This window comes from Octopus sinensis, linkage group LG15 (assembly GCF_006345805.1).
Source record: "Octopus sinensis linkage group LG15, ASM634580v1, whole genome shotgun sequence".
Taxonomy (NCBI): domain Eukaryota; kingdom Metazoa; phylum Mollusca; class Cephalopoda; order Octopoda; family Octopodidae; genus Octopus; species Octopus sinensis.
Genome location: NC_043011.1, coordinates 1,120,261 through 1,192,349, shown reverse-complemented (window position 1 = coordinate 1,192,349; position 72,089 = coordinate 1,120,261). Strand labels below are relative to the sequence as shown.

The window sequence follows — 72,089 nt, the reverse complement described above, 5'->3', positions numbered from 1 at the left end:
AAAATTTCATCATCTTACAAGTTACAAAGATCCCTCCATGGGGACTTAACACCCATAATTTTGTCATTTTATCTAAGCAAAAACGAATACAGTTGTGCTCTTGAAAGTTGTAGGGTTACTCGAGCATAAAAGATGAGCATTATTTGTAATTCAATGGTACAACAGTGTAACAGTTTACTTTGACATACATTTACATTGTGATTTCTGCAATGTGGTGCATAAATTGCCAAGTAAATGAGAGGCATCTTTGACTCCACTGATTCAGTTGCAAAGTGTTGAGTAAATTTATTTGATTGCAGACCTGCTTTCAGTCTTTTCATTATCAGTGGGTCACACATAGTCCCCAGATGGTAACATTGATTTCAAAGCCTTCCCAGATGAGTGACTGGTTATTCAAAGACATTTATAGATTGTAAATTTATTCTGTCCACTTATGTATCAGTATAGTGGTCATTTGTAAACTCCAGAGGTGACACTTTCATTTCTCCTTAGCCCTCATGTCACACAGTTGTTAATACTTATTTCAGTTAGGTCACACCCTTCCAATTGCTATAGATTCCTAATGCATCTTACAGCTGTGCCTGTCACCTGGATGGTGAGGAATCCTACATTGGGAGTGGTAACGACTAGGGTAGGCTAGCTGACTGCTTATTGTGATCATTCGTCTTTTGGTTTCCATAGCTTTGCTCTCTTTTACAAATCCAGGGAACATATATTTCCTATTACATAGAAATTCAAACAATAGATATAAGACCCAAGTTAAAAAGATTCTCAACAATTCAACTTCTCTGGTTGACATTAAGATGCCCACCCCCAACAGAGGCCTTAACTCTCACATTTTAGAGCTCCATGACCTCCATTTTTCAGGAGCAAAATCTTTTTAACAGGTTCAATAAGACTGTAATTTTGGAATATGCGCATAAAAATCAGTAGTATGGGATACATGTGACACAATTACAATTTTTTGGGGGTGTGTAAGGAGGGAAATAACCATCATCTGCAATTTTGATGAAATTCGAAACAGATATTCCAGTTCATTACAGAGAATATAACAGAAAAGTCTAATTCCTCAGTTGCATGTAACACGGACAACACCAGGTATCTCTGCTAGTAAGTTAATATTTTTACTTGGACATCGTAGAATATCAGTCCTATATTTATATGAATAATTAGTAGCCATCTAAAGTAGGGTGGCTTCGATGTATTTCATAGTAATATATGCAAGACTCAAATTTTGAGTTTATGAGCATATTTTGTTGTAGTAGAGAAAGGAACTAAAAGCTCGTTGGACTGTTAAACTATATGGATGTGTGTATATATGTATACACATATGCAAATATATATCATAAAAACATATGCATACACATATGCACATATGTATACACATATGCAAAGACACACACACACACACACCAACACATATGCATAGACACATACATACAATTGACTATAGTGACTAATTACTTTTATAAATTATTTGGTGATTCTCTAATTTTCGTCTAACATCACAGCTTACACACAGGCTTCAAATTCTCCTTTCAGGTGATATCCAACAACAACGTTTACAAACAAAATAAGCATATGGTTTATAACAAGTTTTCTAGATTTGTTTCAGCAATAGTTTCACAATGTTTACAATGTTACATATCCAAAAATACTTTCTGACCCTTGAGTGTTTTGAACTAAGATCACTGTTGCAAACATTTAAACCTGGTCTCTGGTTTGGGAGTAATTTCCTTCCTTTCTACTACTAGACATGGAGGTACTGAAAAAGACTTATGGATGCCCCCATCCTCCTCTGACTGAGAGAGAGATGTTTCTCTCACACAACTTTTGTGATAGATCACATTCTGTAAGGTCTAAGTTTACATAAACTATCAATGCTTCAACTTGGCTGCTATCAGTCTAAATTTAAATGTTGATGTTTCAATTTTTACTTCAGTACTAAATTAAATGGGAAGCTTTTGCAGTAACAGGGTTTCAATTTGTTTTATAGTTTCCTCCAAAATAACTTCATGTCACCTTTGCCACTACTATTTGTTATTTAATCCTAGATTGAAAAGTGTTGCAACAATAACTATCCCATCTTTTTATCAAGCATAGTGTACCTTGGGATAAGTTGGACTACATTATCCAATGTGTTCTTTTATAAGTTAATAACATATGAGGGAGATCTGGCTCGATTTTTAGCATAATGACTTTATATATGTTCTCTTATTGACTCATTATTATGAAATAATATAAGCAATAGCTACCCTATTTCCTTCTAAGAAAAGCAAAAAATTAAAGCTTTATGAATATACAGCACAAAATTGTTATAATATACAAATAGTTTCTTGTGGAGAAAGTTTAATTTTTCTATCCATAAGAATTTTAATTTTAAAACCTAGATTTTGCCTTTAAACAAAAATAATCTTTAATCTCATATTTTCTTTCATAATATAAAAAGTCAAAAAGACTTTTCCACTTACAACACATGGAATGTTTAACTGAGCTAGGCATACCGAATGCAGTAAAAATGCAATGTATTATATTTTCTCTCTCACTACACCAATCTAATCTCTTTTGTCATCTAAAATTAATGCAAAACATAATACTCGTTTCAGTTTCACTTTTCTCTGAATGCTATTAATTTGAAGAAACAAGATTTACATAATCAAAAGCATGATCATCGAAAGAAGATTGTGTCGGATTTTTATGGCAACTAAACCAATATTTATAGAGGAAGAGGAGTCAACAGAATTGACTTCAATTTATTAATCCTTACTTTATCAATGCTTGAGAAATGAATGGCAGCGTTGCTCTTAGTAAGCTATGACCTCACAGTGTATTGTAAAAAATTTCATTACCATAAGACATTTAATCCAAACTCAAGAGTTTCTGTTAATTTATGAAAGTTAAAATTTTCTATAACCTTTAACAGGTTGCTGGATTTCCAGTTAAGACTTTATTTTTATTGTGTTTGGAATTTTTTATTTTGATAATCACATTTTTGACTAATGCAAAATTTTTTTCTTTCTGTTCTTTTCAAAATTATAAAATTCTCAGAAAACTCAGATTAAAATACATTTTATGTTTTGTATCAAGATGATAAAAGAGGTTAGATTTCAATTGACAGAAGGAAAATGTTACACACATTGCACTTTCTGAGTTCTTTTAATATGAATGAAAGCATCCATATGAGTCGTTCACCTTGCTACAAATAGCAGTCAAATCTCCACATAGTTAGAATAACAGGATCTTTTCGTTTGAACGGCAGTTTTTTCTATCAGTGTCATATGAAATTGTCACCCATAATTATTACCCTAGTATCGATCTATTGCATTTCAATCTGTTTTAGGGTTAGGGTTAGGGGTGAGGGGAAGGGTATCTTTTTTTCTTTACAAATGTAAATAAACCCAATCTGTTTCTTAAACGAGGGACATATTCATACAGCACAGAATGTTTTTTTTACCTCAATGGACATTGAGGTTGAAATTGCAGAAATTGAAGAAAAAAACAACAAATATTTTACAAACTATAGAATTTTCTTAATATAGTCAAGAGAAAAAGATATTTTATAAACACATTCTACCAGTATAGGAAGTTTCAAATTTTTTAGTTACCTAGAAATTATGTTAAAAACTGCCTTTCAAACCGAAAAGATCCGAATGACATAAGAATTTCGAAAGTACACCAGTTTGGGTTGGCCTGGGATTAATCAATTACAACTGCTGGAGTAAGTAATCAATGCTTTAGGTGGACAAATGGATGTGTTAGAAAGAAGATCAGTCTATCACCTTTCTTTTCTCTCTGGGCAACTAAAAATGACTTAGAATTGCTGGAAGAGGAAAGAAAACTCAATAACCAATTCAGTTTCAAGGCTCAGTCTTTTTGAAGCAGACCCAGCTTCCAGTGAGATTATCATTACCTTAGATGTTTAATTGGTTATTTGATAACCTTAAGACAAATAAAAGACTATTCTTCATCTTACTGCATATTTGTGATGTCAAATATACATATATATAATTTTTGGAAGCACTCCGTCGGTTACGACGACGAGGGTTCCGGTTGATCCGAATCAATGGAACAGCCTGCTCGTGAAATTAACGTGTAAGTGGCTGAGCACTCCACAGACACGTGTACCCTTAACGTAGTTCTCGGGGATATTCAGCGTGACACAGAGAGTGACAAGGCCGGCCCTTTGAAATACAGGTACAACAGAAACAGGAAGTAAGAGTGGGAGAAAGAGTGGTGAAAGAGTACAGCAGGGATCACCACCAACCCCTGCCAGAGCCTCGTGGAGCTTTAGGTGTTTTCGCTCAATAAACACTCACAACGCCTGGTCTGGGAATCGAAACCGCGATCCTATGACCGCGAGTCCACTGCCCTAACCACTGGGCCATTGTGCCTCCGACATATATATAATAATATGGTCTTCAAGTACTAGCTTAGGTAATGTTACATTGTATATAGGCATTCAGTTTGGACTAGGATCTCTGTAGAAAGCACTTGTTATGTTTCTTTGAAAACATGCCATCAGCCTTTAGTCTCTGCTTTGTATGCAACTCTTACCTATGACTCAAAGAATGTATAGAAGTTATATGTTCTCTAAACACACTTTAGCAAACTACGTTAACAAGTAGAGTACCAGTACAAATCTTTAGTAAATATGGGTGTGCCTGCTGTTAAATGAGAAGTCTGATTCTTGCAGACTGATTGGATGAGATCACCAGTGGATTGAATGTTCAAAAAGCTGTTCTCAGCAAGCCTTATTATCTAAGAGCATAACAACTCCTGGTCATTCACTGCATGCAGACATGCTCTCAATCGCTTTCACCTAATGTCACCTCTGGATCGAGGTAAGTCTTTTGAATTTGGAGGATCTCAAGTTGTCTGTTGCAAATAATAAAGCAAAAATATTACTGCAGACAGTAAATTAATTTACCAAAGAAATCAATATGAAATTCAGCTAAGAAAAACAAGCCAAATTACATTAAAGAGAGGAAATTTAAGAATACTAATATCATAATAGATAAAGGAGCTGCATAAGAGAATTACACCAAACACAGACATGCAAATACTTAAGAATCAATGAATTATACAGTGTTGAACATACATACACAAATGAAAAGAAAGATAAGGAAGGAATGTATTTGAATTCAATTAATATTTAAATCAGAAGTGTTAAATGCAAACAAAGTAATAGGCATCAATAGCTGTCCTAACAGCTATTGATAGGAATAGCTGTCCTAACCATAGGTTACAGTTAGAACATTCTCAAATGGATGTTAAATAAACTAGCTAGACTAGACAAGAACACAAAGTAAATTCCAAGTGCATTTAGAACACACCACTCAAAATCTGCCAGAGATTATATATAAACATGAGTAATAGAAAATAGTATACAGTAAAAAACATTTAGCTCTGTGCTTTTGATTTTGTATTTTATTCATTTATTTATTTATTTATTTTAGCCATTGCAGTGTTTTGCCATCTAGCATAATTATGTGGTTTATCCCTTTTAAGCATGAAATTGTAATGTGCTTCAGAAACCAATTTTTCTGTTGACTGTTCTAGGCTATCAAGAACAGCACCCCCTTATGCAATAGTAGTCCTTTTAGCTAATACTCCAAAGAAAATTTCATTAAGAAATGCTGGAGAAAAATATGTTTCGAAAGGAGAATCAAACATCATTATACTATGAGAGTCAATAATAATAACAATGAGAGTCAATAATAATAACAATAATAATAATAATGGTTCAAAATTTTGGTACAAGGCCAGCAATTTTAGGAGGAGAAGGAAGAGTAAGTCGATTATATTGACCCAACGCTCAACCGGTGCTTATTTTATCAACCCTGAAAGGATAAAAGACAAAGTCAACTTCAGTGGAATTTTGAACTCAGACAGACAAAATGCCACAAAGCATTTTGCCCAGCATGCAAATGAGTCTGCCAGTTCACCACCTTACATACTACTACTACTACTACTACTACTACTACTACTACTACTACTACTACTACAACTACTACTACTACTACTACTACTACAACTACTACTACTACTACTACTACTACTACAACTACTACTACTACTAAGAAGAAGAAGAAGAATTTGTTAGTAGCTGCTCAAAATCAAGCATTAAGTACTAATTGGATACAAACCAAGTAGGTTCCCAATGTAGATTATGCAAATCAGAAGAGAAAGCATTACATGGCACAGAAAGAATACAAGAAAAGACATGACAAACTAGGGAGAGCAAACCACTGGGAGCTGTGTAGAAAGCTAGGATTTGACCATACTGATAAATGGTGTAAACATGAACCTAGTAAACAACTAGAAAGTAAGAAATACAAGATGTGGGAATTTAACATTCAGACTGATAGAGTAATAGAAGCTAGAAGGCCTGATTTGGTAGTAGTAGATAAAGAGAATAGAAAGTATCAGATAAATGACTTTACAGTCCCAAATGATGAAAAAATCAATATGAGAAGTATAGAAAAAATAGCCAAGTGCCAGGACCTAGCTATTGAATTACAGAGACTATGGAAAGTGCAGGTAAAATGTATCCCAGTAGGTATAGGTGCATTGGAAACTATCCCCAAAGATCTGAACAGATGGATAGAAGAACTAGACATAAAACCCAGTTTAGTACAGCTCCAGGAAACAGTGTTATTAAGGACAGCTAGGATACTTAGGAGGGTTCTTGGAATCTAAGGTTACTAAGGTTGTTGTAGCCCGATTTTAGGATTTTTTTCTATTTCAACTGTTTAATCTGTTGTGTGTATACAAAAAAATAAATAAATAATAATAATAATAATGATGATAATGAGGATTAAGGAAAGGACTAAGTCGATTACATCGACCCCAGTGTATAACTGGTACTGGTACTTATTTAATCAACCCCAAAAGGATGAAAGGCAAAGTCTTCAAGAAATTGTGGAATATTGCTAAGATTTGTATGCTTGCTTTATAGACCTCGGAAAGGCACATGAATGTGTGGTGCAGGACATGCTGTGGAGGGTTATACATTAGTTTAGGATTAATGGGCAACTTCTGCTTGCTGTGAAGTCTCTATATAAATGTCCAGATATTTACATCCAGGTAGATGGGCAGGTGTGTGTAATGTCACCTCACCTTTTCATAATTTTTATGAACTGGATTGACATGCTCAACAGGTGTGGAAATGGTATCACAACTAGTGGGTGTAAGATAAGTTGGCTGACATTTGCAGACAACATGGTGCTACTTAGCTCATGAGGAGGTGATCTCCAGCATGGATTGGATGGATTTGTTGCTGAGTGCTAAAAGGCAGGGACAAGAACCAGTGTTACCAAAACAGACACAAGCCCACTGAAGAAAGTCTTCCCACTGCACTCTGCATTTCAGAGAAACATCACTGAGAAGTTTAAGTACCTTGGGGTTATATTCACATATGATGAAAGACAGGAGACTGAACTGGATTCTAGAACTGCAGTTGCTGGTACAGTAATGCACCAGCTCCAGAGTTCGATTCTCAGAAGAGGAGAGGTTGATAGAAAAACCAAATGTGCTGTCTTCAACTTGGTTTTCATGCCTATCCTCAGCCATGGAAGTTGGGTTACCACCAAAAAAAGTACAACTACAAATACAAGTAGCCAAAATGGGGTTCCTCCGAAGGATCTTTAGAGTAATGTTACGTGATAGGGTGCATAGCTCAGAAATCAAGGAGTCTCTCCAAGTCAAGCCATTACTTCTTCACATTAAAGATCTATGGACATGTGATTAGAATGTCACAAGAAGGAATTGAAAAACAAATTCTTCAAACCAAGCCAACCAACAGGAGATCTACAGGGTAGGTCCAAAATGACATGGTTGAATAATATCCATACTCTCAGTCATGCTTGGCAAAACTGCCAAAAGTTTAACATCAGATGATTCAAATAGGACCTTATGGAGAAGTTTCCTGAAGACACTACCCCACCCCTGACCCTCTCAAGAATAGAGGGTGGAGAAGATGGATAGATGAATGAATTACGAAAATATAGAGTTACAAGTTAGCAATTTTCTCATTGCCCTTGTTATGAATAAACAACTTGCTTATATTGCTTATATTTAGTGTTAAACATTTAATTAAAAAGCAGTTTAGACTTAATATAATTGTAGGGTCTGACCTGAAAAAAAACCCCAGACTATTTCATTTCTTCTGTATTTATTATGTTTCAATGAGTGGTCAGTTAGAGAATGGAAGGATTGGAAGGAACCATAGCTGGGTTATGCATAGGACATCAGTCAGCATTAATGTAACCCTAATGTTACCATCAAGAGTGATAGATAAATAATGTTACTCTGTTCTAATCTAGTATTCTGTTATATTCTGTTCTAGATTTTTTTTTAATTTATATATTTATAATAACAGATTATTTATAAAATATAACTACTTTATTCATAGGCAATCATTTCATTTGAGAATTTACAATGATAGTAAATTATGATGAGTTACATGCTTGTCATGTTCTCTGGGAAAAGTACACAATACAACCAACCTCTCTGGCCCAATTATAAATCACAGAGAAGATAGCTTACTTGTGTCAAGGAGAATTTGTAAATTTCCCTAGGAAAATTTTAATGAGCATTTCTATAAAGCTATAGTCTGTATATGCATGGTGAATTCTTCTGTATAGTACTACACTCACAACAACAGAAATGTCATGAGCTGATATAAACTACATAGAGTAGGACAGTAATGAATTACTCGTTTTATACATTTTCAAGTTCCATTGTAGGACTTGCATTATATTCAGTTGTATACAATCATTATATAGGCATTCAAATATATACAATAAATTCTGATTAGGAGATAAAGTTGCAATTTCATCTTATTTTCTGCCAATCATATATAACAAACTTTTATTTTAATTTTATGTTCAAATAATTTATTTCAATACTTCAGTACATGTAGGCAAGGTTAAAAACTGAAAACACAAAATACAGTTATACCTACTTCGAGGTGACAACCACCAAATATCTTAATTTTTTTCTTTCCAAAACTTACTTAACAATCAAAATTCTTAACAAAAATTAAAATTTTACTGTAGCTTATAAATTTACTAAATTATAATAAATTATAACAAGAAATATTTATGTAGATATGTAAATAAACTTCTATCTTTCCAAAATGAGGTATTTATGACTCAAAATTAAATCAAGACTGTTTTTGGTTTCTGATTTTATTTTAAAAATACAAACACAGTTTTTATTTGCATATTCAGTTTATGCTCAATATTAAAATATTGATAAGGCAGCAATGCGGCAGTAAAGTTAGCACACTGGGTAAAATGCTTAGTGACATTTCATCCATCTTTACGTTCTGAGTTCAAATTCCACTGTGGTTGACTTTGCCTTTCATACTTCCAGGGGATTGATGAAACTGACTTACCCCAACCTCCGAAATTGCTGGCCTTGTACCAAAATTTGAAACCAATATTAAAATATTGGTAGCTACGTTGAAAATATTTCATTTTATGCAATCTTTATCCTTTTTAAAATGCAAATATAAATTCAGTTTTAAAAAGGAAAAAAATAGAGAAAATCCCTAAGGGTATTTTTTATTTGTTTAGTTTATGTATTCCATTACAAGTACTTAATGCAGATAAATATGTTAAAGAAACAATTGTAATCACGATGAAATTTATTTAATTTTTCTTTTTCTTTTACTTCTTTCAGTCATGTGACTGCAGCCATGCTGGAGCACCACCTTTAGTCGAGCAAATCGACCCCAGGACTTATTCTTTGTAAGCCTAGTACTTATTCTATAAGTCTCTTTTGTCGAACCACTAAGTTACAGGGATGTAAACATACCAGCATCGGTTGTCAAGCGATGTTGGCGGGGGGGACAAACGCAGACACACAAACATATACACACACATACACACACATACATATATATATATATATATATATTATATATATATATATATATAACTGTTAATTCAAGAAATTTGGAAGATATAAAAGTCAGAGGACACTGACATTTTATTACATGTTGAGAATACACATCATTTATACATAACAATATTAAGTGCTGTAAAGGATCATTTCATTAAGTCAGACATTATCTACAGGGATTATTTTGTTGTGGAGTCGTTCATACTAGTAACAAAGAAATAAATGATTATCTAACTGAATAATATATGTGTTGATAATGCTGTAATATCAAATTATGTAGTCCATATAAAATAAACACTACTTGACATTAGTGTTGGCTATTCAACCATGTGTCCATTCGTACTGTTCTTTGATTTGAGAATGAGAATATATTGTTGGCTTTTAGCGGCCACTACTTAGCAATTTAATGTGTGTGTGTACGTATGTGTGTGTGTGGAAAGAGAGAGGATAGATAGATAGATAGATAGATAGAGAGAGAGAGGATGGTTGGATAGATAGATAGATAGATAGATAGAGAGAGAGAGAGAGAGAGAGAGAGATAGATAGATAGATAGATAGATAGATAGAGATAGAGAGAGATAGAGAGAAAGAAAGAGAGAGAGAGAGAGAGAGAGAGAGAGAGAGAGAGAGAGAGATAGACAGATAATTTACATTACACGGATTCCACAAACTCTTTGAGAAGAGTATCAGCTTATTCATTCAATATATCCACTTACTGATATCTGTGAATCAATAGATTGAGATTAAAAATTGACAGATTTGTTGCAGATTTCACAGTGCTGCAGTCTAAAGTCTTCACAATTATTTATGGGTTCATATACAAATATCACTAAATCATCTCTTTGAGAATCTTTGACTGGAGGCAATTTCATTAACCATATTTATCCAATTCTGTTGAAGTTGTATATAGACATAGCATGTTATATTCTAAAATTCTCCAGTGACAAGGAATACATATTCAAAAGCATTTTATAATTCCTTTAGACTATACTAATACTGGTTTCTTTTAACATACTCTCTTCAAAAACTGGCACAAGGCCTCACTTAAGAGTTTATTGATGTTGGATTGATATGGACATTTAATAATAATAATAATAATAATTGTGTACAGTGCTCAGGTGCACTACAACTCATCTAAAGTCTATATATAATCAGGTGTAGTTTCGGTGGATTTCGGAAAGCATGAGGGCCTTAAAGGATGCAGTGTTATGGCAGTCATAGTATATTATAGGTTTTTATTGACTCAGAAGAAATGTAAATCTTAGTCAATATTGGAAACATTTGAACTCTGATTTTAAGTGTTGTAAGATATTTAGTCATACACGGCTCCATTTCTGCCATCTTATAATCCCATTTCATAATTCAAAATATCATGTCTTATAACTATTGATAATACTTGGGTTTTATCAAAAGATTATATTACTTGCAGATTACTTTTGATAGCTGATGCTATTAAAAATGTCTCATGTACAAATTAGAATGTCAATGTATTTATATGTGTATTTTCAGACAGAAATAACCAATTATAACAGGTCAAATCAGGAAACTAAAATCAACATTTGAATTCAACATACTCTTTTACTCTTTTACTCTTTTACTTGTTTCAGTCATTTGACTGCGACCATGCTGGAGCACCGCCTTTAGTCGAGCAAATCGACCCCAGGACTTATTCTTTTGTAAGCCCAGTACTTATTCTATCAGTCTCTTTTGCCGAACCGCTAAGTGACGGGGACATAAACACACCAGCATCGGTTGTCAAGCAATGCTAGGGGGACAAACACAGACACACAAACACATACACACACACTTATATATATATACATATATACGACAGGCTTCTTTCAGTTTCCGTCTACCAAATCCACTCACAAGGCATTGGTCGGCCCGGGGCTATAGCAGAAGACACTTGCCCAAGATGCCACGCAGTGGGACTGAACCCGGAACTATGTGGTTGGTTAGCAAGCTACTTACCACACAGCCACTCCTGAAAATACAATTTTATTCTTATCAAATACAAGTTTGGTTTGAGAAATTTAAATGACAATAAAGTAAAGAGATCAATTTAAAACTAATTGATTGATTTCTATTTGCTGTCAATGAAACATAAAAATAATAGTTTGTACCAATTGGAACTTTTTTTTGGAACATTACTGCAGTGAAAGTGCTAGTTGGTCTTCCAAAGTGAGGTATAATAAATTGGAGATGCTTAAGTTTCTCTTATCTTTTCTACAGTTTAAGATTCGTATTACAAGTTGTAGAATGTGAATGGGTGAGATACTAAGCCCCTGTACAACCAGTTAAAATATCAGTTTCTATTACCAGTGCTGCAACGAGTCAAGGATCAAAAAACTTAACTCTCAATGGTTCAGTCTACCAACTACAATATTGACAAACTTGCATCGATGAAATTCATATTTTATCAGCTTAAAGCCCTGAGATCAACAAGTTCTGGCTCAGAGATCATGGGACTCTGAGTAACAAAAGACTTTAAGGAGTACATCAATGAAAACTGTAGCTAAAAGTAAATCATTAAGAACCCAGCTGCTTTTATAAGTGAACTGCAGGGTCTTAAGCTAATCTGTTTACAGCAAACAGCTGCTGATATTTTCTTGGTTGAATGTAGCATGGGCAATTGGTTTTAAAGGTTCACTTCACATTCATGAGGTCCTCTGTTCAATCCTAGTGTATGGAATTTAAGCAAGTGTATTTAACAAGTGTATTTGACTTAAGTTTTTTATATGAAATTGTAAAGATGAAATATGTGGAAGCCTGAAAGATAGATCATGCCTATAATTTAAAGGCCCATCCTTGACACACTTTATCATTGCTGGTAATTGCTTAAGAATTAAGTTAAGGCTACAGGTATTCTGAACATTCAATGAGCAAGTAATTCAGTTGATCAAACAACTTACTATTTATAATCAAAGCCAACAGAATCCTATTTACTTTATATTTCCCAAGTACACAGCAATGCATTTAATTAGTGTGGGGGTTTATAAAATAATTACAAGTAATAAGTGAGCATTAATTTTATTGACTATATCATCATCATCATCGTTTAACGTCCGTTTTCCGCGCTAGCACGGGTTGGACGGTTCAACCGGGATCTGGGAAGTCAGGGGCTGCTCCAGGCTCCAGTCTGATTTGGCAGAGTTTCTACGGCTGGATGCCCTTCCTAACGCCAACCACTCCGCGAGTGTAGTGGGTGCTTTTTACATGCCACCAACTGTTATTAAAAAGGAATTTATGTTAAAGAATAATTTTAACTATGAAGACAAATATTTTTCAGATATATTTCTGTGAAATCATTAGTGTAAAAGTCATCAGTTTGTAAAAAAGGACAACTGTTTAAATAAAATTCATCTTATTCATGCTGTCATGGAAAATATAAAACAGACTTCAGCCCTCAGACTCAGTTGAGTTAATTTATAAGATTCTTTGTAATTTCTCAAAATGCAAATATTATCAAATAAAACATTTCCTTTTGAAGAAAAATATTGAAGATGATTTATCTTCAATATTTTTCTTTATAATTTCAAATTTTCATTTAAAACAGCTACAAATTAATTTTCTTTAAATTTATGGTGATAGCTATGAATTTTTATCTAGTTCTTGAGTGGTAGACTTAATTTGTTACCACTTTTTCAGAAGGCATCCAAGGTGCTAAAGTGATAGTGCTAACTCCCACCTGGTACCTTGCTTACCTTTAATGTTTCATGCTAAGCATAAGCTTCTTTTTAATAACAAGCAAGATATAGACATTAAGGTTGGTGCTGGCTTACTTCTATAATTATTTAAACAAAACTCTCAGAAGAGTTTAATGAATTGCTGTGTATCTGGTAAATGCAAAGTAAAAAGATCTCTGTTGTAATGTAAAGATACCTTTTTATCTTTCTTTCTCACTAATTTTAGAGGCTCTGTAAATAGGTCATGAGCAAATACTTCCTTCTTGAACAAAGGACAAAAAATAGTGGTAGCTACAAGGAACAAACCATTAACAATATAACTACTGGTTGATCAAATCAGTTAACTGTGATATTTTCAGGGAAAATGGCTAAACACTTTGGGACTAATTCTAAGTTTTCAATAATACACATGCTTGGGACTTAACTATAGACTTGGACATTTGAGAATCTGTTTTGAAGGTATTTGAACTCAGAACCAAGAATGTACAATGTCAGTGTTCTCAGCTTCTGACAATTGTGAGTATGAATGAGCATTTGTTCAAACACTAACTTCTATGAATCTCTTTTAGAGGGTGGGTGTACATAATCACAAAGCTTGCTTGCAAGAGTTTTAAGCATGTCTAGCTTTTGCAAGTTACTAGTAACACACTCTTGGAAAATTGCAATTATTTTTCAATGGCAAAAACAATGCTGTAGGTTTCCTCTAGTAGCTGAGCAAAAGATACTGGGGTTATAAGCAAGAATTCTCCTTTGATGCTGATACATGCATGGTTTCTTTTGGAGATTTTCTTTTGGGCATATATCTCAGGACAGGGGTTTGATATTTAACACTTTGTAGCCTTACATACCATGATACTTTCGTCATGAATGATATAACATGCAATATTTTATGCTTGATTGAAATTTTATCATAGCATGTTATGCAACTCCTTTCCTGTTCATTTGATATGGTTAGTTACACTGCATTTTGAATGTCACACGTATAGTTTACAGAAATTGCACAATGGCATGAGGCATATTACCTATGCAGTAAGATAATAGTCTTGTTTTGATTCCCGATTAAAGTAAACATATTTAGCTTTAGGATGTCAATATCTTTTTCCCTCTTCTCCTAAAATATAAGTCTGTTACAAATTGTCACAAAATTACAAATATCTTGGTTTCAATTGTTTGTTTTATAAGAATATTTTGCAACTGACAGCACAATGACAGCAAAAGTGTCATGATAATAACAGCAACTTAAATGAATCTTAGTAATAAAAATACAAAGTAATAACACACTGAAAATCAGTCCAGACATTGGTGCTGGTATACATATGAAATATCTATACGAACAGGTTTGCAAAAGTAAAAGTAACAAAATATACAAACTCTTTCAAATTATAAAGATTGATAGCAGAAAAGAAAATATGGTAATAAAATATGTGATAAATTAGAAGTGGAGTGTAAAGAAATGAGAAAACATTTTGAATATAAATGTAATATCTGGGAATTGAACAAAAATGCACCAACAGTAATAGACATGGGTGTGGAAATGATATTAAAAATGATTGGCTTAAATCATTCAATATTATCATATGGTAATAAATCATAGAAATTCTTGAAAGTGACTGATCTACAAGAAGCAATATTTTATGAAAGACTTTTGTAACATTAAAAACAAAAGAATGGATTGGAAGAATTGGTAAAGTGCCAAACAAATTTTTTGTAGTATTTAGTTGCATTCCTTTATATTCTGTGTTTGAGTTTCAACAAAGTCAACTTTAGGTTTTCATTTTTCCAGGTTGTATAAGATAAGTACTAGTCTGATACTGAAGTAAATACAATCAATTGTTTCCATTTCAGTATTGTATTGTTTCATTGAGGATCAGTAATTAATCTAGCATTTCCATATCCTGAAATAGAATTTTCCTGGAGTTGGTTTGGCTTTTCTCTAAGGCTAAGAAAATAATTGCTAGAAATTAGTTGCAAATAGCCTGAACTGGAGTGCACTTATGGGCCAGACACATAGCTTCTACTGACTTAGTCTACTTATATAAAAGTAGGTTGCTCAGTGGATGGATGGAAGCACTCTGTCGGTTATGACGACGAGGGTTCCAGTTGATCCGATCAACGAAACAGCCTGCTCGTGAAATTAACGTGTAAGTGGCTGAGCACTCCACAGACACGTGTACCCTTAACGTAGTTCTCGGGGATATTCAGCATGACACAGAGAGTGACAAGGCCGGCCCCTTGAAATACAGGTACAACAGAAACAGGAAGTAAGAGTGAGAGAAAGTTGTGATGAAAGAGTACAGCAGGGATCACCACCATCCCTGCCGGAGCCTCGTGGAGCTTTAGGTGTTTTCGCTCAATAAACACTCACAACACCCGGTCTGGGAATCGAAACCACGATCCTACGACCGTGAGTCCACTGCCCTAACCACTGGGCCATTGCGCCTCCACGGTTGCTCAGTGTGGAGTAGTTCACCACTGTATGTAGTAGCAACAGCAGCAGAGTAAAACTGATGAGTGATTTGTTTGTGGATAGATTTGATTACAGCTTCCCATATGAGAAAGTTAAATGTAAGAGACTGGCATTTTATCTGGGAGAAAAGTTACCACCTTTAATCATTGCAGAGTAAAATCTGGCCCATTTAACCCCTGAGACGTATGAGAAAAATTACAAATTAATATACTGAGGTTAAAGTAACCAATTATATTACCAAACACCTATTGAAAATGGTGAGAAGAAATCAATATAAATGCAAAACAAAAGTAAATAGAAATGGTTTTAATGGTAGCACTATCCATTAAAGAATTTGTTGAAAGAAATAATTATTGAAGGTTTCATAGTCATGTAGTGTATCACAGTTTACACATCGTCAGCTGTGCATATCAAATATATTACTTCTTTACTGACTCTCTTTCCATACCCATACTTACACACACACAGTTATCTCTCCTTCTCTCTCTCTCTATTTCACACACACACATATATATATATATATATACAGAGAGAGAGAGAGAGAGGAAGCAAGTGAGTGACAGAGAAAGAGAGAACAAAGAGCAGATATCACTAAAGTATTTTTCATAGAAATACAGGAAACTGATTTTTGTTTTTAAATTTCAATGAAGGAAAGATTTTCATATGATGTACACTGTATTATATACCTATATTACACAAATTATATTATTTATTACCAAGTGGGGTGGATTAGCAGATTTGATTGTATGGTGGACAAAATACTTTGATTGTATTTAGCTACATTGCTATATATTTTGCTGAAGCATGGAATAAACTGCCTGCGTCAGTTGTTGACTGCCATAACACTGCATCCTTTAAGGCCCTCATGCTTTCCGAAATCCGTCGAAACTACACCTGATTATATATACACTTTAGATGAGTTGTAGTGCACCTGAGCACTGTACACAATGTTTTATTATTATTATTATTATTATTATTATTATTATTATTATTATTATATTCTGAGTTTAATTTCACTAAAGTCAGCTTTACCTGTCATCCTTAAATGACTGATAAAATAAGTACAGCAGTCAATACAATTTATTGTTTCCTCTTGCAAAATGTGGAGTAGCCCTGGAATTGTTATTTATTCTATTGACAAATTTTTCAGTTTTCTCCAAAAGTGTTCCCTTGGACATAGCATTAAGCCTTCTCATGTCTTTGTTGTCCTAATAGTGTTGAATGCCATTTCTGAAGTGTAAATCTAGAACCAGTCAACAGCACATGTCCAACCTATTGCTATTCCCTTCAGCTTTCCCTTAATGTTTGTGATAGATTTTTTTTTTTTTCATATGCTATCATAGTTACAGATATTAACAGACAGATAATAAATAGCATATCAAGGTTTTCAAATTATACAGTTATGCATAAAAAGCTGAAAGATTTATAGAGCCATGTCAAACAGCTACTGATATCTGATATGATAAGGACCAAAATCTCATTTCCAGCTTGGAGTTGGCTCCAAAGTCATGAGACCGAACTCACACCATCTCAGTCTACTAAACAGTAAAATAAGTACCATATGAAAATATATATTTCTTTACTGCCCACAAGGGGGTAAACACAGAGGGGACAAGCAAGGACAGACGAACGGATTAAATTGATTACATCGACCCCAGTGCATAACTGGTACTTAATTTATCGACCCCGAAAGGATGAAAGGCAAAGTCGACCTCGGCGGAATTTGAACCCAGAACATAACAGCAGACGAAATACGGCTACGCATTTCGCCTGGCGTGCTAACGTTTCTGCCAACTCGCCTGATGAGACCATATGAAAATATGGTTTACTTGCATAATTTGTCAATGTTTTGTTAACTTTGTAATTTTGGTGTCATCAGCCACAGAATTGCAAGTAATGGAAAGGACTCGGGTAAAATGATATTTGTTGATATGTACTACATTAAAAAGCACGTTTCCAGTAATTCTCCAACATATAGATGCAGGTACAACTGTTGTGGTAAGAAACTTACTTCCCAATCACACAGTTTGGGGTTCAGTCCCATTGTGAGGCACCTTGGGCAAGTGTTTTCTATTATAGCCAAAGCCCTTGTGAGTGGACGTGGTAAACGGAAACTGAAAAGAGCCTGGTGTGTGTGCGTGTGTTTGTGTGTGTGTGTGTGTGTGTGTGTATGCGTGTGTGTGTATGCGTGCATGTGTGTGTGTATGCCTGCGTGTGTGTGTATGCGTGCATGCATGCGTGTGTGTGTGTATGTGTGCGTGCGTGTGTGTATGTATGCGTGTGTGCATGCGTGTGTGTGTGTGTGTGTGCACGCATGCACGTGCTGCCACTGCTTGACAGCTGGTGTTGGTATGTTTACATTCCTGTATCTTAGCAGTTCAGCAAAGGAGACCAATAAAATAAGTATCAAGCTTAAAAAAATACAAAAGAACTGGGGTTGATTCCTTCAACTAAAATTCTTCAAGGTTATGCCTCAACATGGTTGCAGTCTAATGATTGAAACAAGTAAAATGAGAAAATACTATCAAGATAGTCAAGCAACTATTTTTATCTATCATACAAATTTTGAGATATATGTTCTCACTTAAGAATATTCTTATCAATTTATTTGATTCCTCCAGTAATATATGTTATAATTCCAAGACAATTTATTTCAAACTTAAAATGGCTAATGTCTGCCATGAAATGTCTGCCAGGAAAATTTCTTCAATTGCCATCGAAATTAGATTGTTAAACATAAAGCAGCTAGGATCAAAATTAGATGGCTTTTATGTCAGAGTGTCTAACTAATAAACTTGTTTCACATTACTTTGTAACTGTAAGCATTACTATTTAAAATAGAAAAGGATAGCAAGTTAGCAGAGATGTTTGGGTACTTGGTTATATTGTCTTTATATTCATAGTCCAAATGCTGACGAGACCAATTTTGAATTCAATCCAATGATTGATAAAACAGCTAGCAATAGTATACTAGGAGAGTTTCAATCCACTATTATAAATTATCTGTATTGAAATACATAGTCGTTAGTAAAGGAGTATAATGGCTGCATGGTTAGAGTTTGAACTATTGGAGCACAAGATCTTAAAGTTCAGATCTTACCTAAGTAATTGACCCCTCAGAATATTAATTCTCTAATATCACTATTCAATGTCTCCTGTTCCTCACAGTAGCAAAATGTATTGGCTGATACAGATTATGGATCTTTTCGGTTTGAACGGCAGTTTTTAAACAATTTCTAGGTAACTAAAAAATTTTAAACTTCGTATACTGGTAGAATATGTTTATAAAACATCTTTTTCTCTTGGCTTTATTGGGAAAATTCTATAGTTTGTAAAATATTTGTAAAATATTTTCTTCAATTTTGGCAATTTCAACCAATCAATGACGAGTTTTTGAGGTGAAAACATTCTGTGCCGTATGAATATGTCCCTCATTTAAGAAACAGATTGGGTTTATTTACATTTCTGAAGAAAAAAGATACCCTTCCCCCCACCCCTAACCCTAACCAACCCTAACTAAACCTAACCCTAAAACAGATTGAAATGCAATAGATCGATACTAGGGTCATAATTATGAGTGACAATTTCATATGACATTGCTAGAAAAAACTGCCATTCAAACCGAGAAGATCCCAGATTATTACAAGTTTCCTCAGTCTCTTCTGTTTCACATCATTTCCTGTTTGTCTTGTACAAAAGAAATGCTTCACACCTACTTCATGATCATCCAGATGTAGAAACAATACACCCCACCCCAATAAGCGAAAGCTATCGAACATGTAAGCAAACTGGGTTCACGTACACACACGTGTATGTGTGTGTGTGTGTGTGAATTTATGTACAAAGGCACTAAATAAATAATACAGCTCTCAAGAAACAGATATATCCTTAATGTTTATGCCAACATGCACCTGTGTTAACCTTTCATGGTAACTCATACATTCCTTACATAGTCAACATGACATTTAGCAAACAAAACTTCCTTTTAAGAACTCACCATATAAGGCATACAAGGGAGTAACCAAAGGAAACCAAAATTTTGCTATATTTTATTTCCTTAGTTTTACATGTTTACACTTTTATTGCCTTCAAAATATTCTCCATTTGAAGTAATGCATCAGTCCAGATACATTTTCCACTGTTTGAAGCAGTCCTGAAACTCTTGCAAAATGATGTCTTTTAATGACTCCATCGTTTTCTTCACCTCTTCTACATCAGCAAAATGTTTTCCTTTTCAGACATTTTTCATATAGGGAATAAAAGAGAGTTGCAGGGGGCAAGGTTGGGTGAATAATGAGGGTGAGTAAGTGGGGTTATGCCATTTTCAGTCAAAAACTGTTCCACACTCAAGACGGTGTATGCAGGTGTATTGTCACAGAACCACCACTCTCAACTTTGCCACTGGTCAAGCATTTCAGCTCACTGTGTCTTGCAAACACTTCAGAACTGCCAAGTAAAATGTTTGGTTAACAGTTTGACCAGGAGGGACAAATTCTGTGTGGACAATTCCTTTCACAATGATAAAACAAATCAGCATCGTTTTGACATTGGACTCCATTTAATATACTTTTGGGTGGGGGCATCGTTTCCAGTTCGTAGCCAAAGCACCAGCTTTTGTCACCAGTGTTGACCTTCAAAAACAGGCTTGGATCAAATTCGAACTGTTCTTTCAGTTCATGACATGCATTCAGTCACGGCTGCTTTTGATCTTCCACGAGCAAATGAGGCACAAATTTTGCTGCATTCTTTTCACTCGCAACTCCCCTCTCAAAATTCGTTAGTAGGAGCTCCAGGACACATCAGTCATACCAACAAGTTTGTCAATTGTTTGGTGATGGACATCCAAGATTAGTTCATGAATTTTCGTGATGTTTCCATTCATATGAGAGGTCGACAGTCATCCTAAATGAAGTTGGTCTTCAAGTGACAAGTGACGATTCCTAAAGTGTGAAAACTAATCATAAACTTATGTTTTGTTCATGGCAACATCCTAATAAGCTGTTCGAAGCATGTGAAACTGTTTTGGTCACTGCTTTCCTCAGCAGGAAACAGAATTTCATGGAAGCACACTATCCCTTCCTTCCAGCCATCACAAAAATCAACACACAGGGGAGAAGCACTTCCAAATAAAGATGCATTACGTGTCAGTATGACATTATCCAATCACGTCAGTCAGCAGGCTGATGCCTGAGGGTTGCATCAATTGGCTTCTAGCAGAAGCCTGAACTAGAATGGGCTTGCCCCATAAAGAATGTTTCCAGTTACTTTTGGGTACCTGCTTGTATTTTTCTATACCAGAAAGTTGCCCATATATACTCTCTTTCTCTTTTACTCTCTTTTACTTGTTTCAGTCATTTGACTGTGGCCATGCTGGAGCACCGCCTTTAATCGAGCAACTCAACCCCGGGACTTTTTCCTTTTTGTAAGTCCAGTACTTATTCTATCGGTCTCTTTTGCCGAACCGCTAAGTAACGGGGACATAAACACACCAGCATCGGTTGTCAAGCAATGCTAGGGGGACAAACACAGACACACAAACACACACACGCATATATATATATATATATACATATATATGACGGGCTTCTTTCAGTTTCTGTCTACCAAATCCACTCACAAGGCTATGGTCAGCTTGAGGCTATAGTAGAAGACACTTGCCCAAGGTGTCACGCAGTGGGACTGAACCCGGAACCATGTGGTTGGTAAACAAGCTACTTACCACACAGCCACTCCTGCACCTATATCTGTGACATTGCACTCAGCACACATGTTCCTGTTAGGTAAGCACTATCACCAGAGTGTTTTCAATGCCTTCACATCCCCCAATGTCATCTACTTCCAAATTTTAATAAATGCCCTCACTTTTCCATCACATAACTCTGCCGCTCTCACTAGTCGAGCCTATATACATAGATGAAAAATGCTACATTACCAGACTGCTAGGCTGCTTTTTATACAGCATGCCATTTGATTCACCATAAAGCTTGGTATATCTTAGATCATGGTTCTGTTGATTGCCTGACTACCAATATACCTTAATTCAATTCAGACTTGGACAACACAGCAATAGCAGCGGTCTTTGGTCATCTAAACATGCTCAGTACACGTACACACACACACATACACATCGAATTTACACACAAATCGAATTTACTGATACTTCAATAATCTTATAAACAGTTTGCAGTGTTTCTGATCAGACAGATTTGTGTACATTGCTTCCGTTCACCAAAAAGGCAAGTTCCAAATCAAACCAGAATCTACAAATCATGCCACTCCATTTTATCAGTCGATCAAGAAATTTGTGACTCCTGATTACCCATTCTAAACCAAGTACATCTTTATAAAAGATTAGTATGTCTTCGTTTTGTTTCAGACTAAATAAATTCAGATTTATAAATTAGAAAATTGCTGTAGACCGAAATACAATCACAACCCTCCAGAATGGAGGAAAAGGTAATACAGCTATAGCAAAAATGCTTTAAATTAACTGAACGAAAGTTTGGAAAATTGTCAGGGAAGTTCAAGAGACTGGATTCGTCCTTGATCGACCTTGATCGTCCTTGATCGACCTGGACGTGACCATAAAAAAAGTGTGCAGACCCCTCAGCTGATCAAAAGTACCAAAGAAAAGATTTAGTGAAATACTTGTCGTTACATCAGAAAAGTCGCTGTCACAGCAAAAATAAGCCAAACATTGATGTATTGAGCACTGAAGGAGGATCTCAGAACTCACTCTTTTTCTGTCTTGAGCTCACACAAGTTTATAAGGTCATGAGACTGGAGATAAATTGTCTTATTCTGCGTCAGATTGCTGAAGGCATGCTTCCTAGCCTGGTGTTCACTGATGAAAACAAATTTTACATCAAACAAACAGTAAACCACCAGAATGACCGACTTTGGGTGTATCTGGCTCCATCGAGGGTAGACTCATAAATCGACGTCAAAATCCAGAGTTAGTTATAGTTTGGTGATTGTGACAGCCACGTTTTTGTGCCCTCGGGGGTTAAAATTAACACCCAGTGATAAATTAATGACATTATGAAAGCTGAGCTGCTTCCATGGGAAAATGAGCACTTTCAAGACGCATCTTGGGGCCCCTAAGAGGATTCAACACCATCCTACAGCTCCAAACACAACACAGGATTCAGAAAAACTTTCTGTCGTTCATAGGCAAGAATGTAAGACCCATTAGATTTTTCTGTTTGGTCTATTTTGGAGATGAGAGTCTTGAGCACTCCTCATGCTTTGCTCGATGCTCTGAGGGCAAAACTGCACCAGGAAGGGGTTTCAATTCCGAAAGAAGAGCTGCATGTGAAGCATTTCTACCTAGACTTAAGGCTGTGATTCAAACAGAGGTGGTCATATATCAAATAAATGATATATAATGTCATAATTTTGCTTCCTTTACCATTGCAATGCCCAGATTCAAAATATAACAATATTTTGCTCTGGCAGAATTGTAAAAAGTTAGTTGCCTTAATTTTGGGACACCCTGTATATATTACTACACAAAATAAAAATAGGTTTTGACTGCAACACATGCATCCATATAAATATGCATATAACAAGCAAACATTACTAAAGATTTATGATTTTAAAAAAGCACATTCTGCAATGGTTTAATAGAATAAACAAAAATTTCCCCCCTTCCCCCATAAAGATATATTTAAATCTTTCATTGGTGTGAATGTTGTTTTCATCCAGGCTAGGTTTTTTAAAAATTTGTTCACTTGTATGTATATTTTATTGTTGTTCTGTTGAGCTGTAGTGCACCTGAGCACTGTATACAACAATTTCTTTCATATATATATATTTATCATGTATTTATAGGGGCCAAGAATGTTTTATATAGTAAATGGTATTCCATAGTTGAGGGTCTTTTGCTGATTTATTCTGAATTTTGTTTATGCTAAGAATGAAAGATTTAAATATATCTTTATGGAGGAAGAGGGGAAATTTTTGTTTATTCTATGTATGTATGTATTAAAAACTTAAGGGTTATAAGCGATCACCAGATCTAATATTTAAGCATTTATATGCTTAAATGTTAGATATTTAATATTAGATATTTAAATATTAGATATTCGATGGATAAAAGTACATTTTGCTGTATGCATAGTACTTGAACCCACACCTCTATATATCCACAATTACATAGAGGTATGTTCGAGTCCCATGTATTGGTTCACAAAGGTAGAGTAAATTATGTCATGGGATCTAAGGGAGTGAGGATGGTGTACACATCTGGTCATAAAAGTAATGCTCTGTTAATCTTATATTATAGACATGTGTGTGTGTGTGAGTGTGTGAAATCTGTTGATTCATTAGAAGTGATAAATTACGGGACTAAATACAATTGAAAACTATTCTTCAATACATTATAACAGAAAGGCCCCTATTTCTAGTAACTATATATGTATAGTGGATATAGTATACTCAGTGCAAACTATGGACACATGAGAGGTAGTGTGGAATTACTGGAAGATTAATAGAGAAAGCAGACATTGTTTGTAGCAATACATCTACCCAGTGTGTGTGTATGTGCGCGCGTGTGTGTGTATGTGCGCGCGTGTGTGTGTGTATACCTATGTGCATATTTGTGTAAGTGAGTTTTTATTTCCTTATCTACATGATTATTAACAATGGGTTCTTTGAATGTGTCCTTTGCTTACCCTGAAAACATATTTCAACTTTTTGACATGTTGCACAATCTTTGTAAGCAAAATGCTCATTCATATGGTACAAATTGTTTCCAGTTCCTCACATAAACATGTCTAGGGCATTTGTTGTTCAATATACTGGAAGATTATGATCTCATTTGGAAACAAATGAGGCTTGGCAACAAGAAGGGAATCAGACTATAGAAAACTCTGCTACATCATACTTTCATCTGACTGTGCAAATGTGGAAAAGTAGACATCAAAGAAATGATGATGATGATAAGGATGATGGATCAATACAAATTATGTAATTCTTACACTTCAATTCAGTTTGTTTCCTGGGAGATGTGAACTATGTTTGTTGATATTAATTACAATATTCATTGATATTATTTCTATTATCTTAAGTTTTTCTCAATGGTCAGTTCCTAAATGTTGAATAACATGATGTTCTAAAACAATTTCAAAGCTATATTCAATTGAAAATATTGAAATATTATATAGTTTAAATTTGTATGTGCATATGTGCTTCCATGTGTTTTCAGCAGATCCAGAATGAAGTTGGTAGCAAGAATGTGGATTGAGTAGTTAGGCTTTCAATCAATATACAAACGAACCAATTAGTTGCATGCTCAGAGAATTACCCACATATCCCAACTCCTTTTGAATCATGAATTTGTTCTCAGACACAGTGGTGGCCACCAGCATCAGGGCTGATTTTTAAGCCAATTAGACAGTTTTGTTCAAAGTGGGCCCCATGCACACACTCAGACAGAGGACGCTATGGTAAATTAAACATTTACTAATGTTTTTATTGTTTTGAGGATTTACTTAACAATGCCCATAGCAGTAGCATCAAGCAAAATAACTTTTTCAAAACTATAATTGATTAAAACGTACTTATGATCAGCAAGAGAGAACTAAATAATTTGGCAACACTATCTATAGAAAATAACATTACAAAAACCATTGACTTTGAAATGATTTTGAAAGAGTTCAAAAAACCCAGATAAGTCTGTTTTTAGAAGGCCTCTTCAGAAATGATATGTTAGCTATTATCTTGACTTGTAATGAAACTTCCACATCAGCTTTCAATTTTTAGTATATCATTATGGCTAATTGTGAAGTTTCAAGTCCTCAATGCTTTTTCGGTGGGACTAAGTATAATACATCAATTTTTAGCTTTTGTAAAGGAAGCAATTCCCTAATTGGGGCCCACACTTCCTAGCACTGGCCCTGACCAGCATGATCAAACAAATCCAGATTCTTTAAAGAAATATAATTTTATATACCACTGTGAATTACAGCAAAAGATTTATTGATCATCCTGCTGATGAAAAAAAACCTTTCTGTACTAAGACCTTAATTATTGGTTACAAGTGGTGGATTTCTTTTAATCACATTACCTTATCTTCATTTCATTTTGCATTAATAAGGGACAGCTCTCTTTTGAAGCATATATTATTATATAACATATGCTTGAAGAGAGATTTTACTGGCTTAGCAATATACAACTAAACCTTCCTATTATATACAAATACTGGGCCAAACAGTATCTAGTGATCTTTTTATATAGATCACATATAAATACTGTACCAAAAAAATATTATTAAAACCATACCTTTTTAAGGAGCAACTATTAAATTAATGCTAAGGAAATTATTAGCTAGTCTGGTGTGATTGTGTTTGGCTATATGTTTCCTATAGGAAAAAATACAGGAAGCACAATTTGTAAATTCCAAAACTTAACTGACTCTACTGTCACAAAATAAGTGATATATAGATCTGACACAGACAAGATTCTGTACAACAATAAAAGGAGATATTTAATATCTATTTCAAATCTTGGCACAAGCCCAGCGATTTCTAGGGAAGAGAGTGTAGTTACATTGCAGGATAGCTGAATTACATCCGTTTGCTGGTAAATGCCACCAGGTAGCGTGGATAACTGAATTACATCCCTTTGCTGGTAAACACCACCAGGTGGCATCGCAGTTGACACCTAAATATTCTGGTGGTGGAGAGTGGTCTCTCTCTCTCTCTCTCTCTTGCCATTTGGATACCAAGGAGCTCTGATCTCTCTCTTTTGACTCAGGTCACAGACCACATGCAGTTACTGACATCCTAATAACGTTTGCCGAGCAGTCTTCTTATTACCATCATTCTAATGATGCTTGCCTAATAGATTTCAGACTGCTGTCATTTTCCTGCATTAATTTGGTGATTTGTTCAGCAACTAACTCTACCGTCACAGCTTAAGAGTCAATTGACTGTAGTGTCACCAACTTCGTTGACACCTACTATGAATTTGTAACAGTAAGTCCAAGCTATGAACTGAATATGTCTAAGCCTCACACATAACACCACACACGCATTTCTGATACTCTTGCAATTTTGTTGCACACAACTGGTTAGTGTTTACGTGTTGTCCAAAGTATCCACAATGTGTTAATATTTGATTTCTTACATTGTATGAAACACTGTTTGTAACCTCTATCCCAAATAAATTCTGTTTATCATTGTATGGAGTCTCATCTTCCTTTTATGACAGAACACCGTTATACAACCAAAATTTAGTGGAATACTACAATGGATTCCACACCACTGAGTCTGGTGTAATGTCATGCCATCATCATCATCGTTTAACGTCCATTCTCCATGCTAGCATGGGTTGGACGGTTCGACCGGGGATCTGGGAAGCCAGAAGGCTGCACCAGGCTCCAGTCTGATCTGGCAGTGTTTCTACAGCTGGATGCCCTTCCTAACGCCAATATACCACTAAAAGTGGAAGTTAATTACATCAACCCCAGTGCTTAACTGGCACTTATTTTATCGTCCTTGAAAGTTTGAAAGGCAAAGTCAGCCTTGGCAGAATTTGAACTCAGAATCTAAAGATAGAGGAAATGCTGCTAAGCATTTTGTCCAGCATGCTAATGGTTCTGCCAGCTCACTGCCTTAGACATATTTAATGTTGCAAGGTATTTTGTTCATAACAATTCTGTTAATTACTACTCCACCACCACCATCACCACTGCTAACAACAACAACAATAATAATTCCTTTCAAATTTTTGTAGAAGGCCAGCAATTTTGGGGATGAAGGGAATCTTTTCTGTTTGAACGGCAGTTTTTAACATAATTCACACGTAACTAAACACTTTTAAACTTCGTATACTGGTAGAATGTGTTTATAAAACACCTTTTTCTCTTGGCTTTATTGAGAAAATTCTATAGTTTGTAAGATATTTGTTGTTTTTTTCTTCAATTTCTGCAATTTCAACCAATCAATAACGTCTATTGAGTAAAAAACACTCTGTGCCGTATGAATATGTCCCTCGTTTAAGAAACAGATTGGGTTTATTTACATTTGTGAAGAAAAAAAGATACCCTTCCCCCCACCCCTAACCCTAAAACAGATTGAAATGCAATAGAGCGATACTAGGGTCATAATTATGGGTGACAATTTCATATGACACCGCTAGAAAAACTGCCGTTCAAACCAAAAAGATCCGATGAAGGTGGTTAATCAAGTGCTTGACTGGTACTTTATTTTAGAAAAGTCAAAGGGATGAAATACAGAAGATTATAGATTTTACTGTACTGAGACAAAAGGAAAGAAACAGAAAAGCTGGAAAGTATCATCTCCTCTTTGTTAGAGAACAGAGAACACTCTGGGATATGTGAGAAGAAGTTATCAATATTGTCATGCAAGTGTAGATAACCAAGCCAAATCAATTGTTTAAAAGAGACTGAGAAATATTGGAAACAGCATTGTTGCAGAAAACTGTCATTTTCTATTCTGCAAGAATTCTTCACAAAGTCATTGGGTGTTGGTGAGAGTTATTTTCACTAAATCACACGACATGATTCCAATGGCAGAATCAACGTAGAACTTTTTTTATAATGATAACCTTAGTAATAAAAATAATGAAGTTAGCTACAATGAAAAAAGTTGTATAGATAAAGAAAAAAATAATATGAAAGTTTTAAAAACATCAAATCAAAGTGGAATGCTAAAATATGATATAGAAAATGTATTCCATGGCCAATAACTTGCAAGACATGTCAGAGGTTAGGTAAATCCATATGGAAACTGACAATACCTCCAAAGCTCTGATTAAATATATATGCAAATTTTTCTTTTAACTCTCTGAACAAAATACAATGTCATCATCATCATCATTTAGCATCCGTTTTCCATGCTAGCATGGGTTGGATGGTTCAACTGGGGTCTGGGAAGCCAGGAGGCTGCACCAGGCCCAGTCTGATCTGGCAGTGTTTCTATGGCTGGATGCCCTTCCTAATGCCAATCACTCCGTGAGTGTAGTGGGTGTTTTTTACGTGCCACCGGCATGGAGGCCAGGCGAGGCTGGCAACGGCCACGATCAGATGGGGCTTTTTACGTGTCACCGGCACGGAGGCCATCTGAAACCTAGGAACAGAAAACTCCTTGTTATTGAAGCAAACAACCTTTTCCTCCACCCCATGTACTCTATAAAGTTCTATTGCTATTTTCTATCACATTACACAAACACACACGCACACACATCCATTTACTAAGTTATTTGGTAGACATGTTCATTAGAAGAAAATACCCTTCAGTTTGTCATGGATCAATGAAACAAATAAATACATATTTACATACAGAGAGAGAGTGTTATCAGTATTTGAAGGCAGTATATTACTCTCTGTAAATTGGTTAAAAGATTTTTATTTCTTTCACATTCTCCCATGGCAGATAAAATGCTAACACAAAAATGAAAAGACATACAGTCATTGTTGCCTGTATTTGGAACACAATGATTTGAAAGTAGCCAACTTTCTAAATACAGCAAGATCTTTTGTACAAAAGTTTGGATGGAATTGAAAGCCACTGGCAGGAATGTTTCAAATGTATTGAAGAGAAAGACATTTTAAATGTTTGAACAGTATAAGAACACCACAATTCATTCAACAGGTTCAAAACATGATCCCTGATGATCCCAGAAAATCACTGAGAGCCATCGCCAAAAAAATTCTAGTGATGTAGTGGACTATCAGAATTGTGGATCTTGAGGACATTTCATTACAAATTGCATGAACTGAGGAGAGGGCAAAGAGACAAGAAATCCATTTGATCCATACCAAGTGGTTACTTAACAAGGCATACTTTGGATCTTCTCTGATGAGAAAACCTTCCACTAAGCCCAACAGTTTAACTGGAGAAATATTAGATAGTTATGTGCTGATCCTTAGTGATGCACACTAAGTTCCTAGCAACTGTGATGGTTTTAGGAGTGGTGAGTAACAAAGGTCATATCTTTCCACAAACCTCACAAAGTTTTAGAATTAATGATGTTGGATTTGGTGAAGTGCTGGAAACAGCTGATAAGCTCTGGATAGATGAAGTATGCAGAAGGCAAAACATTTTTCAACAAAACTCAGCTCCTTCTCATAAAGCCCATGTAATCCAACAATGGATCTTAGACAACTTTTGCAATCATGTAATCCTAAAGTGGTGACTGCCTTCACAGAAGGCCAACATTGTCCAGATGACATCCAATTTGAATAAGAAGCATTTATTGCAAGAATGTCAATGAGGCATTGAAACAGTCAGAATAATCTTATAAGAAAGCTCATTGAGAATGTGCCTAAATTTTACCAGATGACAGATGCCTTATTACCAAATACTTGCTGCTCCCAGTATGTGTGTGTAAGTATAAAATAAGGGATCTTTTCTGTTTGAACGGCAGTTTTTAACATAATTTCTAGGTAACTAAAAAATTTTAAACTTTGTATACTGGTAGACTGTGTTTATAAAACATCTTTTTCTCTTGGCTTTATTGAGAAAATTCTATAGTTTGTAAGATATTTGTTGTTTTTTTTCTTCAATTTCTGCAATTTCAACCAATCACTGACGTCTATTGAGGTAAAAAGCATTCTGTGCCATATGATTATGTCCCTCGTTTAAGAAACAGATTGGGTTTATTTACATTTGTGAAGAAAAAAAGATACCCTTCCCCCCTCCCCAAATCCTAACTAACCCTAACCCTAAAACAGATTGAAATGCAATAGATCGATACTAGGGTAATAATTATGGGTGACAATTTCATATGACACCGCTAGAAAAAACTGCCGTTCAAACTGAAAAGATCCAAAATAAGTACTAAAACTATCTCTCTTAGAGATTCTCTCTCCTTGAGGGAAAGTTCTGCCCCCTTTATTTCTTAGCAAATCCTATTTCTTTCTGCCTTTTAAACAAAACAACCACAGATAGCAGAAGCAGTGATCACCAGTCAAATTTCACACGTGTATGTTGAACAATGGTTGAAATCTGAATGCAACACAATAAACTGATGGCAAGATGCCATAGCAAGATGAAACACTGGAATCTAATCCAAAATCATCCTGATGTGATATACAGCATAGGAAAACGACCAAAGATCTCACATTCCCACCCAAAAAGAATGAAAGAGGGCTTGTATGTAGTTTGTAGAGAAAATGGTAATCGTATCTACATGAACTAACAAACAAGGCGAATATGTACTGGATAAAAAAGCAATGATAAATGGGAGAATAAAATAAAACCTGTGAAAGACTCCCAGAATAAAATCTTAAGAATGTAAGAGACTTTCTATGAATCAATCTCTTCTCCATTATTAAAAGTAGAAGAAATAGAAAATATCGATTGTACACTGTATAATGTTAATTGTAATCTAGATTGTAAGTGACTTAGGGGCTTTTAATGCCCTCCTACTCTTACATCTTTTCTCTTCATAATTAAAAACAGTTGATCGTTTATGTAACTGCTGAATGTTTTAAATGACCATGTAGTTTTATCCAAAGTTGCAGTGTATTGATAAGTTCCAATTTAGAATGAAATAAATTTAAATTTATCTGCATCTACTTTCAAAAAACAAAAAAAACCCCAAAAAGCAAATAAGAATGACATATATAGAAGCATAACAAAATAAGTATTTAAAAAAATCTCTTTCTCGGCAATTCTCTTCCCTTGACGTAAATTCCCCCACCTACTCACCCATCTTTTATTTTTTAGCAAACCCTATTTCGTAAACAAGACAACAAGACAACAACAGATAGCAGCAGCAGTGGTCACCAGTCAAATTTCACATGTGTGTGTATGTATGTATATACATATGTATATGTGTATATATATATATATATATATATATATATATATGTCAGGTCACTTTCGAGTGCTACTGGTAACATGTAACCCAGTACAACCTGTTGCATGGTCGGGTTGTCGGCGACTAAACCGGCAACCCCACCAAGCTTGCTTGGTGAGAAGGGTGTTCATTGGACACCCTACAGAAACTCTTGAGAGTCAATGGCCATCCAGTAAATGTCTTAAGGATGTATCATGTGCAGGGACATAGAAATAATCGGACTGAATACCCAATCGCGTGGTTAAACCATTGGGTGTGAAGGACTCCTAGCCTTTGTTAGGGTATCCTTCTAGGAGAAGGTAGCTCAGGTAACTGGGATAACTCCGACATAAAACCTGCGGCTCAGTGGTTACCGATGATGTTGATTTGTTCTTCTTTTCGGATTATGGCTGCTGTTGTTTAGTGAGTGCGATTAACTCAGTGCACAGCCTTACCTCACTTTAAAAAGAAATCTTCTTGCTCAAGCATTGCACAATAACAGCATTGATTAAGCTTCGTGCAATGGCCATACTCGATAATGAGGGGGCAGCCACCATGTGTGTATATATATATATACATACAAGTAGCCACTAATGGTGCAGCTGCAATGATTAGCAGTAAAGACAATTCACTGCCCTACTCAAGAAAAAGCTTTCTGATGTAAGTACTGTTCAATATGTATTACACAGATACCATCTTCTATCTAAGAAAAGTCCTTTTAAGGCATCGTACAGTTCAATGGTGAATTGTATATCTTAAAAGAGTGTATCAGGTCAATCAATAAAACTAAATCACACCCTCTCAGTTTATGACTATTTGCAACGTTATTTGAAAAAAAAGGGATGAAACTTGTAGTAGCAAAATTAGTAATGCCCAGTAAGGTAGAGTAATTGTCAAGAGGTGATAGCACACAAAGACTTGTCACCTAATTGATTCTTGTCAATTTAGAACCATTACTATGTGTTAAGTTGAAAAAATGTGAAAAGCAGCTAATTAGTTTGACAGATTTATAATCATAATTCAATGAAGCACAGAAACATGTGCATAGTAAAGATGTAACACTTATTCAAACCTGAACAGTCCTTGCAGGCTTTCAAATCAAAACAGGTTTATTTAGATCTATACTAACACGTAAAGATTTTTAAGTATTTGCCAACATTATCACTACTGGGGTCAAAACAATTGAAGTAACAATAGTCATTGACTAGCCGTGCCTGGCTCATAAGGGCCGGTTTCCTGGTTTTGTGGTGTATAGGCTCCCCACCTGAATGGGACGCCAGTCCATCACAGGTGAGCTGCAAGATGCAGGAGTAAAGAGTGAGAGAAAGTTGTGGCGAAAGAGTCAGCAGAAGTTTCGCCATTACCTTCTGCCGGAGCTGTGTGGAGCTTAGGTGTTTTCACTCATAAACACACACATCGCCCGGTCTGAGATTCGAACCCACTATCCCTCGACCATGAGTCCGCAGCTCTAACCACTAGGCCATGTGCCTCCACATAACGTTGTTTCTTCCTCATTGTATAATCATTTTAATTCTCTCCACATTAATTATGTTTATAATGAATACATGTGAGTGATAAAAAGTTAGTATAATGTCTATGAGGTGGTTGTTGATGTTGCTTAGGGACTGGTTAGCTTTCGTTTAATAGATCTATAATCAAAATCATTCCAATCATGCCCAACCCAACTTCTGGGAGTAGGACTTCAATGTTCAGTGTAATTTTCCTTCTTTTTATATAGTAAGGTTTGATTAGAAGATTTGGCTGTTACTTCAAGCTGAGTGACATCCTAAAATATTAGTTCTATTATATTTGACAGAAAAGAAATGCACTTAGGAATAAAACGAAGAAGATATTTGCCAAGCTAGCCAAAATTCAAAGAAGAGAAATGGAATTAATTTAAAGGTCATTATCTATTATTTGCATTTCAATAGAAGTTAAAAATAAAAATGTCAGATTCCATAATTAATTAACTTTAAAATGTTGAATTGCTATATACTTATGAGCATAAAACAAAAGCAATATTTAATAACGAATTATTTGTAAACTTATTGCCATCATTCAACACTAAATTGGCAAAGTGCCAATGAAGAAATATATTAGTTTAGTGGCTTTTCTGTAAATCTAGGAATAATGTAGATATCATGTAGATATCCTCCACGTCCATCACTGATTGAACAATTTGAAATTTGGCAAAGTAAAAATAATTTGTGTGGGAGCAAATTAGGGAGACTGAGGATTCCTAGTATGTCATGATTCATAAATGGTAAATTTCAGTTGCCACTGAATTCGTAATAGCTATTAGTTTCTCTTTTGTTTCAATGCTGTATTTCAGGCAGGAAAGTAGAAACAACAAGTCGTAACAAAGAATAAATATTTTGGTTGATGACTTTTCTAAATGTGTTTTTTTTTTCTTTCTTTGACAGGTAGATGAAAAGGTAAAAAGAGAACAGAGTAACATGGCATTGTCATTGCTATCTGGGTGTAGTTCATAGTGAAATTTTACACTTGGCAACAAGTCTAAATAGAATGAAATTTAAATATAAGGAAATGTTCTTGTTGAATATTTTGTCATCAATGACACATTTAATTCAGAAACTTGTGTTTAGTCTATTTATTATGCTTTAAAGGAAAAAAACAAGATCACTCATTATTATATATATAATTATTATATAATATTATTATATATTATATAATGATAAAAAAAGATCACTCATTATTATATAATGATAAAAACCAAAGAATTAACTTACTAGGAAGTCAACTGAGTTGCTAAAAATAGCAATAAAATCTTACTGAAATTGCATCTTAAAAGGGAAAAAGTACATGTGATTATGTAATCCTAGATATTCCAAAAAGGATATTTTGGTCATGTCTGGAATATTTTTGATTATAGATCTGTTTGATTAATATTAACCTGAGTATAAACAATAACAACAATGACTGTATGGGAATCACAGATGGCTGAGTTAACAGACTGCTCAATTGTTAACCAAAAAGTAATCAATGTTTGCTCACCAAAGAAACATCTCTCAGTAATCCAAGTTATTGTAAATAGTTACTGTATTATATCATAAGTGAGTATCCTAATCACCAAAGGGATTGCAAGCCAATATTCTGTAAGCTTACAGTACTGAATCAAGGACCAAGCTGTTCAAAATATATCTATATTGAAAATAGTGAAGTACTGTTAACAGGCAGCTGACTTGCTCACGATGCACTTCAAGAAGTGGTGAGGACCTAATGAATTAAGGAACACAATATCAAACACTAATCAAGTTGTAAATGTTGTTTAACTATGTGTTTAGTTGTGTTCCTTTATATTAAGAGCTCAAATTATACTGAAGCTGCTTTTAAACAGTTGTCAAAATAAATACCAGTTATGAATTAAATTGATTCAATTGAATATTATATCGATATGTGTGGCCTTGTGCCAAAATCAGGAATCAATATTGAAACTGTTGCCAAAATATCAGATAAATTCCATAAAAAAACACTATTTTTAGATCAAATGACATTTCAAACTGATTTTTGTAAATTTTTAAGATAAGAATAACTCCTGCCAAATCGATGAAAACGTTTTATCATCGATGGATTAATGCCATTACAAGAGAAAATTTACAATTTTATATATTTAAGTAGCTGACAAGTCAATCAGTAAACAATTTTTACAATCAAATTTAATATGACTTAGAAATTTGAATTATTTGAGGTGAGGTAAATCATTGTTACCAATGTGAGTCCTAAAATTTCCAGTCATAACAGTAGTTATTTAATGCAATGAGGGAGAAGCACCACCAATATTATATTACTAGTAAGGCAACTGCAGAGGCACTTGGCCAAAAATAAACCTTTGTACCTGGCTTTTGCTGACATGGAGAAAGCCTTTGATAGGGTCACCCACTCCCTTATCTGGGAGTCAATGTGGAACCTAGGGATAGATGAATGGTTGGTGAGATCCATACAAGCCATGTGTGGTAAGTAGCTTGCTTACTAATCACATGGTTCCGGGTTCAGTCCCACTGCATGGCACCTTGGGCAAGTGTCTTCTACTATAGCCTCAGGCCGACCAAAGCCTTGTGAGTGGATTTGGTAGACGGAAACTGAAAGAAGCCCGTCGTATATATGTATATATATATGCGTGTGTGTGTGTGTGTTTGTGTGTGTCTGTGTTTGTCCCCCCAACATCGCTTGACAACCAATGCTGGTGTGTTTACGTACCCGTAACTTAGCGGTTTGGCAAAACAGACTGATAGATTAAGTACTAGGCTTACAAAGAATAAGTCCCGGGGTCGATTTGTTCAACTAAAGGCGGTGCTCCAGCATGGCCACAGTCACATGACTGAAACAAGTAAAAGAGAAAGGTGAAAGTTGATAACAAGCATGGCAATGAATTCGGTGTATAGCCAGTTCATCAGGGATCAGTTCTCAGTCCCATCTGTTTCATCTTAGTCCTCCAGGCCATAACAGAATTTATGGGAGCTCCTCTGAGCTGATGACCTTGTTCTTATAGCTGAATCACAACCAGAACTAGAGAAAAAATTTCAGGTGTGGAAGGTCTGGAATTAAAGTGTCTTAGATTTACTTTATCAAAGACCAAAGTCTTAATAAGTAGGAAAACAGACACATTGCAAATCCCTTCAGGGAGATGGCTCTGCTCAATATATAGAGAATTTGTTGGTAGAAACTCCATTAGGTGTACCCAGTGTAAGCTATAGACACATAAGAGGTCCAGTAGAATAAGAGACAGGCTAACAGAGAAAGTAGTCTTTGCGTAAGGCAGATGTGTAGGTGCAATAAACATTAGGAATGTACAAAGTATTGATTTCGTCAAATGCCTAGTGGGGTATTTAGAAGTAGTAGATAGTTTCTGTTATCTAGGAGACCAAATCAGTTGTGGGGAAGGATGCTCTGAGAGTGTAGCTGCTAGAATAGGCATGGGTTGGGCGAAGTTCAGAGAGTTGCTATCTTTAATAACAAAGGCTTCTCCCTCAGAGTGAAAGGCAGACTGTATGATGCCTGCATGTGAGCAGCCATACTACATGGTAGCAAAACATGGGCTGTGACAGCAGAGGACATAGTTCAATGTACTAGCTTCATGTACCATGTCAGTGTGAGTGTCTTAAAAGAAAAATTGGGTTTAAGAGCCATCAAATGTAATGTGCAAAAGAGAAGGCTCTACAGGTATGGCTTTGTGAAGTATATAGATGAGGGCAGCTGCATAAAGGAGTGCTGACCTTTAACTGTGGAGGGAACCTGTGAAAGGGATAGACAAAGAATGGCATGAGATGATATCATGAAATACGATCTTCAGATGTTGAGTCTCACAGAGGTGATGGCAAATCAATGAGATTCTTAGCAATTTGCTGTGCTTGAGAAGACACATTAAACTAAGGGAAATTGTAGTCATGGCCAGTGCCAGAGACATTTAAAAGGTACCCATGCTGATAACACATAAAAGGTACCCATGCTGATAACACATAAAAGGTACCTGTGCTGATAACACATAAAAGGTACCCATGCTGATAACACATAAAAGGTACCCTTGCTGATAACATATAAAAGGTACCCATGCTGATAACACATAAAAGGTACCCATGCTGATAACACATAAAAGGTACCTGTGCTGATAACACATAAAAGGTACCTGTACTGGTGACATGTAAATAGCACCCAGTACACTGTGCAGTGGTCAAGGTTTGGAAGGGCAGCCAGCCATAGAAACCAAGCCAAAACAGACTAGAGCCCAGTGCAGCTCTCCAACTTACCAGTTCTAATAAAACTGTCTGACTCATACTGACATGGAAAATGGATGCTAAGTGATGATGATAATGAATTACTCTTTAAATGGTTGGATTTGAACTCAGAAATTCCAACTGAAAAACACCTCATCAATAATATATAGCAAATGCTTCTTGAAGAAAGCAGTTTAATCACACTAATTTACTTATTTACAGCCCTGTGGACAGTGATATTGGAGATTTCAATGTATTTTATATTATGAACTGGGAACCATTTGATTAGTAAGCCCATTTGTCTTATAGTTGTTGAGTAAAAACACTTAAAAGCCATGGTTTCTTACCAAGATATAAAAATACACATTAAATGGATATGTTGTGGATATTTAGAGATTCAGGTGGTAAGTTACTCTTAGTACAGGAAATAAAAGGGTTTATCATATATTCATGCATACACTTAAACACACACATGTAAGACAAATTTTCAGTGAACAGTCTTTTTTTGTTTCATGCAGTGTATACTAGGGAACAAGGTAAATTTCTCATGATCTGGAATTGTTACACAACTTCATCTCTTAGGTAAGATCATTTTATTCTAGGTTTCAAGGATAAGACACAAATATCTCAACACTTCATTTTCTGGGAATTAAAAATTATGGGTCATTTATCAAAAGAAAGAAACTTCACAGTTTGATATGTCTAAATTAAATATTTATCACTGTGAAGTTTTTTCTGGTTTTCTCAAAATATGAATGTAATGGTATTTATAAGGGATAATTGTGACTTCAAAGCATTTTTCAAAATACATAAAGCATTCAAAGTAAATGGCTTTAATGAAAAATTGAAACCTGATTGCAGATTCACATCCTCTAAATCTTTTTGATGATCAGGCAATATTCACTATCTGATGTGTATTAGAAAAAATTATTTTCTGATAAATTCATTTATTTTAATAAGTTTATATTCCTAAAAAATATCTTTATCATTTTTATCTTTTATTTTTTACTTGCTTTAGTCATTAGGCTATGGCCATACTGGGGCACCACCTTGAAATTTTAGTCGGAGATATCAACCCCTGTACTTATTTTGTTTTAAAGCTTGGTACATAATTTACCAGTCTCTTTTGCCAAACCGCTAAGTTACACGGATGTAAACATACCTGCACCAGTTGTCAAGCAGTGGTGATGGGGAGTGAAGCAATGATATAAATATGACAGGCTTCTTTCAGTTTCCATCTGTCAAATCCACTCAAAATTCATCTTTGTCAAGAATACTTCAACTAGTTTACAACATTTGAATTTAAGAATACATAACGCTTGAATTTTATATGACAGAATATAAATCAATATTTTGATTTCAGTAATATACACAGTTTAGTAAGTATTACAGCATAGAAGAAAAATAAAAATAAAAATAAACAAAAAAAGAATCCAATAATGATTTTAAGTGTTGAAACAGACAATAAGGTCAATCCAAAAGTATTTATTATAATTGAATATTTCCAGCCTGTCTAGCTGGAAATGTTGTGGGAAATAAATATTTGCAGCTTCAACACTCAACTTTAATTTACTTTAACAAATGTCATCAACAGTGCAACAACAACAACAATAATAATTATATTACACAAAAAGTTTTTCCTGAAGGCAATCATAAAAAAACGCATTTTTGCTTTTAGCAAACATTTCTATTATCATCTATAATGATTCTATTTTTGAAGAAGTACTAGACCATAAATGCAATCTCTGATTAATGTCTCTGGAAGATGATGCATATTTTGGGTAATCTTAGGATGCAAACAAAAATTAGTAATTGCTAAAAATTCTTGTTTTAAAAACCAGCAGATGTATGTTTAAAAATATTCACTTCAAATTATTACGCACTACAACCCTGACTCTTGTATAACAGATATATATTATAACTGTTAGTTCACATAAATCTGCAATATTATCATCATTCTTGTATAACACCACACACAATTCTCTTTCCTTTCTATCTAAACCCAAACATCCATAATTATATTTTGCTCCTCATAGCAATTACATTTGCAATGCATTAAATAATAATTTTTCTTTACTACATTTCCATTGGCTTACTTGTTGCTGGCAGACCCACATGGGTTGTTTCAATTTTGGATTATACTTCATTCTACTTTCTGTATTTCTTGCAAAACTAAGTACCAGGAACAAATTAGAAAAACACACATTTTGAGTTGATGGTAATTCCGTCTGGGGATTAGAGCAGCAAAAATATTTCATTTTCCAATAGTTGCATACCTAGTTGTTACAAGACTCGCATAGGATGCCACTAAACAATATTTTCTCCCAATTTTGAAAGAAGTGTTGACAGGCGTAGGAGTGGCTGTGTGGTAAGTAGCTTGCTTACCAACCACATGGCTCCGGGTTCAGTCCCACTGCGTGGCACCTTGGGCAAGTGTCTTCTACTATAGCCTCGGGCCGACCAAAGCCTTGTGAGTGGATTTGGTAGACGGAAACTGAAAGAAGCCTGTTGTATATATGTATATATATATATTTGTGTGTATGTGTTTGTGTGTCTGTGTTTGTCCCCCTCAACATCGCTTGACAACCGATGCTGGTGTGTTTACGTCCCCGTAACTTAGCGGTTCAGCAAAAGAGACCGATAGAATAAGTACTGGACTTACAAAGAGTGAGTCCTGGGGTCGATTTGCTCGACTAAAAGGTGGTGCTCCAGCATGGCCGCAGTCGGGTGACTGAGGCAAGTAAAAGAGTAAAGATTATCTCATATCTTGTTTATCGTTAGCAACATTTAATGGGATTCACTCTGTTGCAAACAGTGTGTCAAGCCTTAGTTCACTCACTGAACACATTTTTGTGACAGACATCAGTCTGTAGGTATTCAGCCAGAGTGTCTCATTTGCAAGAGTGTCACAAGTTAATTACTGAAAACAATTAAACCCTCATTAGCTTACCCCAGTTACTAAATGAGGTTATAGCTCAAATATTACAATTCTAAAGCATCCCTAAATATGATTTAATCATATTTTTCACATAGTGAGCTGCTTGATAATCATGCAGTCTAACATTTTATATATATCATCATCATCGTTTAACGTCCGCTTTCCATGCTTGCATGGGTTGGACGGTCCAACTGGGGTCTGGGAAGCCAGAAGGCTGCACCAGACCGAGTCTGATCTGGCAGTGTTTCTACAGCTGGATGCCCTTCCTTACGCCAACTACTCCGTGAATGTAGTGGGTGCTTTTTATGTGCCAGACGAGGCTAGCAAACGGCCACGATCGGATGGTGCTTTTTACGTGCCACCGGCACGGAGGCCAGTCGGGGCGGCGCTGGCAATGGCCATGTTCGGATGGTTCTCTTACATGCCACCGGCACTGGTATCACAGCTACAATCTCCATTATGTTGATCAATTTCGATTTATGTGATATGTATATATTATTGTATTTTGGGACGGTCATTTTTTTTGCCAAATAAACACATGCTCTGTATATTCATTCCTCACTCGTTTATTGCTGTTCTTATTCTAACTCATGTCTATTGACCAGAAATCTTTTGTCACTCATCTGTGACCTCCTTGGCAACACTTTCTGACTTTGTGTGTGCTCTTGCTCTGCTTATTCCATTCTGGTCTTCTATGGTGTATATCCTTATATGTGCATGCGTCTGTGTTTGTGCGTGTGTGTGTGTACATGTGTGTGTGTATCATTATTCTTAGCAGCACTGAGTAGTGCTTAGTAACCCCAACAGGGCTGAGGGGAGGGTAATAATGCTACTAAGAACAATGACGCACACATACACACACACACGCTCACACATACACACACACAAACACAGATGCATGCACATATAAGGATACACATCATAGAAGAACAGAATGGGATAAGCATAGCAAGAGCACACACAAAGACAGAAAGTGTCGCTGAGAAGGTTACAGATGAGTGACAAAAGATTTCTGGACAGTAAGAAGAACAGTAAGAACAAATTCATAAGCATATATATATTTATGTGTGTGCATGTGTGTGTGTATATATATATATATATATATATATATATATATATATATATATATTATATACGTTTTTATTATTATTTTTTGCAATTTATTTAATCTTTGACATTTTATTATTTTAATTATTTTAATTTTAATTTTTCTATTATATGTAATTTTCTAGATGGTGTAATTTAATTGTTCATTTTGAATTGATAAAAGGTGGGTTTTTTCTAATTTTTTATATATATATTATATTGTGTGAAATTTGATTTAGTATTTCTAAATTGAATTTTTTTCCTTGTAAGTTTGGATTTTATTCCCTCAAATAATCATCATCATCATCATCATCATCATCATCGTTTAACGTCCGCTTTCCATGCTAGCATGGGTTGGACGGTTCAACTGGGGTCTGGCAAGCTCGAAGGCTGCACCAGGCCAGTCAGATCTGGCAGTGTTTCTACAGCTGGATGCCCTTCCTAACGCCAACCACTCCGAGAGTGTAGTGGGTGATTTTATGTGCCACCGACACAGGTGCCAGACGAGGCTGGCAGACGGCCACGCTCGGATGGTGTTTTTATGTACCACCGACACAGGTGCCAGACAAGGCTGGCGAACGGCCATGCTCGGATGGTGTTTGTTACATGCCCTCAGCACGGAGGCCAGTCGATGCGGTACTGGCTACGGTCACGTTCGGATGGTTTTCTTATGTGCCACCGGCACTGGTGCCACAAGGATACAAATTCCATTGATGTTCATCTGATTTGATTTGATTTGATTGATTTTCACTTGCCTCAACAGGTCTTCACAAGTGTCACAAGAAGGAAGGTATGCACAGGTGGACTGACTACGTCCCAGGTAGGGGCCACGGGTTATGGCTTCACTACTCTTGCCGGGTCTTCTCACGCACAGCATACTTCCATAGGTCTCGGTCTCTAGTCATTTCCATGGTGAGACCTAACGTCGTGCTTCACCACCTCGTCCCAGGTTTTCCTGGGTCTACCTCTTCCACGGGTTCCCTCAACTGCTAGGGATTGGCACTTTCTCACACACCTATCTTCATCCATTCTCGCCACATGACCATACCAGCGCAATCGTCTCTCTTGCACACCACAACTGATGCTTCTTAGGTACAACATTTCTCTCAAGGTACTAATGCTCTGTCGAGTAAGTACACTGACATTACACATCCATCGGAGCATACTGGCTTCATTCCTCACGAGCTTACGCATGTCCTCAGCAGTCACGGCCCATGTTTCACTGCCATGTAGCATGGCTGTTTGTACACATGCATCATACAGTCTGCCTTTTACTCTGAGCGAGAGGCCTTTAGTCACCAGAAGAGGTAAGAGCTCCCTAAACTTTGCCCAGGCTATTCTTATTCTAGCAGTTACACTTTCAGCGCACCCACCCCCACTACTGACTTGGTCACCTAGATAACGGAAGCTATCAACTACTTCTAGTTTTTCCCCCTGGAAAGTGACGGAAGTTGTTTTCTGCAGATTTTCGGAGGTCAATGCTCCCGAGCATCTGCCACATACAAAAACTATCTTCCCAGTTAGCCTACCTTTGACATTGCTGCACCTCTTATGTGTCCATAGCTTACACTGGGTACATCTTATAGAGTTTCTACCTACACCTTTTCTACAGATCGAGCAGGGCCATCTTCCTGAGGATATTTGTGGATTGTCTACCTTTCTACTTATTAGGACTTTGGTTTTAGCTAGGTTGACTCTAAGGCCCCTCGATTCTAAACCCTCCTTCCACACCTGGAACTTCTCCTCCAGTTCTGATAGTGACTCAGCAATTAGAGCGAGGTCGTCAGCATAGAGGAGCTTCCAGGGGCAACCTGTCTTGAATTCCTCCACAATTGCCTGGAGGACTATGATAAATAGGAGGGGGCTGAGTACTGAACCCTGGTGGACCCCAACCTCTACTTTGAATTCTTCTGTGTACATGTTGCCAACCCTAACCTTACTTACGGCATCTCTGTACATGGCTTGCACAGGCCTCACCAGCCATTCATCTATCCCTAGTTTCCTCATTGACCACCAGATGAGGGTTCGGGGGACCCTATCAAAGGCTTTCTCCATGTCAACGAAAGCCAGGTACAGGGGCTTATCTTTGGCTAGGTATTTCTCCTGCAGCTGCCTTACCAGGAATATAGCATCAGTGGTGCTTTTCCCTGGCACGAACCCAAACTGCATCTCATCTAAACTAACTCTCTCTCTAATTAGTTGGGCTATGACCCTCTCCGTAACCTTCATTACCTGATCCAACAGCTTGATACCTCTGTAATTATTTGTATCTAGGGCATCACCTTTACCTTTGTAGCAGTTGACTAGTATGCTGCTACACCAGTCATTGGGTATGACTCCTTCGTGTATCACCTGGTTGACTATACAATTATATAAATATATATATATATATATATATATATATATATAAATGTTTTTATCTTCATTTCACTTAATTTATCAAGCTTCTGTATTCCTAGCACATATTTCGCCTTAATGTACTGATATATGAAAAATATATGGCTTGTGTTAGTAATACCAGCGATTATAATTATTTTTATTTTATCGCAATTTGATTTGTTTACATATTTCTCGATAAATTATGAGCGCCAGGCGATATACCAGAATTCCCTAGTGTTGTCGGGACGTTCGGAGTCTGCGCAGTGATATGATTAGTTAGGGAGAGTAAATCATTAGACGCACATGCTTCTAGTGAGTTAAGATCCCAGAAAAACAGGGTCTCACTGAAGAATTCTCCCTGAGCAAATAAATTATCTTTATTGCTGAAAAGAAAGAAACTGCAGTCTGAGAATTACCGGTTTAGTAAATGTTTTTATCTTCATTTCACTTAATTTATCAAGCTTCTGTATTCCTAGCACATATTTCGCCTTAATGTACTGATATATGAAAAATATATGGCTTGTGTTAGTAATACCAGCGATTATAATTATTTTTATTTTATCGCAATTTGATTTGTTTATATATATATATATATATATATGCATTATATATAACTACATAAATACACACACACATATATATACATACATACATACATGCACACACACATACACACACACACACACACACACACACACACACACACACACACACACACATATATATATTGTCAATATAATATATATCAGAAAAATAAGTACACTCTAAAGAATAGAACAGTAAGCATTAAAACAAAAAGTTAAATTCTGGTCATAGAGTGACCAATGATTTCATATCCATGAAAGCTCTTGCCTTGTGGACATCTCATCAGACTCTATACAAAGACAAATTTAACTTTTCACCTTGTGGATGTGAGGAAACGCTAGGATAACAAAGTCGAACAGCTGACCTGTCTCATATTAGCCTAAACAGCAAATGGGGACATTTGATCTTTGAGGTGCCACACATGGCTGGCCAGGGACGTGACAAAACGTCTTTCTGGGACTCTGTGGATGTAGGTATCATCAGTGTTGATGTTGTCATTATGGTGCAATGGTCCAACAGTACTGGTATACCTGCTGTCTTCACAGATGTTATGGCTATGGTTATCGTCTCTGGTCATAAGGATGACATTGATGCTGCCAGCAGTAGTGTGGGACAGCTGGTGGTAATATATGGTGCAGGGCCGGTCACGCCGTTGGTGTCAGTGATGATGGTTTGGTCATCATCTATGGTGGTGGCACTGGGGTCATTAGTTACCTTCTCTGTGTCGCTCATCCTGGACTGGTCATCATCTCTGTCTGTGATGATTGTCATCATCGTCATCATTGTTCGACCGTGGTCGAGACAATGGAATTTACCATGCTATGCCAGACTTCACAGTCCATCATAGCATTACAGAGGTCCTGTTGCTGGATGCCTGTATCCCTGGAGATTACATCAGGGTAGGAAAGTGTGTGCCCTCTGGTATTGTGAGTAGATGGCTTCCAGAGGAGAAGAGTAGAAATTGCCTCGTTTACAGCTCTACAACAATGTCCAGCAAACTGGACTCTCTAGCCTTTCACAAGAGATGACACAGGTGGTAGTTTCCCATATATTTGCATTTTGGTTGGAGGACGCCTCCACAAGAGATTTTGAGCTCTCATAAGGAGGCCAGTGTAGGTTCTATCCAACCGCCTCTCAAGCTTCTTTGATAATGTCCAGGTTTCTGAGCCATATAGTAGAATTGGTTCGACTGTGGTTTTGAAGATTTCAAGTTTGAAGTCTCTACTTAGATTTGATGACCAGATCTTATGCATTGTACTGGGGTCGATGGCATTACAGGTGGTTAATCTGTTACTGTCATCACCTCCGATTCTATCACTGTTGTTGGATAGGACATTGCTGATAATGAGGATGGCAGATCTAGGTGTCACTGTAACTTTATCAGCTTGCTACTGGACAGTTATTGTATACCCTGCAAGAACAACCTGCCTCCTCCCTTGTTTTGTGGGTACTAGTTAAAATGCTTTTTACACTAGTTGCACAACTAAAGTAGACTTTTAGGTTGTGCCTATTAAATAAATGCCTGTATCTATGTGTCTGTGTGAAGTGCTTATCTATTAATCTGAGGAAAATCCTTCCTACGCAAGACTTGATGCTGAGTGAGAAGGGTGATCTTTAATATGAACATATCTGAAACATTTATATTTCTTCAATAACTGTATAAATTTCATTATCTGTGTCTATTTGATATACGTACATATAAGTATATATAAATATATATATAATGATTATTAGTGAGAGAAACAGTATCAATATTAAAGGGTAATACTTATTCCCCCATTTTTAAGTGGGGGTGTTGTGTTAGAACCCATAATACAACAATAGTTACCATGTGAGTAATCCTCATACTGGCTTTTGGTGCATAGAGGCACTCTTCTTTACATCACTAGGGGGAAACAAATCTCTGCCATTGCCACCATTCAGACTACCTAATTGTGTGATTTTGGCCTTCCCTTGTGTTGCAAATAGCATAGTGGGCTTATTAAAAATAATTATTTGTAACAAAGCAGTATTAATATCCATGTATTCCTACTCAAAAGTGGATATTGTGTTAGAACATGAATGTACATACATACATTTATTTGTATGTATGTATGTATATGTGTATGTATGTGTGTATGTATGTGTGTATGTGTGTGTATGTGTGTGTGTGTGTATGTATGTGTGTGTGTAATGATGGATGGATGGATGGATGGATGAATGCATGTAGATATATATATATATATATCACGTGATCACGTGACCGACCAGACCATCAGATGTTGTTACACATCGCTGGTCACAATGCGTTCGCAATGTTTTAGCCTTCGAATGACGCCACCCCACTGGCTAAGCAAGCAGGGCAACAGAAGAAAGAATGGTGAAAGAGTACAGCAGGGATCACCACCCCCTGCCGGAGCCTCGTGGAACTTTTTGGTGTTTTCACTCAATAAACACTCACAACGCCCGGTCTGGGAATCGAAACCGTGATCCTACAACCACGAGTCTGCTGCTCTAACCACTGGGTCATTGCACCTCCACATATATATATACATCATATATATATGCACAAGATGATATCAAACAGTTCCCAGACTAGTTATGTTTAATAAAAAATAACTTATTTACCAAAGTGTCAACATTATCTCCTTTAAAATAGTCACCTTGCACAGCATTACATTGGTCCCAGTATTCCTGCCACTTTTGGAATCCAACCTGGAAGTTGTTTTCCATAAGTGAGACAAGGACTTTCTGCAATTCACCCTGTATCTCAACAACAGTGTTAAATTGGTGACTTATGAGCCGCATTTTTACCTTGGAGAAAAGATGAAAGTCTAGTGAATAGGGCAGGTGCAACAGCAATACCATGTCATTTTTGACAAGAAACTCACGAGTAAGGAGAGCTCAGTGACAGGATGCATTGTTATCATCAAGAATCCAATTCTTCATGATCCACAGATCCAACAATTTTTGCCAAATATATTCCTTCAAATGCTTCAAAACATCACAGTAGAACTCTTGATTAATGGTCTGGCCCTGGGGGATGAATTCTTGGTGCACAATACTATGAATATCAACAACGACTTTTGAGTATGTTCTTGATTGAGCTGCCATGCCTTCTTCAGTTATGGAGATGAAGGCCTCTTCCATTGCTTCATCTCAAGGACATACCCACAGACCCAACTTTCGTCATGGGGGATAATATTCAACATGAAGGATAGATCATCAGTGGTATGCTGATGGAGTTCTTGGCAGACTTCAACGTGATGTTCTTTCTGTTCAGTGGTGAACGGATGGGGTAGAAACTTGGCATGTTCAATTCAGACAATAGGATTGTCTGTATGAAATGTACAACAGAACTAATATCATCAGCAATGCCATTGGTTGTCCTCTGACAATCCTCATACACAGGTTGATGAATTTTATCCACGTTTCTGATTGTGACACTCATAGCAAGTCTTCCAGAGATATTCTTCTGCTCTTGAAGCACTCATGCCACTCAAACCAGTACCTATGACTCATTGCCTTGTTATTGTGAGCTTACCAATGCATGCTCAAAGTTTGACACAAGATTTCATTTTGGCTCTTTGTTCTAACTTCCTGTTCATGACCAAATCACAGATTACAGCATACATGTAATGACAAAAACACAAATTTCACAACTTCCTAAGTAAACATAGTGGTGTCACTCAGCACACTAACTCATAAAGGTCACTGCTAACTCTCACTGCACACACAACCATGTGCTGCCATCTGTGGGTGTGCTACAGAACTAGTCTGGGAACTTTTTGATACCACCTCATATGTTTGCACATATACAAATATATATGTATGTATATGCAAATATGTGTATGTATGTATGTATATATGTGTGTATGTATATATTTATATAAGAACATTTGATTACTATAAACAAATTTGTGCAGATCACTGAGCAAAAAGCTGAACGCTCATACATTATCTTCAACTGCAGAGTCCATCATACATGAGAGTTGGATGAAATGTTCAGAGGCTGATTATGAAGAAGTGATGCTATAGCTATGAAATCTTGCATGCATTAATTTCAACTTCTTATTAATAACTGCATTGCTTCTTTCCAGGTAAACTGACTTCTGACTGTTCAAGGAACACTTCAAAACTAGCTATAAGTGAATTCTCTAGAAAATGGACAAAGTTTGGCATTGTGGTCTTATCAAGTACCTGCAGACATGGTTGCTGCATTAGGGGATGATGCTCCAGCCTTATCAAAAATGCAAAAGTTGGCAGCTGAATTTAGGAGGAGAAGGGAAAGTCTTGAATATGACCCACTGTCTTGATATCCTGCAACTGCCACAACTTGGGAAAAAATTGATCATGTTCACCACATTTTGATGTATGACAGGGAATTAAATAAAAATCAAATCGTCAATACTATTAGCATACCCTGTGAGAAAGTTGAGAATATTCTGCACAATGAACTTCATGATGAAGATTTCTGCTCGTTGGATGCCACATTTTCTGACACCTAGTCAAAAGTCCACCATGCTGATCATAACCCAGGAAAATCTGACATTGTTTGAGGCAGATCCAGTAGGCTTCCTTGACAGTTTCCAAAGTCAGGATGAGTGTCAGAAACCAAATCAAAAATTAAACTAATGAATAAGAAGTGGTTCCTCAACCTATTCAGGGGAGCAACAATGACCCATCCAATTCATATTGGCATGGAAAGCAGACGTAAACAATAATGTCAATGGTGATAGTAATGATGACAATGATGGTAATGCATTCACTTGATCTATTTAATTTGTTTAATTTCTGTGTCTCTACATCTGTTTGATTGCCATCTGCTTGAATTTCAAATGACTGCAACTATTTCATCTATTTATGTCTGATTTCTGTTTGTTTTGTTTGGTTTCAGTGAAAGTATTTTATGAATGTATCTCTTTCTTCACTGTAAGTTCATTGTCAGTCTTTCTTTCTAAATAGCACAACAACTGTCTTGAGATTAAAATGCTGATTAAAGCTTACTGTTAAAGATATAGCATTCTGTGCTTGGGCAAGGTACATAATGTCACACACCTAACCATTCATAACTAACAACAGGCTCATTGCTACCCAACAGTTCAGTATGAAAGACATAAGAAATAGTTTGATTCAATAATAAACAACTTGAAAATTTTTGAAACCCAACCTCCAACAGCTAGTTGCAAAGACTGAATGTAAAACACTTTGAAAAACAAATCTTGTCAACCTACAGTTAATTATGAAATTACTTATAAGTGTACCAATACAGAATCTGAAGTCAACATCTAATACCAAATCTTCCTCCAAACTATGCCTTGCTGTCACAAGAAAAGACACACTGAATAATATAACTCTACACTATAGTGGTGACTTGGTAGAATCATTAACAGGCGTAGGAGTGGCTGTGTGGTAAGTAGCTTGTTTGCCAACCACATGGTTCCGGGTTCGTTCCCACTGTGTGGCACCTTGGGCAAGTGTCTTCTACTATAGCCTCGGGCCGACCAAAGCCTTGTGAGTGGATTTGGTAGACGGAAACTGAAAGAAGCCCGTCGTGTGTGTATATATATATATATGTATATATATGTATGTATATGTTTGTGTGTCTGTGTTTGTCCCCCCCCCCCAACATCGCTTGACAACTGATGCTGGTGTGTTTACATTCCCGTAACTTAGCGTAACTAGGCTTACAAAGAATAAGTCCTGGGGTCGATTTGCTCGACTAAAGGCGGTGCTCCAGCATGGCCACTGTCACATGACTGAAACAAGTAAAAAGAAAAAAAGTACATAAGACAAAATAATTTGAGGCACTTGTTCGGTTTGTTTTTGCATGCTGTATTCAAATTCCCTCAAGATCAACTTTACTTTTGTATCTTTTTGGAGTTAACAAAATAAAGCATCAGTTGAGAATGAAAGAGTGGAAAAATTGACAGAGAATTAGATAGGATGCCTTGCATTAATTAGTTTGGCTCTTTGAGTTCAGATTAATACCATCACCTAGTCCTTGAATGCTTTTAGCAATATTTTTCTGTTGCAAGTATTCAAACAAGGTATCAAGTATGATAATAACCTACTCAATTCTTCCCAGCAAGCTCAGAGAAGGTTTTGAAAAAAAAATAAGGAGTCATAAAGGCCTTCCCCAGTAACTAAACAATAGAAGGGAAAACACAGAAATTACTATTTTCAAATCTCACAACCAGAGATATTCGGCAACATTACTTTGGAGTAAAGATTTTTGCCAACATAACACGGCAGTCCTGGTTTAGGATGAATGTTGCTGTAATTTAGCCCCAGGAGACATCGCCTACAACTGGCTATATGACACAATCCGTGTCCTTATATTTTCAATACAGAGATGTTGTTTTGAGCTGAGTAGGAGTGCTAGATTCCCTTGTTCAAAAATATAAGGACACTGATCGTAGGATTGGCTGTGTGGTAAGCAGCTTGCTTACCGACCACATGGTTCAGGGTTCAGTTCCACTATGTGGCACCTTGGGCAAGTGTCTTCTACTATAGCCTCAGGCCGACCAAAGCCTTGTGAGTGGATTTGGTAGACGGAAACTGAAAGAAGCCCGTCGTATATATGTATATATATATGTATGTGTGTGTATGTGTTTGTGTGTCTGTGTTTGTCCTCCCAACATCGCTTGACAACTGATGCTGGTGTATTTACGTCCCCGTAACTTAGCAGTTTGGCAAAAGGGACTGATAGAATGAGTACTAGGCTTACAAAGAATAAGTCCTGGGGTCGATTTGCTCGACTAAAGGTGGTGCTCCAGCATGGCCACAGTCAAATGACTGAAACAAGTAAAAGAGTAAAAGAGAGAGAGATCGTGTCATATAGCCAGCAGGAAACAATGTCTCCTGGGGCTAAATTACAGCAACAGTCGTCCTAAACCAGGACTGCTATTTTATGTTGGCAAAAATCTTTACTCAAAAAACACAGTATCTAGAAAAAATATGGTCTAATTATAGCTGGAGCACCTTTGACATATCTGCTCCATTAATTATAATTTATAAATACCATAGACTTGCTTGTTGGAGACAAAGCAGCAACAATAACATACATGTAATTGAAGGTATTACTAAAAAGTATCCAAGTCACATTGATTTCACAGATTTAAGTACTTTTAGAATGTGGGACTTTAGTTACTCTAATGTTGTTCATGGGTGTAAATGTTCTACAATATTGCACATAGGAATTAGAATGTATACCTGCATTCAGGTAAGTTGTATGGTCAAGATTTTTTTTATATTCAAATTGTTATAATAGAATATGATTTAAGGTGATATAAATAGTCCTCTTTCCAGAAATGACTTCTTAATCTTAGAAATTACAAAGAGGAATGGAAATGACAGCAATTACATTTGACCTTTTTCCTAGAATCAGAATCTCACCTAAACAAATAGTTGATGTACCCAACTGATAATATCATTTACATGGTACACATTTACATGGTAAAATATCTAAACTTAAGGATGGCAAAAAAATTTCCAAGATAATTAGGATGCAATTTCTTCATATTTTGCCAAGATAAGAATGAAACGCTACCAGAATATACAAAAAAATATGAAATATTGTAAACTATAATTGAAATATTGATAATATTCAGACCATTCAGTATAAAAAATTGGTAATCAATTTCTGCGATTCTCATATTAAATATTGCTGAACAAACTTAGCTTGGATTTTTTTTCTTATGAAATTTATGCAGTTTCATTAACTAATGGAAAACAAAATTGTGACCTTGCTTAGTTAGTCCTCAAGTAAAATTTCTACATTTTATACCTTATTCAGAGAAAAATATTCCTGATTAATAAAACTGATTTCATTTTTTTCACTCTAATTAAAATTAGGGTGCTTTAACTTCATATTTCTCTAATTTCCAATATTCAAATTTTATCTATATTTTATAAAATTTTTATCTCAAAATAACTTTTAGTAGAAAATTTCAATTTACTAAAGATATAAAATAGTTGTGTTTTTAAATTTGGAGCCAATGTTATATTATAGATACAAATATGTGAATATTACAGTTAAATGGAGGAGAGTTAAAGAGATGAAAGAGTAAAGTTTCAGTTTAAATATCTTCCAGTATTAAGTGCCAACTTTCTGCTTTCTGAACTCAAATCCTACCTGAATATCCTTTGCCATTCATTGCTCCAAGTGAGCTGAAGCAATTACTAGCTCCATGCTCTTGTCAATTTAATCAACTATAAAAGTCTCCAATGTATTTCTTACATTGTGTCAATGATAGAAATCGATACTATTGTTATAAGAAAGATTATGAGTAAGCAGAGACAGTAGAGTATTGAACTAAATGCTTTACAGCATTTAGTTTCATATTGGATTACTACTTCCTGTCATACTTGCTCAACCAATAAATCATGCAGCAGTAAAATTCTAGGATTTATTCAAACAACAATATTTGACCTTTCACCTAATTAAGAAATAAACTTTAAAGGGAAGCCAGTATAGAAGTTTCTATACAGTCATTTGGTCAGCTAGAATTAAAGTCTCCCTACAGTCTTGAAAAGACGTCAAGCTGAGATGTTTTGGATGCAAAAAAAATCTTTTACTTGTTTCAGTCATTTGATTGTGGCCATGCTGGAGCACCGCCTTTTAGTCGAGCAAATCGACACCAAGACTTAGTCTTCGTAAGCCTAGTATTTATTCTATCAGTCTCTTTCGCTGAACCGCTAAGTTACGGGGATGTAAACACACCAGCGATGTTGGGGAGACAAACACAGACACACAAACACATACACACAAATATATATACATATATATATATATATATATATATATATATATATATATACATATATATACATATATATGACGGGCTTCTTTCAGTTTCAGCTAAGGATGTAGCATATCTCCTTTCCAGAACCCTGAAAGAGGATTTGTAGTTGGAGAGATGTACACAGGGTGCATAAGGTATTTGAGGACATGCTTTTTTGGGGTCATTGCTGCATGTTTTGCTAGCTCTGTATAATCTTTGTTTCAGAAAATAATAACAGCAGACTCTCAGCTTATTCAAGAAATGAAGAGACATGCTGTTATTATGGTTATAAAGGCTGAGCATAGCAATTTAGAAATATCTCAATTTTTAAAAGTTGCCAGATCTTTTGTTTACAAAGTTTGTAAGAAGCTAGAGACTGAATATGGAAACATATAATCAGTATCAAAGCATAAAAGACATTCTAAATGCTCTGAAATCATCAGAAGAGATTATTGATTACAATTCCAGAAAATCCATGAGATTAATTGCAAAATATCCTCATGTGTCAGAAGAAACAGTCAGAAATGTTATTCATGAAGACATCTGATATAAGTCTTAAATGATGAGCAAAGGTCAATTTGTCAGGAAAAGCAAAAGAAAATCACTACATCAGATCTAAAAGGCTCTTAAACAAACTGAAAAATCCAGCAGAAGAAGATTTGATTTGGTTTTTCTCAAATGAGAAAAACTTCAACCAAGATCAAAAAGTTAACAGAAGAGATGATATATGGTCATGTGCAGACCCTTCTGAAGTTCCAAGTGTTATGCATACAAAATTTCCTGCAACTGTCATGGTTTTAAGGGTTGTCACCAATGAATGACACGTGATACCTCCTTACTTCTTTCCTCAATGCCTTAGAGTTGACAGTGTATGCAACGGAAGGCCATATGTGTTTCAGTAAGACTCATGCACTATCACACATGGCTCTAGTAACACAGGAATTGTTGGCTGAGAATTTTCTTGATCACATAACCCCTAACATTTGGCCTCCTAATTCCCCAAATTTCAATCCATTGGACTATTACATGTGAAGCATTGATGAGAGAGAGAGAGAGAGGTTAATGAACACGACCATAACACCAAAGATTCTTTGAAAGCTGCCATAGTCAGAGTAATGTCCAAAATTAATCAGAACTACTCGATTCGAGCATGTGGATGATTTAGATCTCATATAGAAGCAGTTGCTGAAGTGGAAGGTAGATTTATTGAATAACATTATAGAAAAGAAGGTTTATTTTTATCCTCATAGCATTTTTTGATAAATAAAGTTATTATCTGTTATTATATATATTTTTTTATAAACATAAATCTGTCCTTAAATATCTTACACACCCTGTATATATCTTGTTCATGTATGTATGCATTCCTTTTCAATATGTAATATAATTATAATTGCAGCGTCAAAGGTGTTTATAAGCCATTTAAGAAACACACAAAACCGTTAGATTCACTTCAGCATTTAAATTTAATTTGTCAAAATATTTTCGTCACTTTGAGAGCGCGACCTGTTCACTGACAAAACTTCGTGCTGCAATTGTTTTCGTTCCAGCACACGATCTCAGATCAAGTCACTCGCTATGCAAGTACATCTCCGTAATAAAATATATTTATAAGTAAGTCATAAATGACTTTATACTTGTTGTCTGCCTGTTTATATTTTTCTTCTATTGGGTGTGTGTGTGTGTGCATGTGTGTGTGTGTGTGTGTGGTGTGTGTGTGTGTGTGTGTGTGTGTGCATGTGTGTGTGTGTGAGTAGATTGTTTGAAGTGATGTACAGATTTTATATATTAAGAAAAAGGAAGTAGTCAGAATTTTGGATAATTCTTTATTAGTGCTTTCATCTAATTAATGGAGACTCCTCAAAACAGGCTTTTACAGAAAATTTCTCTGCCATTTATATAAATCTAAAAAAGGATTTGTTTTTTGTTTAAAAATGGAGAAAGAAAAGATGATTGGAAGGAAGAGAAAAAGAAAGAGAGGAAGACAGAAAGAAAGGCAGAAAAGAAAAAGAAAGCAGAAAAAATGAATGTGTTTGGGGATGGTCTGTGATTTGTAACTTTTTTTTTATAGTTGGCTGATGCTAATGATATTTCAAGATGTCAATTTTGTTTTGTTTTAAAGAAAGGGAGAAATAAAGGAAAACAGGAAGAAAGCATAAAATGGAGGCGTAATACTACATTTTTAAAAAGAAAATGTTACAACCAATCTTCGAACCTGATGAAACAAAAAATTTAAATAAGCCCACAGGACACAAAGACCCTAAAATTATAAATTTATATATAAAAAAGAATTAAATGAGTCTTCTATCAAAAGGTTTCAAATTTACCCCTACACCCACCTCTAATCTCATAGAACTAAAAGCAGACACTGAACATTTTAGTTGCCATGGGTGGCAACGGGTAGTGTCAGAGCTATGCCGTCGGGAACTTCAGTTCCTGGTAGGGCCACCCAAGGAGGATTGGTCTGACACCGAGTGGTATTAGGGCCACAACCCAGCAGACGGGGCTCTGGTGAAAATCCTCGGAGTGTCTGCTTCGGCAACCAGTGGCTCCTCAGTCGTTCTGTCCCTGTGGCAAACAGGATGTCTCCACACCATAAATGTTCAATAATATCGAAATCTGGGGACTGTGGTGGCCAGAGAAGATGTTCAACTTCACTAGAATGTTCCTCGTGCCATTCAGTAACAACTTTAGCTATGTGAATTGGTGCATTACCATCATGAAAGATTGCGTTTCCCTCCAGAAACAGTTCCTCAAACATAAGATGAATTTAATCAGATAAAATGCTTAAATAGTCTTGACTATTAATTCTGTCATGAAGGTAAACCATTGGGCCAGTGGATTTCAAGATATAGCCCCTGTCCCGATCATCACAGATCCTCCTCCATGTTTAACAGTTGGAAGATGGCAGTCTGGGTCAAATGCTTCTTTTGGCTGATTCCACATGTATACTTGGCCGGTGGTTGGAAATAAGGTAAAGGATAACTCATCCGAGAAAATAAAATTCTTCCACTGCTCTAGGGACGAATTCTGTGGGTTTTTACTCCCCTCTAAATGCTTTGCAACGTTTATGATAGCTAGCTTTGTGTAGCTCCTTGTGAACAATTTTTGTAGAAACTGGGTTCTCAAGGTGGTTATTAAGCTCTGGAGTAATTTCGGGAGCTGTACTTTTGTGATCCTTTCTAACAATTCATGTAAGAGTCCGACGGTTCCTATCTAAAAGTTTCGGTTTTCTTCCGGAGTTTTGTTTCAACAACGGGGTTTTTCCCTCTTTCTCAAAGGCTGTCATTATTTTCAAGACAGTACTTCTTGATACACCAAACATTTCAGTTGTTTCTGTTACACTAGCGCCTGCTATATGAGCACCAACAATTTGATCACTTTGAAAGTTTGATAGATCTGTCATTTTAATGGATTTTAATTACTTTTTTCTGATGATATCCGAAAAGCAACAGCAATTTTAGCATTAACATATTAAGCAACACTAATAAAAAAAATCAAAAAACATAAAAATAAACAAGCTTTTGATGGTTTTATAGATATTTCAAAATTATGATGCTATGATACTAGGTGTTTCTATTATTTTGTCCAACCCTGTATATATACATACATATATATAAGATAAAGGAGGTGGTCAGAAATTTGAATAATTATTATTAGCGCATTCCTCTCATCAGATTCATCAGATATGTTTTACAGAAAATTTCTTATATATGCACACAAACATTACACATAAATATATATATATGCATATATACATATACACACTAACAAACACACATAACTTCCACATAAACAGTGTTGTAGACCGCTGCTACCTAAAATGAAAACAAGGTGGAAGAGGCTTAACATCGATCCTAAATGCCTTTGAATGTCATATCATATCCCTTCAGCAACATCTTTTAACCACCAAGTGTCGAAGTGCATCCTTTGACCAAGTTTGCATGCATGAAGTTGATAACATCATAAGACTGGGAAGGCAGCTTCTTGAGCAACACTCTTTGTTTGATAACCTAGAATACATGCCCAAAGAAGTTGCACAACTCTACTGCATTGCATCATCGGATACAATTAGGCTTCTCAAAACCAGAAAGGAGAAAACTAATTGGAAGACTGCAGATCCAATCCATCACTGGAACTGTAAAGAATTTGTAAAACTTTCCAAAAGTTTATCATTTAAATATGTATATGAGCATGTCTAGATATGCAACTATATGCATGAGAATACATAGATAAAACATACAATCTGCACATATATACATACATACAAACAAAAATACCCTGTTGTTGATGTTGGAATTCCAATAAAGGAGCCTTGTATCTATGTTAGAAACTGGTTCTTTCTCTATTGGCAAGAAATCTTGAAATAAAGTGAATAATGACAGGCAGGCAGGCATGCATGCATGGATACATACATACCCATCTTGTTGATAATTTTAAACTATGCATGAGTAGTATTCATGAGACCAAGAAGCAGTTAAGCCTGGTCACATTTTCATAGGACTCAGGAATGAAGTTTGATCAGGACATGTGTCCATATTTGGTAGTCAAACAAGGAAAGATTGTCAACCAAGCAAGGAATATGATTATCAATAGCCTTCCTATGTTCCTTATCACTAGTGATGAATCTTACAAAAGCCTTGGAACTGATGAAGACATTACATATGTTGGTGCTGTGAGTAAAGTTAGGGTGACAAAAGAATACTTCAGCAGATTTCAGAAGATATGGAAGTCAGAGATGTCACTATTCAATAAAAAATTGCATCCTACAATGCCTTCATAGTGCAAGTGCTAGCACCAACAAGACTGAGCACTTCATGGAATCTGCAACTTGAACATCAAAACTAGGAAGAAACTAGCAATGACTGGTAGCTTCCACATCAACAGTGATGCTGACAGGATCCAGTTTTATTGGTAAAGATGGCTGTAGAGATCAGTCCAAACAGCTTTCAAGTACTGCATTGTGTCACTTAGAAAACACTGGACAATAACGAGAGAAATGAGTACATTGCATGCTTAGTCAACAGTGAAGATAATAACATCATGAACTTAAGTAAAAGAACTTCTTTAGACGTGCTCTTATGTCTGTAGTTAATGTTTAAACAAAACTTATGAATGATTATAAATACTAAAAGTAATGCACTTACCCCTACTCAACAAAGTTTCATTGTGCTTATCTTTATACTGCAAAGTATTTATTAGTTTTAGGAATGTATTTTCTGCACATTGATAAAATAATTTGATTATGCAAGTGAGCTATAACAATATTCATAAAAAAGAAAAAATTTGATCAACAAAAATTATTCATTATTATTGCGCTTGGTTGCTATGCATTTACAACTTATTACTGCACTGTTTAGTGGGGTCTTTATTTACCAGAGAGTTCAATATTACAAATACACACTGATGCTAAGCAACATCAAGAATATATTTCTTTATTGCCCACAAGGAGCTAAACATAGAGGGGACAAACAAGGACAGATGAACGGATTAAGTAGATTCTATCGACCCCAGTACGTAACTGGTACTTAATTTATCGACCCCGAAAAAATGAAAGGCAAAGTCGACCTCGGCGGAATTTGAACTCAGAACATAAAAGGGCAGACGAAATATGGTTACGCATTTCACCCGGCATGCTAACGTTTCTGCCAGCTCCCCACCTTGGCGACATCAAGAATAAACTCCAATAAGTACCACAAATAATAAATACAACATAGTGTGTGGCACCTTGGACAAGTGGCTTATACTCTAGCTTCAGGCTGACCAAAGCCTTGTCAGTTGTTGTTGTTTTTTCCTTCTCGAGCCATGCCTGGCTCATAAGGGCCGGTTTGCCAGTTTCTTGGCATATAGGTTCCCCACCTGGACAAGACGCTGGTCCGTCGTAGGTGAACTGCAAGATGCAGGAGGAAAGAGTGAGAGAAAGTTGTGGCAAAAGAGTCAGCAGATGTTCGCCATTACCTTCTGCCTGAGCCACGTGGAGCTTAGGTGTTTTCGCTCATAAACACACACATCACCCGGTCTGAGATTCAAACCCGCGATCCCTCGACCACAAGTCCGCTGTTCTGACCACTAGGCCATGTGCCTCCACAAGGCTTTGTCAGTGGATTTGGTAGACCACTAGGCTTTCAAAGACTAAGTCCTGGGGTCAATGTGATCAACTAAAGGTGATGCTCCAGCATGCCCACAGTCAAATGACTGAAACAAGTAAAAGAATAAAAGAATTCTATAAGCCATATGAGTGTAAAATATTGTGTCTTCAACCCAATGCATGTATCAACATTGCCAGTAATATTCTAACTTAAATGGAGTAACTGTGTGGTAAGTAGCTTGCTTATCAAACACATGGTTCCCGGTTCAGTCCCACTGCATGGCACCTTGGACAAGTGTCTTCTACTATAGCCTCGGGCCAACCAAAGTCTTGTGAGTGGATTTGGTAGACAGAAACTGAAAGAAGCCCATTGTATATATGTGTGTGTGTGTATATATATATGTATGTATGTATGTATGTGTGTGTATATGTTTGTGTATCTTTGCTTGTCCCTCCAACATTGCTTGACAACCGATGCTGGTGTGTTTATGTCCCCATAACTTAGTGATTCGGCAAAAAGAGACTGATAGAATAGGCACTAGGCTTACAAAGAATAAGTCCTGGGGTCGATTTGCTCAACTAAAGGCGGTGCTCCAGCAAGGCTGCAGTCAAATGACTGAAACAAGTAAAAGACTAAAAGAATACCATAATTCGAAGTACCAAAACAATTCATTTAAAGAATGGTTTTTAGTTATTGGTTTAAGAATCCAAACCATAAAGGGTACTTTCTGCACTCCTGGGTAACTAGATATGTCATCATTCATTCATTCACACAAACATACACAAACACACACATACACACACAAACACTCACACACACACACATATACAAAGATGAATAGATATAGGTATATAGATATGTAGACATATAGATAGATATAAAGTTAAAATAAATGCACAAACAAACGGGAAACAGACACACAGGGTCACCAAATCCTCATCAGTTATCAGCCAGAGGGTCAAATGCAGTTTCTTGCCTTAATGATAATGAGATATATATATATATATATACTCTTTACTCTTTTACTTGTTTCAGTCATTTGACTGCGGCCATGCTGGAGCACCACCTTTAGTCGAGCAAATCGACCCCGGGACTTATTCTTTGTAAGCCCTGTACTTATTCTATTGGTCTCTTTTGCTGAACCGCTAAGTTACGGGGACATAAACACACCAGTATCGGTTATCAAGTGATGCTAGGGGGACAAACACAGACACAAACACAGACACATACATACACACACACACTTATATATATATATATATATATACATACATATATACGACGGGCTTCTTTCAGTTTCTGTCTACCAAATTCACGCTTTGGGAGACTATAGTGGAAGACACTTGCCCAAGGTGCTACACAGTGGGACTGAACCCAGAGCCATATGGTTGGTAAGCAAGCTACTTACCACACAGCCACTCCTGCGCATATATATATATATATATATATATGGGTGAACAGACAGCAGTGTTGGAGAGCTGTGGTTGAGAAAAGGCTAGCTGACATAGAACACTGGAAGCCACCTGAATGTTAGGAAAGAGTTACTTGTATCATGATGATTCATGCCAGGTACCATAATTCTGATATCAGAACTACTGCTCAATGTTCTGTGAACACTGTAAAGGTTGTAAGATGTGACATGTATAGTTGCAATGGAGACTAAGGAGCCATGGCCAACGGGAAGGTACAGAGCAAGCATTCTGACTGTGTCTGCCTACTGGAATTCATCCATATATCATTGAACAGGGCCTAGGTCAGTTCAAATGCCTATTTGAAGCAACTGGAGATTGTAGTTAATCTTTGGCAAAAGAGGGTTGCTTCTGGAAAGCCATATATGTGGCAGCAAAATTTGGCTTCTTGCCATATTTCTGGAAGGAGTCAGAAGTGGTTGTCAAAGAATTTTATGATTTCACCAGCCCCAATTTCTGGCCTCCTACTTTCCCTTATTGTAATCCCATGGATTACTATACATTGGGTATAGTTGAGAAAGATACCAACGGTTCTGCCAGCAACACCAAGGCCAAGCTGATTGCTAAGACCAAGGATGTTATTTGAAGACCTTCCTAGGGACACAGTAGAGCTGTCTTGAGGCCATGGTGGAAGCTAAAAGGGACTACTTTGAGTAAACTGTTATCTCCCAGCCTTGATTTAGTTAATATTTTTTCCTTTTTTAAAATACTTTTATTTTTGAATGGGACATTGTTTTTTTCAATTCCTTTTACATAAACTATCAAATTTAACACAAACACCCTGTATTAGGCAAGTAAATGAGTTTGTAAATCTTTGTATATGCTAATATCGTAGCATTTGTTTGCCTACATGTTTCCTTAAAAGTATATTTGCAAATACAAATTTATGCATGTTCAGGAAATTAAAAGAAATGTTCTCAAAGATTGCAACAATTGTATAATTTATTTTCTTTTTATTTCCTACATATGCACATTAAATAGATGTCTTCTGAGCTTATTGGTAGACTAATTCAATAATATTTACACAGCACATGGTTTGTAAGTACAAGTTGAAAAACAAAAAAAAATTAAACAAAATAAATATCACATATCTTAATTTACCACATCAAAGCACAGTTTACATATTTTGAACTTGTCAGCATGGGAAAAAATATTTTCATGTTTTTGAAAATCATGCTGCAGAATGTTCTCTAGAAAATGTCCAAACATATAGTCATGTTTATAAAATTAAAATGTTTACCATTTGATAATGTTCAGTGAATAGGAAAAAAAAAAGCATGTTTTTAAGCATGTTGTTCTACAGAGGTAATGTTAAGGTAAAATTAAACTGTAAACAAGTGAAAATGAAAGGAGACAGCTTTCATGGTTACCAATGATGGTTAATAGCAGGTTAGAGACAGATAGCAGTTTTTCTTCTATTCGTGTAGCCAAGAATGGCTCACTAAGTATTGCACTCTAGCTGCCTAAAATAGCATGACAAAACATTGAAACTAAGCTGTCATCTGCATACATACTTGTGCATCTCTTTAGGTAAGCATGTACATGAGTGCAATTTGCTGCGTACATATATTTGTGTACTTAGACTATATTCAAATTGCACATATTTCTGCATCAAATTAAAATCATTTGTTACCAATAGGCGCAGGAGTGGCTGTGTGGTAAGTAGCTTGCTAACCAACCACATGGTTCCGGGTTCAGTCCCACTGCGTGGCATCTTGGGCAAGTGTCTTCTGCTATAGCCCCGGGCCGACCAATGCCTTGTGAGTGGATTTGGTAGACGGAAACTGAAAGAAGCCTGTCGTATATATGTATATATATATAAGTGTGTGTGTGTATATGTTTGTGTGTCTGTGTTTGTCCCCCTAGCATTGCTTGACAACCGATGCTGGTGTGTTTACGTCCCCGTCACTTAGCGGTTCGGCAAAAGAGAGTGATAGAATAAGTACTGGGCTTACAAAGAATAAGTCCCGGGGTCGATTTGCCCGACTAAAGGCGGTGCTCCTGCATGGCCACAGTCAAATGACTGAAACAAGTAAAAGAGTAAAAGAGTAATCAACTGGTAATAAAAGACTTGTTCAGTCAATAGAATCAAAAGGAAAGTTAAAAGCCAGTGGTTTTGAGTTTTGATGTTGGCACTGTTTGTTGCATAACTTGCAGCTCACAATGCCAACATCTACATCCTAGACTAAGTGGAGAATCTGCCCAGCCTGCTACTGCCTACGTAAGCAAAACGCCAACATATGTTAGCCTCAGCCGTTTGATAAACATAAGTGAACCATCATGCTTGGGACAACTCTAAGCAAGCATTGACATGGCTGCTCATGCCAGTTGAAGGCTAATGCCTATGGAATAGTGGATGGTCAAACAATCTACATACCACATGATGAGAAATATGAACAATGAATCACAGTGGCTAGTACTTGTCAATGAAGTCACCTGGGGTCATTTTTTGATCTGAAAGTGCCAAGATGATAATATTTTCTGTTTCTGAAACTGCAATGTAAAGGTCACAGTTGTATAATCACTACTTTTCATCTGAAAAGCGATGTAATTTGCCACTCAGAAAACAAATTCAGGAGACACAGAACCATTTAGTATGGAAGGCTTTTCAAGTCTAAGCTTCTCAAAAGTTGGTATAGCCAAGAAAAAAATGAAAGATATGATCATTAAGGAAGCTTTTCAATATGCCAGAAAACTGATGATAGAAAACTTACTGCAGTAAAACTTTTAATAATGAAACTCCTCCAGCCAAGTGGAAAGACAATAATATCATACAAGCACACAGAAAGCAATTAACTGCAAGCAAGAGACATTCCTAGTAAAAGAAAAAATGTTTAGTGTCCAATCAAATATGAATTACATTTTTGCAATGAATTTATTTCAGATTCATAGATTTATTTCCATCTAACTTCATTACAACAAATCTTGTTGCTTTTTTGTGCATTGTTTTATAATTGTTTTGTTTTATATCTACTATATACAGTAGTATTGAACTAATAAGTGTGAATGTAATAACAGGTCAAACAAATAACAGTAAAACAGGAAAAATACTACATACAGATGCACACACACACACACACACACACACACACACGTAGAGTGTGCATACAATAGTAGCAGTACACTTGCCATCACAAATACCAGGAAGAAAGAAGCTCTTGGAAATGTTAACATAAGAGGTCTTTGCTATAAAAAATGTGTAGGAGAGAGACTATCCCAGGTAGACCCAAAAGAGCTACTGAAGTTGAAGACAGTGAAAGCAGTATTTCAGGTAAAAGAAAATGCACAAGGCAAATGATATTTTACACTATTTACCATAAGAAGGAATTTGTTCTCAATGGTAACTGCAATAAATTTGACTTTAGAAGTTGAAATAAGTCACAAACATATTTTAACTAATCTAAAGTTTGCTTATGCCAAAACACTGATTAGCCCTGGTGTGACTGAATTTATCTCAACAGTGTGGTCCAGTAGTGCACCTCAGTCAATGTTGTTGACTGTGTTTTAGTTAAAGCTACAAATCTGCCCAGAGTTACCTCACTTCAGTATTTTGTGGAGACACATGGCCTAATGGTTAGAGCAGCAGACTCACGGTCGAGGGATTGTGATCTAAAATCTCAGACAGGGCGATGTGTGTGTTTATGAACGAAACACCTAAGCTCCATGCGACTCTGGCAGAAGGTAATGGCGAACTTCTGCTTACTCCTTCACCACAACTTTCTCTCACTCTTTTCTCCTGCATTTTGCAGCTCACCTGCGACGGACCGGCGTCCCATCGAGGTGGGGAACCTATACGCCACGGAAACCGGGAAACCGGCCCTTATGAGCCAGGCATGGCTCGCGAAGGAACTTCAGTATTTCCCATCAAAGAAGGCTAAAGAGCCAGAAATATTGTGTTTGGGAATTCAACAGGAGGCAACACTGAGCAGATATGGTGTTTTTATACCTTTTACCATAAGAGAGAAATTTTTCTCTATGGTAACTGTAGTGAATTTTCCTTGAGAAGTTGAAATATGCCACAAACATATTTTAACTAACCAAAAGTTTGCACACATACATATAGAAACTTCGTGTTGCCATACACATCCCTGCTTAGCACTTCTATTCCATATACTATATATATATATTGGGTCATCCTATAAATAACGCAGTTTTTTTAATACTTCTTTTATTTTTCGGAATTAAGATAAACAAAGTTCTTTTTTAATCTAAAATGCACTCTTCTTCATTTTCTACAAAGCTCTTCCATATATCTGGTAAACTTGCAAGGCCCCTCTCCAAAATTCACTTGTCCGTGATGAAAAATACTCCTCCACTACTGTTCTGACCTCGTTTGCAGAACTCATATTTTTTCTGTCCAAATGATTTTGAAGACTGAGAAATAAATGATAATCAGATGGGGCAATGTCCAGCAAATATGTTGAGTGGAGCAGCGTTTCCCATTCAAACTGCTCCACCCTTTAAAATGTCATCCTCACTGTATGTGACCAAACATTATCCTGATGGAAGAACGCCTTTCATCTTGAAACCAAAGATGGTCGTTTTTCTTCTAGCACAGGTATCAATGAATGGTTGAATAACCAAATCTAAGTTTCTCTGCTAGTTCCTCAACAGTTACAATGGGATTTTGTCCCAGCAGGGTTAGCAGAATGTCCTCATTGAGCTCTACACATCTTCCAGGACAAGGCTCATCTTCTAGGATGTAGTTTACAGCTTGGAATTTCTGGTACCACTGTTGACACTGGCTTACACTTATTGTCCAATCCCCATATACTGCATTAATATTCCTTACACTTTCTGCTGCATTGTTGCCTTTATTGAACTCATAAAGCAAAATATGCCGAATATACTCCTTTGTCACTTACATCATAACTTTGAAAAAAATAACTGTTAAAATTGAACTGCACTCTTCAAAATTTGCACTAAGAATAATGACAAGATAAAATTACAACCAGCATTTATAGTAAGTTGATGCAGGTAGTTTATCCCATCCCCCTCCAACTTTTAATTCATGCAATTGAAAAAACTGCATTATTTATGAGATGACCCAATATATATCTATATATAAATCCTTAAAAATGTTTCAGCCCGAAGGCTGTGGCCATTGAATCAGCTACACTAGTATGTGAATCCACCTCTGATACATGGCACTTGATCAACAAGGGAGTTCGATGCCGCTGACTGCATCTGTGTCTCCTGCCAAGAGGTAGGTTCATCTGGGTCCCCAACAAGAAGAGATCCAGTTTAGTTTTAAAGAAATCCACATCCACACCATGCAAGTCTCTCAGGCATTTAAGGAGGATGTTGAAGAGCTGCAGTCCTCTGAAACCCAAGCTGTTGCAGTATCTGGTCCTGTATTTTGATGGTGATGTTGGAATCTTTGGCACCATGCAGTGGCACCCCGTTATAAATATATATATATATATATATATATATAAAAACATATAAACATATATATATATATATATATATATATATATATATTTGAAAGTTTTTAAAAAAATTACTTAATACACTTTTTAAGTATAAAATGGAATTTTTAAAAAATTATCTTTTTTAAAAAAAATTATAAAAACCTTTATAAGGATGTTTCTAACCTTTTTGGGAAGAAGACTTTTACCTAGTCTGCGAGCTCTTTCTATTAACATTTTCAAACACATGTGCTCTTAGTTAATGTATGAAAGAGAATATATATATGTATATATATATATAGTGTTACTTGTGCACACAGTTAAATGTATGACTGCAACTGTTGCGTTAAGATTGCCATCATTCTGTCTGTTTCTTGTAGAGTGGTTTGGTTACTGCTCTACTTAGCTGTAGATACTTAGTAAAATTACAATAGACTTATACTCTTTTACTCTTTTACTCTCAGTCATTTCACTGCGGCCATGCTGGAGCACCACCTTTAGTCGAGCAAATCAACCCCCAGGACTTATTCTTTGTAAGCCTAGTACTTATTTTATCGGTCTCTTTTGCCGAACCACTAAGTTACGGGGACATAAATACACCATCATCGGTTGTCAAGCAATGCTAGGGGGACAAACACAGACACACAAACATAAACGCACACATACATATATATACATATATACGACAGGCTTCTTTCAGTTTCCGTCTACCAAATCCACTCACAAGGCTTTGGTCGGCCCAAGGCTATAGTAGAAGACACTTGCCCAAGGTGCCACACAGTGGAACTGAACCCAGAACCATGTGGCTGGTAAGCTAGCTACTTACCACACAGCCACAGCCACTCCTGTTCATCTTAATTTCTCCTATACATACATATATGCATAAACACACACACACACATGCCTGTATTGTTAAGAAATTTGATTTGCCACATCATGATTCAGTCCCACTGCCCAGCAATTTGTTACATGTTTACTATTGTCTCAGGCTAATGAAACCTTGTGAACAAATCTGTCTGTCATTAAGCCCCCATATCTGTGTATGTGTTGTACTAGTGTGTGTACATGCATTCACATTTATGTGTGAGTGAACTATACATGTGTATGTGTGTCTGAGTGTATGACTGTGGTTAGAATGTTCACTTTAAAGCCATATTTTTTTAGCCTTCGTTATCTCTGCAAGGACATTGCCACCATCCTCTGCTATAGTTTTCCTCAATTAATGAAATTTGGTGGATAGAAACTGGAAGTGGCAGCCCATCGTACACGTTTGTGTGTGTGTGTGTGTGTGTGTGTTTGTGTGTTTGTGTATGTGTGTGTGTGTGTGTGGCTTACTGTGAGGTTTCCACTTAAGATCAAGGTTACAGTTATTAGTTCGATGTATGTGAATAATTTCATTGCACACACACACACACACACATGCTTGTATCAGTGGTCATATATATAAATGTGTGTGTGTGCGCACACTATATTCTGTGCTTTCTATTCCATTTTATTGAAATTTTTTTTATATACATAATGATGTTCAGTTGACAAAAAGACATAATTGTTTTGTTTTTATGATAATTACTTGTTTGGGAATATATTGTTAAACATAGGCACAGAACAAGCAATAAATTAAGCTCTATCTTCAGTAATAACAAGTACATATACATACTTATATATGTACATTGATTCACACACATCTGCAAATAAATATAGGCAAAAATTATACCTACTTATCTCTCATACATAAACAAACTGAAAAACTTGTCATGCCATAATTTTTATCTCAATGTATAGTGAGGAACAATGTAATATGAATTATATGTATTAGGAAAATATCACTCCTGTAACTTAAAAGTGAGTTGCTATCCAATAGCTGAATATTCTTATCTATGACCACACACATATACCTCTCACACCCATTTCCATGTCTCAGTACACTGCTGCTGCTGCTACTACTACTACAATGACAACTATCATTGCCACAAGTGTTACAACTTCTACTATTCTCTCTGCCATTACCTGTCTCCTAAAATATCTCTTTTACTGCTCTTACAACCATCTGCTTCTGCAACTGCATTTGTCTCTACAATAATGCGATACCTCAGCCTTTCATTGATATATTTACAATGTGGCCAGTATTCTACATTGACTTTTGACTAGTCAAATCTCTCAAAAAGTGCCCTACTGCCTTAACCCTTTCGTTACCAACCCAGCTGAAACTGACTCTGGCTCTGTAGTACAAATGTCTTGTTTTCATAAGTTTTGAATTAAAATCTTCCACCAAACCTTAATCACAATTTATGTTCCTAACACTAGCTTAATGATAACTAAGTTATTTTACTAAATTCTTTGTTATATTTAAAATTAATTGAAAGAAACACAGAGCATCTCAAAATAAATACAGTAACGAAAGGGTTAAATAACAAAGGAATGCACTAGACAATATAGTCTTACAAAGCTAGATGACATACCCTTACAAAGATAGATGGTTATGGAGTGGGGTGGAAATGCCTCAGATCATAGGTTTATTCAATTAGCGTTCCTTGAGAGTAACAACAACAGCTGCTACATTAGACTTTGCAATAGATGTCCTCTCAACTCTTTTACAGTTACTAAGAGAGTTTCTGGTACTTTCTTCAAAACTTTCTTCCCTACTACTGAATCAAAACAAACAGAATCTGTGTTTTACACTTCACTGAATTCTTTTCGACTAACTACATTTTTGAATTTATTTCAATGTAAATAATGATTTTTTTTAAGAGAGGTGGCAGAAACAATGTCCAGTAAAGTTCAAGTGGGACCGCAATTAACTTTACATATCATCCTTCAAAAGAAGATAAAATAAAGTACTCATGAAGAACTGTTTATACCTCTCTCTCAAATTACAGACCATATGCCTATATTCAGTTTGGTCCATTGTGGATTTAGCCCTTTGCTTTTGATCTTTCTAGTGGTCCATAAAATAGGCAGTTATCTCTAAGTCCTTGCATCTTTGTGATCTTTTACCAAATGTAGAAATAATTGACTTGACAGGCAAAAAATATTTTGTGATATTTTGTTACGTTCCTTTTTCCTTTGCCTTTTATCATTAAGGATCAATTTAAAAAGTGTCTTTCAAGTATTAAGGTAAATTTTATCAACTATGTCCTCCTCCAGATCTGTAAGCTTGTGTCAAAATAAGATATAGTTATTATTTAATCCATGTTGCTCAGACCTATTGTAATTGAGAAGGATGCTATTGACAGGAAAGACACAAACCCCATATCTTACCATTATTATTAAAATTATTTTAAGGCAACTGCGATGCAGAAATGGTAAGGTGTTCAGCAATAAGCCTAATGTATATAATTTTATTATTCTTTGTCTTGTAATTTAAATTTCCTCAAAGTTTATTTTGTTTTTTCCTTTTTTTTTCTAAGCTTACATGAGATTTTTCTATTAGAATAACCCTAATATGTTACTTCAATATTTGCATGAAACTTATTGTCTTCATTTTACTTTAAAGATTTTTGCTTATTTCTTAGTTACATATAGTACTTACTAATAGGCTGTGTGCGTGTGATCACTACTGTTAGTAGTGCTCACATATATCATCATCATCATCGTTTAACGTCCGTTTTCCATGCTAGCATGGGTTGGACGATTTTGACTGAGGGCTGGCAAGCCAGATGGCTGCACCAGGCTCCAGTCTTGATCTGAGTTTCTACAGCTGGATGCCCTTCCTAACACCAACCACTCCGAGAGTGTAGTGGGTGCTTTTTACGTGCCACCTGCAAGGGGGCCAGTCAGGCGGTACTGGCAATGACCTCGCTTGAATTTTTTTATACGTGCCACCAGCACAAGTGCCAGTGAAGCGATGTTGGTAACGATCATGCTCAAATGGTGCCCTTTTACGTGCCATGGGTACAGAGCCAGTTGGCTGCTCTGGCAACGATCACAACGATCACGCTAAGATGGTATTCTTGGCACCCTACTAGCACAGGCATAAGTGCCAGTAAGGTGATGCTGGTAACGATCATACTCGAATAGCCTCTCTGTCAACGATCACACTCATATGGTGATTCTGTTTTGAATAGAAGCTGATTGTTATAAAATAGAGTTATGTCTCTTAAATTATCTTATGTTATCATATCACAGGAATGCACTTCATCAACAGTTTAATCAATTTAAAAGTCATAAATCCTTGAAACAAAATTAACATATATAGATCAGACAATAAGTGAAATTTTACTGGTGAGTGTGTTAAATAATAAGGCACTAAAAGAGAATGACTCTCCCCAGACACAACAGAATATGCTTCAACACACCAACTCATATAAAGAATCTTGCAAACCAAATCCAAAGACGAAATAGATCAGACAAGTTTGGCATAACAATAAACCTTCCGCACTGTGTTGATATTTTAAAGTTATATGTGAGATTCAAGCATTTCCTAGCAACTATCAATCCCAGTCTTAATCCTTACAAATCAGAGCTTCTGTTTGTACATATTTGCCTCAAAACAGTAGACACTATATAAGATAGTGCAATATTTGATAATATTTTTAAACTGCTACTTGTAGCATATGCAAAACTAATCAAAGAAATATATGCCAACCACCATCTGTTTATATGTCTTCAGTTCCCCCACCTTTTGACCCAGTGATACATCAAGGATGTCAAGTGAAAGAGAGAGAATTGTACCAGTACTCAACTGGTACATTTTTCAACTCAATTAGGTTAGAGAACATCGGATGAAATGTCTTGCTCAAGGACACACTCTGCCACTTGGTGCAGGAACTGAATCCACAACATTATGATCGTGAGCTAAATGTCATAATCTCTAAACCATGTACCTGCACACATTTTTTATAATATCTGTGTAAAGCCTACACTCAGCTTTCCAAGTAGCAGTGCAGGGGTAGGGGGTAGGGGAGTATCTATCAATCTACTCAAGTTTTTATGAGTGTTACAAATGTTATGGGCATCACAAATGTATCTGTATTTCAGCAGTCATCAAGGAATTTACCAACAGTAAATAATCTTATAAATACTTATTCATATTTAGGTGATTGTTTTAGTTTGTGGTGAAACAGAATCAAAGCATAGTACAAATTTTCCAAATTTCTTTAGAGCTGCAGATTGTAATAATTTATTCAGAACTAAACATAAATTTATATATATGATCTTCCATCAACTAAATTATGGGGTTACTATTGGCAAGTACATCCTGATCCAAAATACCCTCCACTTCTTCCAGTAAGGAATTGGAAAGAGCACTTGGGTTCTTCATATACTATACCAAATACAACCTTTTCAATTCTTTGATAATTAGGCTGTTGGTACAATTTCCCATATCTGAGGATGCTAAAAAAATTAACAATTCTCTTAAAAACAATTTTAAACAGGCAGCTGTAGCAGCTATCAATAGTGATGTACCTTTTATTATTGAAATATTTTAATTTAGTAACAGATCAAAATTCTGTTCCATGGGGAAATAAAAACAGAAAATTATAAAATCCTATTCTAGAGAAGAAAACTATCCCTGCTTTCATACATACAATATACTACAAACTTAAATCAAAGAATCTATTCATTGATAATTTCTCTCATACTTGAACGAATACTTTGACAATTATAAATTTAGAATCACGACCTAATTCTTTAGCATACACTAGCATAAAAAAATTCTTCATATAACAAAAGTATGTAGTCTACCACTTTCAGTCAAAATATGGTGAATCTGTATCAGTTTGTTTTCTATCTCATAAAATTAAACAAATTTTATCATCCAAA

At 36.0% G+C, this 72,089-nt stretch overlaps 1 long non-coding RNA gene across 1 annotated transcript; it reads right to left on the bottom strand.

Moving 5' to 3' along the window:
• Nucleotides 1-26,559: 26,559 nt before the first annotated feature.
• Nucleotides 26,560-50,873, bottom strand: LOC118766396. Its single transcript, XR_005002333.1, has 4 exons — nt 50,741-50,873; nt 34,619-34,621; nt 29,270-29,280; nt 26,560-26,569 (listed from the first exon to the last, which is right to left on the bottom strand). It is a non-coding gene; the product is annotated as an uncharacterized LOC118766396 (long non-coding RNA).
• Nucleotides 50,874-72,089: the final 21,216 nt, after the last annotated feature.